This window comes from Malus domestica, chromosome 17 (assembly GCF_042453785.1).
Source record: "Malus domestica chromosome 17, GDT2T_hap1".
NCBI lineage: Eukaryota > Viridiplantae > Streptophyta > Magnoliopsida > Rosales > Rosaceae > Malus > Malus domestica.
In genome coordinates, this window is record NC_091677.1 from 31,662,720 (window position 1) to 31,734,808 (window position 72,089).

General features: G+C 38.0%; 1 protein-coding gene and 1 pseudogene across 1 annotated transcript; one reads left to right on the plus strand and one right to left on the minus strand.

Annotated features, from left to right (window-relative positions):
- The first annotated feature begins 34,444 nt into the window (after positions 1 to 34,444).
- Positions 34,445 to 35,461, plus strand: LOC114822496 (uncharacterized). The gene is made up of 2 exons (XM_029096874.1): positions 34,445 to 34,823; positions 35,394 to 35,461. Exons 1-2 carry the CDS (start codon positions 34,445 to 34,447, stop codon positions 35,459 to 35,461), a joined length of 447 nt encoding a protein of 148 aa, XP_028952707.1.
- A 4,975-nt stretch (positions 35,462 to 40,436) lies between these two features.
- Positions 40,437 to 54,632, minus strand: LOC103452715 (putative F-box protein At3g23260; annotated as a pseudogene).
- Positions 54,633 to 72,089: the final 17,457 nt, after the last annotated feature.

Sequence of the window (72,089 nt, forward strand, 5' to 3'; positions counted from 1 at the left end):
ATGATATGAGATACTCTTGCTTTCAACCTTCATGATATGAAATACTTTTGCTTTGGATGAGTTGTTTGCAGAGGTACCCCAAGGAATAAGGAACACTGAGTGACTTGAGAGGGTTTGTTGGAAAGGCATTCTCGGAGAAGAAGAAGGGTTATGTATATCTGTCTTGCAATGGAGGGTGAAGGGTGACATTTATAGAAATTAATAACAGGTACTATTCTTTCACTCTTGTCAGCAACCGTTGGATGATTTAATAGTGAACTTCACGTGCTTTCTACTTCACAAGAGATCTTCGACAAATTGCCCGTAATTTCCGCAAGGCTGAGTATGCATGTGACAAGCGCTGACACGTCTGAAAAAGCAAGTGCCTCTTCGATATCTGGAATCGGCGCTTCGACAAACTGCCCATAATTTCCGCAAAGCTGAGTCTGCATGTGACAGATACGGACACGTCTGGAAAAGCAGATGCCTCTTCGATTTCTGAGCTTGCCTCTTCGAGTTCTGAGCTCGCCTCTTCGATCTCTGAAATCCCGTCGAGTGCAGAGGTTGCATGTGACAAATGCGAACAAATCTGGAAAAGAAGATTGGCCCGTGGTTTCTGAGCAAGCCCAGTTTTTTAGAAAGTTAGCGCCTCTACGATTTTTGAGTTGGCCTCTTCGATTTCTGAGCTCGCCTCTTCAATCTCTGAAATCCCGTCGAGTGCTGATTTTGAAGAAAATTTTGTGAAAAACATGTTCATTTAAGCAACATCTATAGCATGCAATTAACTATTAAAAGGCGGAATCATGCTTGTATGCACTTAAAAACAAAACATTAACCATGAAATTCAAAGCCTAGTAGATTGGTGAACCAAGACTAAACTCAAAACAAAGTGAGTTGAGAAATTTATACCTTTGTTGATTCCTCTTTGCATAAGCAAAGGACAATCACCCAAGAGATAGGGCCTTCATTCCTTGCTTCTTAGATCCATGGATTTGGATGGAAGAATAGGTTTCTCCAAGTTCCCAAAATTGAGAACCTCTAAGTCTCTTCACCAAGGTTAGATTGGAGAAGAAATGAGTGACCTTGGAGTAGTAGGATTGCTAGCTACACCCTCCAAGGAGGCCAACCTCTTTAGAGAGAAAGGGAGAGACATGTTTTCTCCAATTTTCTCCAAAAGAAACCCTTAATGAATTTAGGCTATAAAGTCCTTTATATAGTCCCTTCAAATAAGTGACCTAAAGAACCAAAAAGCCATTCTTTTAACATGGCCAGCCAATTGAGGGATTTGGGCTTTTGGGCCCTTGTGAATCTTTATTCATTAAGTTGTCATACAACTTAAGTCCATGGGCTTTGACGTTCGTAGCCCATTGGGCCTTAAGGTCCAAAACTATCCCGAGGTCTTCAACGAACTTATTCGTTTGATTAATTAACATATTAATTAATTCTTGCCATAAATAATTAAACCATTTAATTATTCTTACTCATCTCCATTGTTTCTTCAATCTCCACCTTAAACGGTGTACGATCCATTAGGTTCCTTTTAGCAAGGCAGTGGGCTATTAAAACCATTTCAAATCGATTGTGAATTGAAACTTACTTTCAATTCTCCCTTTAGTGATTATACACGTTTAGGGCTTCCACAAACCATGAGTGACACCTAGTAGTATATCATGGTTACCCAAGCTAATTAGAAGAGGTGGAGAACCTATTCAGTTTAGGATTACAAATGCAATACGGTCTTTCTCTAATACAATACTCTTGACCACATTGTTTGGTTTGATAGTTTATTCATGTCTACTATCCAATGTGATTCGTGTGCTTATATGATTACCTTGAATGTAATTTGGAACGACTTCCTAAATCTCATTCATACTCTGGCCAGAGATTCTTAATCATATCATAGAGTATTCTCCCCCAAACGGTTTGAAGGTTAGATATCCCTTGTTGCGCATTCACTCGCCTCCATGGCTAAGTGGCTTAACCCCAACTATGCCGTGGACACCCTCGAATGGAGTGACTTTAACACAATCAAAGATCAAGGACTTAACCACAAGACAACTATGATGCCTCAAGTCAAAGGACTACTTTGTATTATCCCAACCATGAGTTCTCATGTGACATGAGTATGAGAACTCCTCGTTGATCGTGTTCAGTCGACTCATTCGCTATTGAGCACCTACATGCTTGTCTTGGTGTCAATCACACCAATGACTCGAGACTAGTCACTCTCACTAAGAGAAGACATAGCATGTACTGATCTTAACGGATTGTCAATGCCCAATTAGCAATCCTATGATCAGGAACGTTTAGGATATGTATACGAAAGAGAATGGTCTCATTAATCTAACTTGTTTAAATCACATTCTCCTAATTACATATTCCCTGGACTTATCGTTTAAGCATATAACATTTATATGAGACGGCTTAAAACAATAATCTTTGCCCTTGATATTAAACTAGATTAGGTTAACATGTGAAATGTCCGTATAGTATCATCATATGATTGGTTTTAGGGCACATTTCCAACAATCTCCCACTTGCACTAGATCCAATCAGCTTGGTTATCAATGATGATACCTCTTCTGTAGTCATTTCGAAAAATGGCTGAGTAGTAGGCCTAGGCAATAGATATCTATATGTTATCCATAGAAGCAACCTTGAGAATAACGACGTCACCATTATACATGATTCTTAATCATGTGGTTCAGTCTCTCATTTAAGTTCGGATCTTGATGAGACCTTGATTCCCTGGCTTGAGCTATCGCCCCATTAGTGTCGTAGTGTCGGTACACTAGAGACACTTTCTGGTTGGAACCGAATAGAGAGTTCATAAATGAACTTTCCCATCCAAACAACATTGTTGTAAGCTTCTATATGGCAATATATTTTGCATTCATAATGGAACACACTAAAGTCATTACTTTTAATGTTTCCATCCAAATATCTCTTTAGTCATAATAAAGAGATATCTGATTATCTCTTCATTCATAATGAAGAAATATCCAATGATGGATTAGATTCATAATCTAATACATTTACGCTTCCATTACGTTACTCTAATTCTTCCTCATTCTTTGAGGAATCTATCCTTTAGTATTTCTTAAATACTTAAGGACTTACTTGACAGTTGCTGTGGTTCTGATCCTAGGCTTGCACTGATATCGTTTTGTACCTTTCTAGGTACAACTCATATCAATGTTTTTCATACAATATGAAATACATAAATCACCTCTCTGCGTATGCATAAAGGATTCTATTTACGCATTATTTCTTTGGGAGTCAAAGGGTACGTTCCCTTTGAGAAGGGCAACTTGCTAGTCTCACTAGAGTCGTCCTTCTAATTGAAGTTTATCATCATATGAGAAACTTCCTAACATCTCTTGTCTATTATTAGGGCTTGATATAATCCAATTATATCCTAAAATCTATCAATATAGATTTCCATCCCATGTATATAGATTATGTCTCCCATATACATTCTATCTTCATATAATGTTTTAAAGTCGTAACTTTAACGAAGAAGTATTCTTTTCATTTCCAAAATTAATATATCATATATTTAAATTTTAGGAACATGATTAACTCCCACTAATCTTTTGTAAACCTAGTAAACAAAAGATTCATTTACATCTTTATGAGAAATCAAACGATTTGATCCTTTTCTCATAAGATGCTTATAGCTCCCACTAGCTTGCTAAGATTCATGATGGATGGATCTCTACAACTTACATGTATTGTGATTCATAGTTTTAGACATATATATTATCAAGACTATCTTAATAATGGTTTCGAAAACCCATATAATGTCCAAACATTGAATCACCATTTAGTTGTAGCTAGCAATCTTCGAATTAATTGAAACCACGACTATCTCAAAGATGGTTTCTTCAAAGTCAACCATTCTCTTTGATTGTAGTCACCTTAAGCTACTAATTAGCTATGAAGGTTTCATTATTTCGGGTCAAATGGTACTTTACCATTTCCTTGAGTATATATCGTATATACACTCAATGTAGTCATAAGGATTTTCATTCCTATTTCTTTCGAATTAAGAGGTGCAACTCTATGACATAGTCATAAAGTTCAAACCATTCTACTGAGACGGTTTATAAATCCTTCTCGACTACCTTGGAGCTTGTGGTATAGGAACTAGGTTGTTATATTTGTTGATTACTTTCTTGTCTCTCAAAGAACCCATTATTTGAGTTCTATCTCTCGTTCATTTACTCTTAGGCAAATCACATTGTAGGAGTACAATGAACTACCCAACAAAACAACATTTGTTAGTTGGTTTATAGAAGCGATATTCAAAAGTTAATTTAAGGATATCCCACAAGATTGTTATCAAACAAATATTGCTTATTAGCACACAACCCCAAATCTTAACATGCTTGAGATTTGTCTTTCTTTCCAACTACATCTTATGGAGTCATGAAAATTTTGGAAGATCTTCTAATTGACAATCATATTGTCTTAGAAGTATATATCCTATATATGGGTAATAGATAACATCTAACGAACTAAATCTTATTCGAGTTCGTTCTTCTCCTAATGGAGAAATTCATTATCTTATGATGCTATTTTCCTTGATATCTTTCAAGGAAACTCATCTAAAGTGTTACTTTTCCTTGGATCAAATCTAAGGAGGTAAATAATTTAGATGTCTTACTCATCAACTTACATTTCTTGAATTCTTTGAAACATTTTACAAAGTATTCGGACTTGTGTTTATTCAAAAATAAACTATAGTCCAACCGAGAGTGATCTTCGGTGAATGTCATAGAACATGAGTAGTATTATGTTGTGGACAAGTGCCACTAACATCTAAGTGAATTAACCTCAACAACTTTGTGATTCTTTCTTCTTTCCAAAAGAATAAAGATTCGAACATTTCGCCTCTATGCAATTTTAATAAGAAGGTGTTGGATCCGGATCTAACGATCCAAAGCATCCATTTATGACCAACTCGTATTTTATGTTTTTGAGGTATCACAACTCAGTTGGGATTAGTCACTACCTTGCAACCTTTTGGGTTTTAAGCATCGTTATATTCTAAACAGTTAACGCTACCATATCATCTCTACTATAGAGACAATCAATTAGATTACTATAATCCAATCATTGATTAATAAAGAACAATGTTTTGTCAAACAAAACATTCATCCATCTCTACTATAGTGATAGAATTAAGTTCCTTAAAATTGGAATGTAAAGACAATCTTTGGTTTTTCCAATTTCTTTGGTAGTTCATATGAGGAAGTAAGTACTATCTGCTTTCGCAGAGATCTATATTTTATTCACGTTCCGAATGTGAAGCACCTTTTCTTCTCTCATATATCTTCTACTTCTTATTAGTCACACTTTTACAACGATTGTAAAACATAGTTGCTAATACGGAATCAAGCATTCAAGTAGAAGAACCAACTGTTTTGAACTATTCAAGAACAATTTACAACACCTTCGAAAGGTTTGTTCTTGACACTTGCAAGACATTTCTTGCAAATACCCCTTCCTATGTCCATCCTTTCATAAAGAAAGTTTGTTCCCTTGGAGTTAATTTTATCTTCTTCATTTGACTTCTCCTTTGACTACAATAGTCATGGTCCCTAAACTCCCACTATCTCTCTTGAAACTTATTTCAATTGTGTTATACACATCAAACATTTTGGAGAGCATGTGTTTATTGTTCACTACATAGTTTACAATAAACTTAGTGAACCATTAGGATAGGGACATAAAGGTGAAGTCCTAGCCTAGTTTCCGTCTCGTTAAGTGGTTTATCACTTCAACACTCAATGATTCAAAATCATCATAAGTCCATGTTAATGGACTATTTTTGTCAAACAACCATTATGTTCTAAACATAATTACAAACTTTCAAGAGTTGTTCAAGGCAACTCTCATTTCTTCATACAACAATTTTTAAGTGAAGAATCATGGCACATAAAGTGTCCATGCCTTTGTGCTTACTTCTAAAGTTCCTTGTTCATGTAACAAAGAAACAAGCACTAATGTTTGCATTTAACTAAGAGTTGTTCAAAGCAACTCTTATTTCTTCATACAACAAATTGTAGTTGAAGAATTATGACATTAAAAGTGTTGTCCTCTTTATGATAGACTTTTTCTAACATATTCTTCTAATGATACATTATCAATGGGAAGATTGTGAGGATGAGACTACTTAGGTACATTTACAAGCCATTAAAGACAATCCATGGTTTTGTAGTACCAAGTCCGGAAACTAAAGCTTTCGGCTTTTATTTGTCAAGTGTTGGATAGCGTTTGCAAATATATTGGTAAATAAATACATAACGAATATCAATTGATTGATTTTAAGCCATTTGATCCGGGTCTTTACATCAAATAGCACCACCCACTATTTTTGGCAAATTTCATATCTCTCATTGGAATTCGAGACTTTTGGAGGAAACTCTTAGTAGGGTATGGGAGACTCACTACTACCAAGCCCACCTCACAATGATATGATGTTGGCTAGCATTAATAATAATGAGAGAGTACGCTTACTCATTTGCATCTCTTGCAAGTACCCATCTTATTTGGCCTCTAGAGAATGTTACCTCACAATGATATGATGTTGGCTCCATTGCACTTAGTTAAGTCATTCCCACCATGCAAGTTTGGGTAGGGGTTCAAGAACAACCTCACAATGATATGATGTTGATCATTCTCGTTGCCTACGTCTCACATCATCAAGTATGCATATAGACTCCTCCTGAGTGTAAGCACGCACTTTGTACTCCCCCATGATAGGGTGAAGCCGGTGTACGAGTCACAAACGATCGGAGCCTACCACGGTGGAAGGCCACGAAAGAGTGTTCAAAGCACTCTCACGCTTATCAACTTAATAATGGTTTGGTTGAGGGTTTTTAGGTCTCATCACATATAAATATTCATTTTAATCTTTATTAAAACAATTTTGGTCCTATTACAACTATTGGTCCATTTGATTGTTTTAGTTGTATATAATACTCCCACTATGCTTATAAAACGGTTTTTAAAGCAAGAGTATATGATACTACTAACATAAACTTTGCATTCATTTGATGGACTATATAGTTGCCTTAGGGCCTTAGGATGACTATGAACCTTTGTTTAGATTCAACACGAGCCTAGTGTTGAATCTCGGTCTAGGGATGGTGATTGATTTTAGTTACGCGTTTAATCACATTAAGGCGTGTTGTCTTAGGGGCGTTGGACCCAACTACTTCAATTTCATGCATATCAAATAAAGCAAGAAAGAAGTACTTCAAAGTAAAGATGAGCTTATGCTCTTTACAACATTTGAATCATTCAAATTACTTTAAAGTAAAGAAGAGCTTAAGCTCTTTTACAACATTTGATCAAATCAAATTACAACCAAAATCTAATCTACACATTCCTATGGTTCAAACAAATTTGAAACGGCCTTTCACATAGCTCAATTATCGTAGGCTTAGGTTCATAATCACCCTTTAATTAATTAACGCTTTAACTAATTAAATTGAATGCAACATTTTCATTTGGTTTTTGTATCCATAAAATTGATTTAAATGGAGATAAATGAAATGAAAATCCAATTCTCATTTAAAGAGACAAAACCATTTTGTTCTCAACCTAATTTGGGCCAAAATGCAATAACCTCAACCTTTGGGCTATGTTGCAAAAACACAAACTTTTGGAGTCACTTTGTAAAAACAGAAAAGTCCACAACTTCATGTAATTACAACTAGAACCCAAAAATTTCAATAAATATAAAAACTTCATTAAAGGAGCAAAATGTTGTGAATAATATATGGATGGCCCACATGAATAGTTTGTTACTATTTATGCACAGTATTTTCACTATTCATTTGTGGAAAAGTTGTAAAGTGAATAGTGCTGCCCCGAGGACGTACTCCAGTCACACTGACTGTAGAGGAACCTCGTAAATTTTGTGTCTTGTTTCATTTATTCCACTGCACCCACAGTCAATTTTACAACACGTTATCAGCACGAAAAGCTCTCATGTCAGTGGAAAGCACAACATCATAAATCTGGTGAAGCATTATCTACCTCTCACCTCGGTCATCTAAAATCTCACAGAGTAGAGACGGCAAGCCAGACATGTCAAACAGGGAAGATCATCTTGTCAAAATTCCATCAACCTTTCTTTTATCATTTTTCTTTTATCACTCTGACTATTGATATGCTAATCCTTATCCTTGCTAGACCTGCAATCTATTTTTTTCTCTCGTGGACAAGAAAGATGGAGAGATTTTACAGACAAACAAAGGTGCAGCAAAACAAGCAAAGGTATGTCCATTTTTCGTTTCTCCCACCGCACCAGAAGCGCCCTACCGAATTCCGGGCGAATTGAAATTTCCAACGACCTGAAGTTGTCACGAGATAAGAAAACTCGTACCTGACAACTGGTTTCCAGAGATCCAGAAGAATCTCATTAGACTTGGAAACCCAGATCGTGTCGTTCTCAATGGATCTCGAGGATCTCCATGAATCCTCAGTTGTCTGAGATGGTGATGGCATGACTGACTCCACACAGGCCTCCCTCTCTTGTGCCTTCGTCAACCTCACTGTCATCTATGTCTCTATGGAGAGGTTCTTGCTTTGCGATGCCATGTTCTTTGGGCCATGCAAGAACAACGCCAGTCTCTGGTAGACTTTTTGGATTGAATTGGTTTTGTGTACCCCCACAACAACCCAGCTGGTACTGGGTTTCGAGACTGGTAGAGACAGATAAAGAAAGAAAAAGGGGGAAGTTTATGGAATATGCATGGCACCATCTGAAAAAGGCAATAATGCACAACACCATTTGAAAAGGAAAGAAACAAAAGGTTTTGGTGCCTGGTGCATCTGCACCATTTGAATGAAAAATAATAATTAAAAATGGAGAAATGGGGGCCAAAGCTTTGAAAAGATGCGTTGCATCATGTGAAAGAAAACAAAAAAAAACAAAAAGCAAAGCAAAGTTTTTGAATGGTGCACGGCACCATGTGAAAAAATGAATAAGAAAATAATAATAATAAAATAAAGGTAAAGGTTTTTGGATGGTGTTACACCATCTGAAAAGAAAGAAGAAAATATGTATATATTTATTTATATGAATGGTGTTGGCTTAAAACACTTTCACAAGTTCTATTTATTTAAAGTAATTTATTTACAGTGGGTAGAATTATTACCCTTTGCTTTAAAGCTTTGATATTTATGTGAATGGTGCTGAATTAAAGCCCTTGTCACAAGCTTTATTTACTTTACAGCAATTTATTTATCATGGACGGTTTTACCGCCTACTGCTTTAAGTTTTGATTTATGTGAATGGTGCTGAATTAAAGCCCTTGTCACAAGCTTTAATTTATTTATTGTTCAATTTATTTACTATGGCTGGAATTACCGCCTATTGCTTTAATTTATTTATTGTACTTATCTTTTGTTACGATGAGTATAACAAGGACCCATAGTTCCTTGATTAGATCAGAACCTGCAGTTTCTTGATCCTCATCACATAAAATGATAGGACCCGAAGTTCCATCATGCAAAAAGATCAAACATGAAGTCCCTAGATCCTCAAGATCGGACATGAAGTTTCTTGATAAGTACCTTAAGTTTGAAGTGCCACAGTGCCTCAACTTAATTATAATAAAGGTCATAAAAGTCTCAGTCCATAGACTATTTAATAAGGACCAGAAGTTCCTTATGTCCATTCTTAAAATGGTTTAGCAGAAGCATTTATTAAGCGGATAAAATTGATTACCTGCGCTCTGCTCATGAAAACGAAATTACCAGTTTTCTACATGGGGACATGTCATTTTACATGACGCATTATTAAGTTCGGATGAGACCAGTTTCCAACCATCAATATTGCTCAGTGCAACTCGTGTTTGGGAACTAGCCAAACATTATACATTTACGAGTTTTTGGTTGTGTTATCTATGTGCCTATTGCACTGCCACAACGTACTGAAATGGGCATTGACGTTGAACATCATCTATCATTCAATATTTGGAATTCTTGATTGGGGATATGTTTACCGCATGGTTTGCGGACTGTCATTTTGATAAGACAGTTTTCCTGTCATTAGGGGGAGAAAATAATATCGTTCCAGAAGAACGATGAGAAAATATCATTCCAAAAGAATGATGAGAAAAGACCGTTCCAGAAGAACGAAGAGAATTTGTCTTATTTTGATTCACGAAGCAATCAATGAGAAAATGAAATATGAATAATTGAATGATGCAACGAAAGTGATGAAATCATATATACTTACTGCAAATGTGCCTACAAGAATTGATGTCTCTGTTGGATAAAATAATGAGACAGTAAATGATTTATCTGTTGCACGCCTGAAGCGTGGCAGATTTTTAGACTCAAAAGGTTCAGTTATTCGAAAGAAGAATAATATGTCACTACTGAACTATTGCATTCCCGAAGCATAACTGTTGCATGCCAGAAGCATGACAGTCACCGCATGGATACACGTCCCAGATAGGACAATCCACAGACATGGGAATGTTGATGTCTCATACATAGAGCATAATAGACATATAGGTTCCAATGACTCAACTCCCGGAAGTGGAGATTAAAATCCAAGCTCTATAACGCTCAAGAGGAGGTTATGATCCATATTCTCTAAATTATGACTATCCTGGAAGAGATAGCGTCATGCCCTTGAAGAGGCAATGGATATCCAAAGAAATGAAAAGCTTTTATGCATGCGCATGCACATGAGAATATGGGATCACGGATTGATGATAACCAATGGTAATTTTGGTTTTTACAAGTAGCTACTAAATTCATCAATGAGCTATGTTAATATTGAGTCACGTTCTTTTGTTTGTCGACAAAAGAAAAATTATTGGCCAAAATGGAGAAAGGCAATTCCATTACAATTTTGTAAGAACATGGGCAAATGAACCTATATATATTTGAATACAATACAAATAGCCAAAAGATATTGAACCAAGGAGGTTATATATGAGCATTTGTAATACAGTGTAATACACTTATATGATATGACACAAGGTTGTAAACAAGTTCATATAAATGGAGAATTATATACGAAGGGTTGTGAGTCGCCCACATTATATCTCCATAAGTAAATCCCTCAAGTATACATAGGAGCAAATTGCTCTGTATAAATTCCAAAGGAAAATGTGTCATGAAGTGTAGAAAACCCTTGAAGGATTCAAATTGCTTGAAGTAAGCCTCTGAAGGGTAAAACATAAAATATGTACTCATTACCAATGGATGATATAAATTGCCTTATTGAGTACTATCATTATGATATTGTTGCAACATACTAAAATCTCTTGCAAGAGTCAATGACATTAAATTATAACTCTTGAAGAGTTGATGATATTAAATTGGGACTCTTGAAGAGTCTAGAAAAATTATAAAGTGTTGAAGGAATTATTGTCTCGAGCTGCAGACCAAACAATCTACCAACACGAATCTTATCCATGATATTTATGATATTAAAAGAACCATATGGATGGAAGATTATGAGTTGAATACTCATATGATGAAGAAACTAAGAATAATCATTTATCTTTGTGAGGGTAAAGATAAATTAATATTTGGTCCAGAAGTACCACATCTTAGTGAAGTATATGCTTTATTGTATTTGGCACAATACATTGAATGAAATAAGCTTATTTATTAATATTTCCAAGAAATTATAGATATATACATACACATGAGTTAAAACAAACAAACAGGATGGAGCATTCACAAAGGTTGCTCATGTGAAGCCTCAGTACTCGGAAGCACCCCAGAAGGGGGAGGCACTGGAGATTGATCATGTGGCACCCCAGTACTTAGCAAAACACCAGAAGGGGAAGACATCAGTTGCTTTCGGAATCTAGTAACGAACCTCTGGTGATCACTTTGAATCCGACTTTCGGATTCCTGCAGTTGGACGAGCTTTCTTTTCATGCTCGTAGAGTAACTATTTGCAAGCACGTGTAACACCCTATTCTCGTGCTTGAGCCCTCTGATCTCTTGTTTAAGACTTGCCACCTCCGCCATCAATGATTCAACTTGGCGAGTTTGAGCAAGTAGGCGTTGGCCCATATTGGACACAGAGCCAGTACACTGAACACTGAGAGCCAAGGAGTCTTGAATGGCCGACTCTTCAGACCGTTCTGAAAGGATCTTGTTATCCCTTGGAGTGAGAAGATTCCTAGCTACCACAGTAGCGGTTATGTTATTCTTCATCACAGAGTCCCCAACCGTAAGAGGACCATTAGAAGATAAGAAGGACGGGCGCCATATATTATCCTGACGCTGCTCGTCTGTATCACTCCTAAGACTCAAATCTAAGCAAATGTTAGATGGGCAAGTCATTTTTCAGAAATGATGAAGGAAAAACAGAGGTCAAATATAATTTCAAAGGTGCAAGATAGGGGAAATTTCTACAGGCAGCAACTTTCTGAGCATACTCTTGAACACAATTGATGTCTTTATAAAAGAAGAGGCAGCAGAGCCATTTGTTCAAAGATCGATGAGGCACCGCTCTTCGAATTTCAAGAGCCAGATTTTCCTGAATAAAATTCGTTGGCATTTTTTAGATGTAATCTCAGCTTTTCAGATATCGCGTGCAACTTTGTCAAAGATCTCTGACAAAGTTGAAAACGCGTAAATCTTACTGTTCTATTTACACCACAGTTGCTGACAAGAGTAAAAGCACAGCACCACCACTTGCTATTAAGAAATCTCTATATATGTCGACCTCTGTTCTCCATAACAAGGCAGACCTGCAACACTGCAAGAATACCTAACTCTTCATCATCTCCGAGAATGCATCTTCAACATAGCATCTTGAAATACTCAGTTTTCTTCCTCTCCGAGAATACCTCTTCAAACATGTCACACCAGAGCAAGATTATCACATATCTTCAGGGACCAGAGCAAGATTATCTTATATCATGCAATCTCCCTGTCCTTTTCTTTGTCCTTGTTCTTGCCTGCAAAGACAAGGATAAAGAAAGCAATATGTCGGAACCTCCACTCAAACTCCCGGTAAGGAACCGACTGCCTGGAACCTTTCCTGATTGCTTACCTAGCTCTCGAGTAGTCATCTTCAACTGTTGTTCGAGCTGGGTCTCCAGTCACCAAGAAGTGATGAATCATCCAAATGCAAGGGTTGCACTCCACTCCGGCATCAAAGGGCAAATACTGCCGGAGAAGATGCCACACATGCATGGGGGAAAAGCAGGGAAAATACTACTTAAGCAAGGGGAGCAAGTAAGGAAAGTGAAAATGATACATTGAAGCATGTGGAGACAAGCGCAACAAACGCGTGCTGATTCTTCCCTGACAAAACTGAAGATCCCTTGCCACATGAAGCTCCTCATGGTCCAATTTCATTCAAGATCAAGCCTCGAAGGTCCTTGAAGAAATCACAAGTCCGATTCAAGATCAAGTGTTCACTACTCTTGAATCAAATTCCGCTCCATATAAAAGGAGTAAATTCAGACCTTTGGATCAAGTCTAGCAGAAGGCCCTCCAACCCAGTTCAAGAAAAAGCCTGTGGAAAGTTAACAACAAGTAAAACACCTCTTTCGGCAACTCTTCTTACTAAGAGACTAAAGCAGAATGATCAAAGATCAGCCTAAATGATTTGAAATCAGGGGGAGATACTCATCAGAGGGAGCATTCAAAACAGATCAAGATTTTACAGAGTCAATCGAAGACTTGTGGCCATCCAAGGGGGAGTGTTGTGAATAATATGTGGATGGCCCACATGAATAGTTTGTTACTATTTATGCACAGTATTTTCACTATTCATTTGTGGAAAAGTTGTAAAGTGAATAGTGCTTTCTTTTGTTTATATATTTGAAGAAGAGAAGAAGAGGTGAGTAACTTACGGAAGAGGAAGAGAGAAGAGTGAGAGAGAGAGAGGAAAGAAGAGGAAGAAGAGGAAAATAAGGGGGAGATTAAAGAGAGTTATCTTTGTACTCCTATTATTCCAAATTATAATGAAAGCACCACTGCTGCCCCGAGGACGTACTCCAGTCACACTAACTGTAAAGGAACCTCATAAATTTTGTGTCTTGTTTCATTTATTCCACTGCACCCACAGTCGATTTTACAACACAAACCAATTTGTCCTTTAGCGTTTTTAGGCCTTAACGTCAAAACGTAAACTTTCGGGTCAAAATACAAATACACAAAAGTATCAAAACTTTATGTAATTGCATAAAAGCCCAAAAAATACCCTATTTTAATAGGGTGGCCGGTTTTAGGGAGAAAATAGAGAAGAGATAAGTCCACAAAAATTTGGAAATTTTTCAACAATGTCATAAAGCCTTGCAAGTGGAATTTGGTTCGTGTGAATCATAAAACCATGCAAGTGGTGTGTAAGATGCAAGTGGTGTGTAAGAAGTATGTGTAAGAGAAGTACTTCTTACACACCCATCACCATTTCTATCACCTTTCAAAATAAATGTTTTGTTGATAGAAAATTCACATCAACCAACACAAAACAAAGACTTTATGAAATCAACCAAAACTTTGAATCAAAACACCAAACTTTTTGTTCTTGACTAAAATGTCAAGAACAATGAAGAACATTCATGAAAAACCCATAAAAGCTTCATGAACATTTTTCATCCAAAGACATCCCAAAAACACTCAAACTTAAGGGAAATAACATATAACCAAACTAGGGTACATAGGGGTTCCAAAAAGTTACTTGAAAACACTTTTAACAAGTCAAACAAGAACCCAAAAAATCACCCTTTGGATTTGGCCGAAAATCCCCAAAAACTTGGCACCAAATTTTAGCTCCAATATTCATGCTCATATGAACTACATCTACAACATTTGAGATGGCAAATTTTCTAACAAAATTTACATTCAAAGAAACAAGAATAAAGCTTGTAACATATTACAACTTTTAAATCAAAACTATGAACTACAAAACCCAAAAGGATTCACCAACTACTAGACCTAGGCTCTGATACCTGATGTGTAAATTAACTAGCACTCAAATTAAACCCTCTTTTTATCAATTGTAGCAATGTATGTAAGTAGGGATCGTTCTAGACCAGGGATTAGGAAGGATTGCAAAATCACTTGGACATGACTCAAAAACGTAAAAACAAGTTTTAAACACTAAAATAGACTCAAAGAATGCAAAACTAAACTTTAAAACACCAAAACAAACCAAAAGACTCAAAACAGCACCAAAACACTCAAAACTGCCTTAAAAACACAATCTGGGCAGTTTTGGACACTAAGCACCAAATTGGACGAATTTGGGTTTTAACTTGAATCAAAACACTTAAAAACACAAAGTAAAACACTTACTAACTAATTTGACACTTTAAAACAAAGGGGGATTGGTTTTGGCCGAATTTAAAAACAAAACAAACTTTGTAAATTAGAACAGATTATAAAAACGAATTTGATTTAAATGGGTGAATGGAAGGCTAGCTAAGGGGTTCATCTCCACACATGTTATACTTGCATACGAAACGATTTCCAATTGCTTTTCAATAAACCATGAATTCTCAATGCCCCAAGTTAATTAGGTCCGCTTAAATTAACCTTCAGATTTTCCTAACGTTATTGAATTGGATGATTGCATACGACAACCCAAAACATTCCCCACAAGTCCCCTACATGATTGCATAATAGAGATACAAGCAAGAATCATTAAGTTCTATGAAAACCATAAGCATTGACGAAGCACTTGTTACTATGATTGCATGAAACTTATGCCAAGAATTTACTTAATGCGATTGAGATCATCAACCTTTACTACTTGTGAATATAATTCCATAACGATTAGGTGAAATTTCCTTATATCCTAGCATTCAATTTATGCATGATAATTAAGCGTGCACTCTCAACCAACACACACAAATCAATGTAATCCACATAGATAAGTAAATTGAATTCACAACTTATGAAACGCAATTAGAAGTAATCAAATCATAACGCAAGCATAAACATGTATTTCGAATCCCCCCCTAGCCAAGGGGGGGTTTAGTTCCTCATACGCACAAAACAAAGAGAATTGAATTTAAACATTGAAATCAAAGGAAAAGAAACACCTAGAAATTCCAGCGACACGAACTTGAATTGCATGAACTTCCGAGCTTCCTTCTCCTCCTCCTTGGTGCGGCAAGGGTCTAGGGACAGGTTTAGAGCCTTAGGGGTATGGATGCATGGCTATGGAGGGATGTAGTAGTGTTTAGGGGAAGGGAATGGTGCGGCAAAGGTGTGGAGAGAGTTTGGACGAATTTCTGGAGTGATTTGTGAATTGTGGTGAGTGGTGATCTGATTTAGGGGTTAATAGGAGTATATATAGGCACTTAAAACCCTAGGGTAATCAGATATGGACTTGGATAACCCAAATCCACAAGGAAATAGGTCTAAACAATCAGATTTTGCAAGGGAAAAGGGGTCCTAGGTGCGGCAGGGATAGGATAAGGTGATAAGGTTTCTAGAATGCCTTGCAAGGCAAGGAACTAGGCATCTAGAAGCTAGGGTGCGGCACCAATGTAGGGATTTAAGGAGAGGGCTTCTAGAAAGCCCCAAAACTGATAGGAATTGCATGAAATCCACGGCAAGGATGTAAACTTTCTAGAAACTTCTCATTTGTGTCCTACAACACTTTGGAGTCCTTCTAGCATTAGGAAAACATGTCTCAATCCTCCCTTGACTTGGAATTCTTCTCCTTCTTGGATTTGGAAAACTTCTTTGTTGCTGAAACTTGATGCCATTTGGATTTAACTTTCCTACTTCAAGTAGGAAACCTTGTTTGAGTAGGAATCTTCATCTTCAAGGAATCCTAATTCAACTAGGAAACCCATTTTGACTAGGAATCCTAATTCAACTAGGATTCCATCTTCACTTAGGCGCTTTCCTACTTTGACTAGGAAACCTTGTTCAAGTAGGAAACATCATCTTCAAATCTTCAATTTCGTCCATCCTCTTGGCTCCAAGCATATGACATTCATTCCAAGCTCAACTTTGCTCCAAAAGGCTCCAAAATGCATCATTTTGCATACTTTGCCCTTAGAACCTGAAAACACATAAAACTAGCTTAAAAGACTACTTTACTAAGCAAAAACACTATAAAAGTACAAGAACGAGCTAAACTAAGGCGCATAAATATGCTCCTATCAAATTCCCCCACACTTAGCTTTTGCTAGTCCTCGAGCAAAACAAAACGAAACAAAAGAACAAAACGAAATAAAACAAGTAAAACAACCTAAACCTTCCAACAATCGCCTCAGGGATTTCCAATGCACATGACATGTTAAAAATCATCATTCCCACAGATTTTAGCCATCTTTACACTCAAGCCCATACTTAATCATAGTCACTACTTACTAGTTCACATTTAACCAACTAAAATAATGTTTTGAATGTAGTAACATGCCTTAGAGAATCCCTCAATTCCTTACTAGATATGCACTCTATTTTCACTCAGATTGTCTAACTACACACCCTACACTAGTTATATGTGAGAAGATTGATGTAAAAATAAAAACGAATGCTCACATATATGTATAACAAAGAAAGCAATTTCCGGAGTTAATAACATGTTTATAAATATGATCTCATGAATGGAATGCTACTACTTAGATGCGAGAACCAATGACACCATATGCTCAAACCAATTTCAAACTCCACAAATTGAAACACACAACACTCAAGATTAAAGTCAAGGGTTGTAACGGGGCTCAAGGTATTGGCTAACAAAAACAGATATGGAAAACAAACGTTCTTTAAAACAATAGTAGGCAAAGTGTGGAAATCGAAACTTAGAATTCTCTTTAGCATGCCGAAATCAAATTCAAAACAGAAGGGAAGACTCAAACAATCAATTAGGGCCGAATGCAACTCTTTGGACCCTTTCTTCAACAAACAACACTTTGGAACTCTTTTTCACATGCTCATCAACTATTTTGCATGTTTTTCACATTTTTTCTTTTTTTCTTTCTATTTTTCACGATTTTTTTTTTTCTTTCTTTTCTCATTTTTTCTCTTCTTTGCCGTGCCTCATTCAAGACTTTGGCACATCCCTATATCATTAATCCTTCCCCCACACTTGTTTCCCGCACATATTGATCAAAAGGAATTCATCTTCCGTTATGCTTTACTATGTTTTAAGAACAAGGGTGTGGATGGTCCTAATCTAGGCTAGGTGAGGATAATGTGGTTAACAAGGGAAATAGGCTAAACGAGGCTCAACGGGGTTAACACCTACAAAACATAATGGAATAGGGATATACGGCTTTTGGGCTATGGTGGACACTACACAACTTAATCTTGAATATGTGTTATGCAAATCAATGACATGTTTTGAATGAAATGGGCATGAGTTCTAGTGTTTGGTTCTAAGTGATGAAACGCCTTCTAAGTAGCAACCAAGCAAAGAATAATGAGATCATGCAACGACTTTAGAAAACAAAGAATGCACAGATTTTAACTCTCCAAATAAACGTTTAGGCTCAAGTCTCACAAGGTTGTAGCGTTAGTTTGAGTTACTTCCTTCAAGCATGTTACAAAAACGGATTTTTACTTTATGATTACATGTGAATTCATAAGTTATAACCACAACCAAGCATAAACCAAAGAGTAAATCAAACTTTTATCCATGTTTATAACTCTCTTTAACCATCATGCAATTACAAACCGAATCCTCATCATTGTGTTGGAAGGTACCCTAAGACACAAACAAACACACAAAAACGACTCTTTTTGGGTTTTTTAAAACAAATTTTTCAAATTTTTATGGGATTTTCGGATTTTTGACTCAAAACACATTAAAACACACCAAAACAGCTTAAAAAGGCTTAAAAACAGCAAGAAACAACATTTGAAATTATGGGTGATAAAACCCTACGAATTTGTATCAAAACACTTTGGTTACCCCCCCACACTTAAATCAAACATTGTCCTCAATGTTGCAAGCATAAACTAACACAAATAACAAACAAACACACAAAACAGCAACTAAACAACCTAACATGGCAGAAACGAAATAACAACAAAGAGAAGGGTTTAGGAACGCAAATCTGGAATTGGAGTGCTCTCTAGGTCTTCCTTTGTTGAATGCGTGGGTTGCCTCCCAAGAAGCGCTTTCTTTAACGTCTTGCAGCCGGACGATGCTCCATTGAAGGTTTATGGAACCCCACGGCATGGAGGGGTGTTTCCACAACCTGTCCTACGAAATACTTCATTCTTTGGGTCCTTGAATGGGATGGGATAATGATCCTTTCTTATTGTCATGTTTTGCTTCTCTGAATCAACACGAACTCTCCCACCACGTTGTCTTCGATTAGGTACCTGCACCATACAAGGTAACAACCTATTAGTTGAAATGGGAATCGAATTTGGAATAGGTGGCTTACCTTTGTACGGCAAAGAAGTGGTAGCACTATGGACAGATGCACAAGGGTTGCACTCGGGCAGATTTGATGATTTCAAGGTTGGAGCCGTGCACTCTTTGTTGTTCACTCCAATTCCTTCCTCGATGGTGGGTTGTGGTACATTCTTCTTGACTAGTGTTGAATATTCCTGCCCTATATTTTCAATTACATTAATAGCACAACAAGAACGAACATCATTAGTATTCTCAACCGATTCAGAAATCTTAAAGTTAATCATATCACCACCAAATGCCATAGTTACTGCTCCCTTGGCCACGTCAATCTTGGTTTGAGCAGTTTTCATGAATGGTCGTCCAAGTAAGAGTGGTGATGGTGGAGAGTGGGTTGAGTCCTCCATATCAAGCACATAGAAATCTGCAGGAAAAATCAAATGGTCTACCTGCACCAAAACATCTTCCAACACTCCTTTGGGATATGCATTAGATCGATCGGCTAATTGAATAATAACACCATCATTTTTAAGCTTCCCTAGATTCATAGATGCATAAACAGAATATGGCATGACATTTATAGATGCACCTAGATCTAACATAGCATGATCAAACCTCGTATTGCCAATAACACAAGGGATAGTGAAACTACCTGGATCTTTGCATTTAGGTGGTAACTTTCTTTGCAACAATGCAGATACATTCTCACTTACGTGTACCACCTCTTTCTCCCGAATCCGTTTCCTTGTTGTACAAAGCTTCTTCAAAAACTTGGCATACTTCGGGATTTGCTTTATAGCATCGAGGAGAGGGATATTGACATGCACATTTCTAAACGTCTCAAGAACGTCTTGTTCCTCTTCTTCGTTCTTGGCTTGCAAAAATCTGCTAGGAAAGGGTACATCCGGAGGAATAACATTAGAATTAACTTGAATTGTACCTGCCTTACCTTTATTGGCCAAATTGGATGGCCTGGGTGGTTGAGGCAAGGATTGCTCAATCCTTGCCGTGGCTTTTGCTTGCTCCTCCTCTTCCATTTGCAGCTTCTCGTTCTCCTTGAGGGCAGATTTGGATGGTTTTGGCTCGTTTCCTACTTCTTTCCCACTTCTTAGCGTGATAGCCTTGGCAGTTTCGACTCCTCCCCTCGGATTGACAACCGTTGAACTAGGCAACCTTCCTTGCTCACGAAATTGCCCCATGAACTCGGCAATTTGTCCTACTTGCTTCTCCAACTCATCCATCCTTTTGTCTCTATTTTGCATACCTTGCGCCATAGAAGTTAGTAATTGAAAAATCTGATCATTATCAATGGACGAACCTGAATTGGTTTGGGTAGGTTGTGTGGGTGCAAACGGCTTTTGATAGAAACCCGGAGGTTGTTGCCTAAATGTGCTTTGTTGTTGGCCTTGTTGAGGGTCTCGCCATTTGAAATTCGGATGATCACGCCAACCGGGATTGTATGTATTAGAAAAAGGGTCATTCCTCGGTTGGTATTGGTTGCCAAAACCCACGACATTGAGGGTCTCCCACCCTCCATTCTCAATCAATTGTGGGCACTTGTCCGTAGGGTGTCCTTGCATGGAACATACGCCACACGCACTTACATTTTGAACTTTTGGCCCTTCCACAACCTGAGAAAGCAAAGTAGTAAGGTTAGCCATTTGATTTTGAAGTTCGGTTATGGCACTTACCTCATTCACTTGGTGTTGCCGTGTGGTGCCTCTTTGTCCAACACCTTCGTATTGTTGAGCGTTCAACGCTCGATTGGCAATCAAAGTCTTTGCTGCCGTAGGGGTCTTGTCCACCAACGCTCCTCCCGCCGAGGCATCTAGCATTTGTCGTTCGATTGGTAGAAGTCCCTCGTAGAAGTATTGCAGAAGAAGCTCCTCTTTCATTTGATGCTGTGGACAAGAAGCAACAAGAGATTTAAAACGTTCATAGTATGTAGGAAAAGACTCACCTTCTTCTTGTTGAATTCCACTTATCCTTTTTCGTAGGAGAATAACTCGAGAAGTTGGAAAAAACTTCTCCAAGAAAGCTCGTTTCATGCTCTCCCATGATGTGACAGTTCCGGGAGCCAATTCGTACAACCAATCTTTCGCCTTCTCTAAGAGAGAAAAGGGAAAGGTCTTCATCTTCAAGATGCTCTCATCCACGTTCACCGGAGTCATGCTTGAGCAAACGACTTCAAATTCCTTCAAGTGCTTGTTCGGATCTTCCATGGACAGCCCATGGTACTTCGGAATGTGATGTAACAAGCTTGACTTCAATTCGAACTCGGCAGTTTTGTCCGGAGCCGCCCTAGGGTATTAAATACATAGAGGTGCGGCATTGTCCAATCCCGAAGCGGAAAGCTCCTTGATCGTTCGGTTGTCCACTGCCATGTCTTCCACTTCCTCTTCAAATTCAGAAACGGACTTGGAACTTGCACTTGATTTACTAGGTTCCGGGTTCTTCCTCTTTCGTCTCAACTCACGCTCAAAATCGTCGTCAAAGTCTAAAATATGTTCGTGAACCGGATTAGAACTCCGAGTCATAAACAAGTACCCAAAACAAGAAACAAAATAACATAAGAATCTGATCTAATAAGAAAACGAAAATAACAATCCAAGGGATTAGCAAAGTTGCTAATCCCCAGCAACGGCGCCAAAATTTGATGTGTAAATTAACTAGCACTCAAATTAAACCCTCTTTTTATCAATTGTAGCAATGTATGTAAGTAGGGATCGTTCTAGACCGGGGATTAGGAGGGATTGCAAAATCACTTGGACATGACTCAAAAACGTAAAAACAAGTTTTAAACACTAAAATAGACTCAAAGAATGCAAAACTAAACTTTAAAACACCAAAACAAACCAAAAGACTCAAAACAGCACCAAAACACTCAAAACTGCCTTAAAAACACAATCTGGGCAGTTTTGGACACTAAGCACCAAATTGGACGAATTTGGGTTTTAACTTGAATCAAAACACTTAAAAACACAAAGTAAAACACTTACTAACTAATTTGACACTTTAAAACAAAGGGGGATTGGTTTTGGCCGAATTTAAAAACAAAACAAACTTTGTAAATTAGAACAGATTATAAAAACGAATTTGATTTAAATGGGTGAATGGAAGGCTAGCTAAGGGGTTCATCTCCACACATGTTATACTTGCATACGAAATTTCCAATTGCTTTTCAATAAACCATGAATTCTCAATGCCCCAAGTTAATTAGGTCCGCTTAAATTAACCTTCAGATTTTCCTAACGTTATTGAATTGGATGATTGCATACGACAACCCAAAACATTCCCCACAAGTCCCCTACATGATTGCATAATAGAGATACAAGCAAGAATCATTAAGTTCTATGAAAACCATAAGCATTGACGAAGCACTTGTTACTATGATTGCATGAAACTTATGCCAAGAATTTACTTAACGCGATTGAGATCATCAACCTTTACTACTTGTGAATATAATTCCATAACGATTAGGTGAAATTTCCTTATATCCTAGCATTCAATTTATGCATGATAATTAAGCGTGCACTCTCAACCAACACACACAAATCAATGTAATCCACATAGATAAGTAAATTGAATTCACAACTTATGAAACGCAATTAGAAGTAATCAAATCATAACGCAAGCATAAACATGTATTTCGAATCCCCCCCAAGCCAAGGGGGGGTTTAGTTCCTCATACGCACAAAACAAAGAGAATTGAATTTAAACATTGAAATCAAAGGAAAAGAAACACCTAGAAATTCCAGCGACACGAACTTGAATTGCATGAACTTCCGAGCTTCCTTCTCCTCCTCCTTGGTGCGGCAAGGGTCTAGGGACAGGTTTAGAGCCTTAGGGGTATGGATGCATGGCTATGGAGGGATGTAGTAGTGTTTAGGGGAAGGGAATGGTGCGGCAAAGGTGTGGAGAGAGTTTGGACGAATTTCTGGAGTGATTTGTGAATTGTGGTGAGTGGTGATCTGATTTAGGGGTTAATAGGAGTATATATAGGCACTTAAAACCCTAGGGTAATCAGATATGGACTTGGATAACCCAAATCCACAAGGAAATAGGTCTAAACAATCAGATTTTGCAAGGGAAAAGGGGTCCTAGGTGCGGCAGGGATAGGATAAGGTGATAAGGTTTCTAGAATGCCTTGCAAGGCAAGGAACTAGGCATCTAGAAGCTAGGGTGCGGCACCAATGTAGGGATTTAAGGAGAGGGCTTCTAGAAAGCCCCAAAACTGATAGGAATTGCATGAAATCCACGGCAAGGATGTAAACTTTCTAGAAACTTCTCATTTGTGTCCTACAACACTTTGGAGTCCTTCTAGCATTAGGAAAACATGTCTCAATCCTCCCTTGACTTGGAATTCTTCTCCTTCTTGGATTTGGAAAACTTCTTTGTTGCTGAAACTTGATGCCATTTGGATTTAACTTTCCTACTTCAAGTAGGAAACCTTGTTTGAGTAGGAATCTTCATCTTCAAGGAATCCTAATTCAACTAGGAAACCCATTTTGACTAGGAATCCTAATTCAACTAGGATTCCATCTTCACTTAGGCGCTTTCCTACTTTGACTAGGAAACCTTGTTCAAGTAGGAAACATCATCTTCAAATCTTCAATTTCGTCCATCCTCTTGGCTCCAAGCATATGACATTCATTCCAAGCTCAACTTTGTTCCAAAAGGCTCCAAAATGCATCCTTTTGCATACTTTGCCCTTAGAACCTGAAAACACATAAAACTAGCTTAAAAGACTACTTTACTAAGCAAAAACACTATAAAAGTACAAGAACGAGCTAAACTAAGGCGCATAAATATGCTCCTATCAATACCACTTGAAGGAAATTTTGTGAAAAACATGTTCATTTAAGCAACATCTATAGCATGCAATTAACTATTAAAAGGTGGAATCATGCTTGTATGCACTTAAAAACAAAACATTAACCATGAAATTCAAAGCCTAGTAGATTGGTGAACCAAGACTCAACTCAAAACAAAGTGAGTTGAGAAATTTATACCTTTGTTGATTCCTCTTTGCATAAGCAAAGGATAATCACCCAAGAGATAGGGCCTTCATTTCTTGCTTCTTAGATCCATGGATTTGGATGGAAGAATAGGTTTCTCCAAGTTCCCAAAATTGAGAACCTCTAAGTCTCTTCACCAAGGTTAGATTGGAGAAAAAATGAGTGACCTTGGAGTAGTAGGATTGCTAGCTACACCCTCCAAGGAGGCCGACCTCTTTAGAGAGAAAGGGAGAGACATGTTCTCTCCAATTTTCTCCAAAAGAAAACCTTAATGAATTTAGGCTATAAAGTCCTTTATATAGTCCCTTCAAATAAATGACCTAAAGAACCAAAAAGCCATTCTTTTAACATGGCTGGCCAATTGAGGGATTTGGGCTTTTGGGCCCTTGTGAATCTTTATTCATTAAGTTGTCATACAACTTAAGTCCATGGGCTTTGACGTTCGTAACCCATTGGGCCTTAAGGTCCAAAACTATCCCGAGGTCTTCAACGAACTTATTCGTTTGATTAATTAACATATTAATTAATCCTTGCCATAAATAATTAAACCATTTAATTATTCTTACTCATCTCCATTGTTTCTTCAATCTCCACCTTACACGGTGTACGATCCATTAGGGCTTCCACAAACCATGAGTGACACCTAGCAGCATATCATGGTTACCCAAGCTAATCAGAAGAGGTGGAGAACCTATTCAGTTTAGGATTACAAATGCAATACGGTCTTTCTCTAATACAATACTCTTGACCACATTGTTTGATTTGATAGTTTATTCATGTCTACTATCCAATGTGATTCGTGTGCTTATATGATTACCTTGAATGTAATTTGGAACGACTTCCTAAATCTCATTCATACTCTGGCCAGAGATTCTTAATCATATCATAGAGTATTCTCCCCAAATGGTTTAAAGGTTAGAGATCCCTTGTTGCACATTCACTCGCCTCCATGGCTAAGTGGCTTAACCCCAACTATGTCGTGGACACCCTCAAATGGAGTGACTTTAACATAATCAAAGATCAAGGACTTAACCACAAGACAACTATGATGCCTCAGGTCAAATGACTACTTTGCATTATCACAACCATGAGTTCTCATGTGACATGAGTATGAGAACTCCTCGTTGATCGTGTTCAGTGGACTCATTCGCTATTGAGCACCTACATGCTTGTCTTGGTGTCAATCACACCAATGACTCGAGACTAGTCACTCTCACTAAGAGAAGACATAGCATGTACTGATCTTAACGGACTGTCAATGCCCAATTAGCAATCCTATGATCAGGAACGTTTAGGATATGTATACGAAAGAGAATGGTCTCATTAATCTAACTTGTTTAAATCACATTCTCCTAATTACATATTCCCTGGACTTATCGTTTAAGCATATAACATTTATATGAGATGGCTTAAAACAATAATCTTTGCCCTTGATATTAAACTAGATTAGTTTAACATGTGAAATGTCCGTAAAGTATCATCATATGATTGGTTTTAGGGCACATTTCCAACAGATTTTTATAGAGGTACGCAGGACGTTCAAAGCATACTTGAATTTCTGCCTGTAGAAACTCCATTCTTGCACTTCTACGATTTTGACTTGTCCGACCTCTTTTTTCTTTAACACCTTTGAAAATGTCTGGCCCCTCCAACCGTCGTTTTGACTTAAACCTTGATGAAGAGGCAATCCCGCCTTCTCCAGACAACATATGGTGCCCATCCTTCATATCCCCTACTGGTCCCCTTACCGTTAGGATTCGGTGATGAAGAATGATATGACAGCTATGGTGGTGGCCATGAACCTTGTCACTCCCAAAGATAACAAACTACTTGCCAAACAGTCTGATGAGTTGGCTATTAAGGATTCTCTGGCTCTCAGTGTGCAATGCGCAGGTTCCGTGTCTAATATGGCCCAAAGCCTATTTGCCTGAACCCGTCAAGTTGAATCATTGGCGGCTAAAGTGATGAGTCTCAAGCAGGAGATTAGAGGGCTTAAGCATGAGAATAAACAGTTGCATAGGCTCGCACATAACTATGCTACAAACATGAAGAGGAAGATTGACCATATGCAGGAATCTGATGGTCAGATTTTACTTGATCATAAGAGGTTTGTGGGTTTGTTCCAACAACATTTGCCTTCGTCTTCTGGGGCTGTACCGTGTAATGAAGCTCCAAATGATCAACCTCCGATGCCTCCTCCTTATGGGGCTCCGTCGACTACTGAGACTTCTCCTAAGCAGCCTTTGTGAAGGCTCCCTCTTGTATTTATCTGCTTAATGTTCCTTTCTTTTTTATGAATGTAAAAATACCTTGCATAACTGTCAACGTTTCAAAAATAAACCCACACCAAAAACAATTAAACAAGCAACAAATAAAAATGACAATCATGGCAAAATAAAACTACAGAAAAGGGAAGGTTTTTAGAAACGTAAAACTGATTGTGGAGCAATTCAAAAATCTTCCTTATTTGAATACATGGGTTGCCTCCCAAGAAGCGTTTGCTTTAACGTCTTCCAGTCGGACGAAACTTCCTTCTAAACTTGGATAGGGCCCATAGCATGGAATTGATCCTTAAATGGACGGTGATACTTGACATGATCCGGCAATGGTTTAAATTCTAGTGTAGGTGCCTGAATCATCAAAATCAGCAAGTTAGTATATAATAAAATTGAAGTTGGAGAAGATGGCTTACTTGCTTGCTCCAACACAAACTCAATTATGAACACCACATCTTTGAAGGTTGCAGGGATATGGGACTTGGCCAGATTTGGTGTTTTGAGAGTTATGACTTGTCCCGTGTCATAAAATCCAACTTCTTTGGGAATTTTTGTCTCAAATGTATCTTCTTTGATGAATTCTAGACATTCATCATCCACTTCTTGCTTTTGATTCTTTGGAAAGGTTTCAAAGATGCCTTTCTCACCCGCTTCTTCCTTGGATTGCATGATCCTGCAAGGAATAAGGACATTTGGTGAAACGGGGTCAGGACAAATTGAATTTAGGCTTACCTTGGTTGTAATGGAAGGCATAGAGGGCATATGGGGCTGCGGCAAGGGTGGTTCTTCCCTTGCCATGGCCTTGTTATTCTCCTTTTCTTCGAGCAGCAGTTGTTCATCCATGTTTTGGCTTGGTTTGGATGTCTTGGGTTCACCTCCAACCTCCATAGCACTTCCCAAAGTGATAGCATCATGGATTTCAAAATCTTCTTTCAAATTTTCAATAGTTGAGTTGGAGAGTTCACATTACTCTTGAATTTGTGCCATGAACCCCATAATCTGCCCACTTTGCTTCTCCAATTCACCCATCTTCTTGGCTTGATTTTGCATCTCTTTGTTTCCATTTTCAACTTCCTGGTTCAAAGAGGTGAGTAACTTATTAAACATATCATTATCCAAAGACGTACCTGAATTGAATTGGATAGATTGTTGTAGTGGTTGCATAGGTTTTGAATAGAACTCCTCTTCTTGCTGCCAATACCCATCTTGTTGGAATTGTTGGGGGTTCTCCCCACATGTAATCTGAATAATCTCTCCAATCCGAATTGTAAGCGTTGGAAAACATGTTGTCCCATGATTGGTTATGGCCTTGATAACACAAAGCATCTTCATTCACAGCGAATTGAGAACATTGATGAGTTGGATATCCTTGCCCATAGGACACACCATATGTAGGGACACTTTGCATTGTGGTCCCTTCGGCATATTGTGACAATTAAGAAGTAAGTTTCGCCAATTGAGCTTGAATGGTAGCAAAATCCATGTCTTACTTCTCTAGTACCTGAAATCAAGGAAACAAAACTAAATCAAATACTATAAGTAAAAATAAAAGACACAAATAGAAACAAAATCAGTAACTAAAACAAAAGACATGAAAAAGAAACAACGGGGGATTAGCAAAGTTGCTAATCCCCGGCAACGGCGCCAAAAATTTGATGCGAAAATTAACTTAACACACAAATTAAACTCTCTTGTTGTCAACTTGTAGTATAAATGAAAGTAGGGATCGTTCTAAACCGGGGATTAGGAGGGCTTGCTAAAACCTCTAAACTGACTTAAAAACATATAAACAAAGTTAAAAACACTAAACTAGACTCAAAGAACTTAAAACAAACTCAAAGGACTCAAAACAAGCTAAAAACGCTCAAATCTGCCTAAAAACACAAACTGGGTAGATTTGGACTCTAACACACTTTTGGGACACCTAAAAACATAAACCAAACAGATTTTGACTAATAAAACACTTTAAAGTAAAGGGGGTTTTGGTTTTGACGAATTTGAAAACAAAACAAGTAAATTAAAGAACTAATGAAATTTGCACGAATTTGAGTAAATTGAATGGATGGAAGGCTAGCTAGGAGGTTCTTCTCCACACATGACATACTTGCACATAAACCAATTTTCAGTTGTTCTTTCGATCAATCATGAAACTCAACACCGCAGGTTAATTAAGTTCACTTAAATTAACCTTCAAGTTCTCCTTAAGTTTTTGAATTGGATGGGAAAACGCATACAACAATTCAAGCATTCTTCAAAAGTTCTTTACGTGAACAGCACAATAAAGATACAATCAAAGATGATTAAGCATTATGAAAACTATAAGTATTGACGAGGCACTCGTTACTATGATGAGCATGAAACTCCTACCAAGAATTTATTTAACGCGATCGTTTATAAGCGACCTCCACTACTTGTGAATATAAGTTTATAACTATTAGGTGAAACTCCCTTATACTCTAGCATCATATTCATGCATGCAAACTAAGTGTGCACTCTTAATAAACATACACGAATAAGTTATCAATCAAGCAGTTAAACAAATTGAATTCACAACTTATGAAATCACAACTGAAGGTAATCAAATCATATTGCAAGCATGAACATGGTTTCGAATTCCCCCTAGCTAAGGGGGGTTTATTTCCTCATACTCACAAAGCAAAGATAAACAAATTTAGACATTGAAAACAAAAGAATGAAACACCTAAAAACGCTCCAACAATCCAACTTGAATGGCAAGCACGTCCAAGGGTCCTCCTTCTTCTCTTTGTTGTGGCACAAGGTGTGGTTTGATGGATGAGTGGTAAATTATGGTGGTGGATGGATATAGGTGAGTTATGGTGAAGGGTGGATGGGTGGATTGTGTTCTCTTGGCCAAGGAATGAAAGTGTAAGTGTATGGAGTGGAGTTGTGAGATGTGAATGTAGTGTCTTTTGATGGATCTTTTCTCCTCCCCCTTGTTATGGTGAAGGGTGGATGTATTTATAGGCTAGGGAGAGGACCACCATCTAATTAAGGTGGTAGTGGTGTATGTTGTGGTAATGAGTGGATGTAATGGGTGTAGTGGGTGAGTGTTTGGTAATGAGTGGATGTAATGGGTTTAGTGGATGAATGTTTGGTAATGAGTGGATGTAATGGGTGTAGTGAGTGGATGTTTGGTAATGAGTGGATGTAATGGGTGTAGTGGATGGATGTTTGGTAATGAGTGGATGTAATGGGTGTAGTGGATGGATGTTTGGAGTTGTAGGTCAACACACTTGCACACACACATGCTGATTTCTAGCCTTCAAATCTTCAAAAATGTCCATCCTCATGTCTCCATGCTTGCACTATCCAATCTTGGCCCAAAAATGCTCCAAAATGCTCCAAATAGCACTTTGTTGCTAACTTTGTTATTTGAACCTACAAACACACGAAAACAGCTTAAAATACATAATTGACTAAGAAATAACAATATAAATGCACAAGAACAAGCTAACTAAGTCGCATAAATATGCTCCTATCAAGCACCAAATTCAATCATTTGAGTGTAGTTTTATTAATTGGACCCTTTGTGTGCTTAGGTGCAATTAATTGTGGCGTTTTTGTCTTCACTAATAGCATGGCTTTTCGACGGCAAAGTATCTGTGAGTGCACCCCTTCAAAATGCATGTTTTAATATTAGAAATGCATACATGAAAAGTATGATTTAATGATTACGTTTTGTAAATTGTTTTATGAGTAAATTAGATTTACACTTTATGCTTATCATGATTTATTGAGAATATTTTGGAATACCATACTTTATTGAATTTATGTTCTTTATATCGAATTTATGTTCTTTATAGTATATATGATGGATGACTATATACTATTTATGAACATGTTTTTACACTTCTTTGTAGTATATATGATGGATGACTATATGCTATAAAGATGTTTTTTGAGATATATGGATTTACGTTGGAAAGAGTATATTCAATGTTTTTGTGCTTATCTAGTGGTCATTGTTTTGCCTACGGGCAAAGATACTTATTTATTGGCTTCGGGCCGGGAGATGTTAGTATTACGAGCAACTATGATACCACTACTTAGCACACTATATATGTTGTATGTTTTATGAAGGTTTTATGGCATGCTAGGGTTTTCGGAAAACGTATTACATATTATGCTATTGAGTTTTAATAAAACTTTGGGAGTTAGTACGTTGATAACTGTTTCAGTAGTTTATATATATATATATATAAACTTGGTCCACTCATGTTTGTTTTGTGCCCGCTAAGGATTTAGAATTGAGGCATACAATCCTGGCGTCAAGGCACTTCCACATCGGCATCTTCGAGTCCCCTCGGTGTAGGACCCATCCTTTTATTCATTCAATTTTATATTATTTCTTTTCTAGTGTATAGAATTAGTTGTATACTCTGAACACGTTCCTCATTTGCATATTAATTACATTGAAATTTATAAGTCTTATTTATTTCTTGTTCTCATGCATTCTAATATGGCTTCGTCACCTTCGGGAGTCGGTCAGCACGTGTCTACCCTGGTGTTTAGGAGAATATTAGGGTCGGGCGTGTCAATATTTCTATATACATATGTAGTAGTTGAGCATTAAAGCATTTATTGTTCTTTTTTATAAATTAAATGTCTTCCGGATGAAACCAACTTGTTGGGAGAGAGAAAATAATGCCAATGAAATATTCATGGCGATAAACACATATGGTTGAAAGATAAAGAAAAAAAACCACATATGGCAAAAACGCATTATCTGTTGGCTAGAAAGCCTTGTACAGATGAAAATATTTGTTGGGAAAAATAGAAATCCCAACAAAATGGAGTCTATCGAAAAAGTTGAACCTAAGCCTATGGAGTACCAAAATTCATCGGGAAAACTCTTGCGCTACATGCTTCACACAAGGAAATGGCTGACAAATTTTGACTTTTGTCTACAATTTTTACTTTTGCCAACAAACTAATTTTGTTGGTAAAGTCAAAATTCCTAGTCCAATAATGAGCTGGTTTTCCTGTGAAAGTAGTGACCACTATTTATACAGACAAACAGTCTCTTCGATTCTTCTATTAGAATCATTCTAGGAAACCAACATTGTCCCTCAATTTTAATATAAGTGAGTAGTTTAGGATTCAATCTCAGTTTCAATCGTATATAAAATAAGACATCCAAGTCTCTTCCAAAAAGACTTTTCTAAACCAATTTAAACTCAACTATCTAGCTCAGTTTCAACCGTATATAAAATAAGACATCCAAGCCTCTTACAAAAAGACTTTTCTAAACCAATTTAAACTCAACTATCTAGCCAAAAATACACTTGTAGTTATGCTCACATTCAAACATGATATTCAAACACAATGATTGAATACCTTTTTCCCTCTCCATAATATCAATAGTAACATCTTAATTATAAGTTCAATCACAGATTTATACCATTGCAGATTGAATCTTCTTTAGGGCTCATCTGGAACCGAGTATAAAATTTGAGAAAATTAATGAAGCAGAAAGAATTTTGTCAAATAAGATCACTAAAATTTACGAAAAAACTATAAAGTCTACAGGGAGGCGAGCACACAAGCGACCTTATCTTCTTCAATCTGTGACATTGTGCGTGAGGCCCACCTAAACAGCCAAAACCACCAGTCCAGGTCCACCATCTGTAATTCCCACCTCACCATCGATCGACTACTATATGTACGCCCAATCTTCTGCCATTACCTGGGCCTCCTCTCTCTCTCTCTCTCTCTCTCTCGTGCAGAACGAGAAAACCTTGCTGTGAAAAAGAAGGCACAAACAAAGGAGCTTTGTCTAAACAAGAAGAACAAAAACTCATTGATTACATTAAAATGTTCTAGAGTAAGGATTGTTGCAGGAATCCAGGATGCAGGGTTGCATCAGAGTGCAATTCACAAGCATGTTTCAGAGTCTTAGTTTGAAGTTTTATAAATGCAATCCAAGTTTAATAGACGGCTATGATTGTAATATTTGAATGGTGTAAAAGTTGTCATCTGTCATAGCAGCTGTGCAAACTGAACATGTGCAGTCCACGTGAGAATGCTTTGGATCCATGTCACGTGTGGAGCGTGTGAAGCTCCAATGGTCTCTTGTTTTTCCATGCTTCTCGGATCTGCGTTCACACCAGAATTGTAAGCCAACTTTACTGTCAATGAAACAATGAGAGCTATGAACCTCCATTCCTTCCTGCTCGGGCAGGAAATCTCGCAGGGAGGGGTCCCTAGCTCAAGTACACAGCTCCCCGAGGAGTTGGCACTTTGGTTGATTGTCAGGATCTGGCTTGCCGAGATGCTGTAAAAGGAGGACAAAGTTAGTTCTGAAAGGTGCATTTGTGGGGCCTTAAGTGTAGGCCTTGAGGCTTACAATCAAAACTAAGTGCTAAGGCATGCCACTGCCATCTCTGTATGGCAGATGTAGAACAAGTGTATTTAAGCCGATTACTTGCGTCCCAAGTTACTATGACTTCTTGTTATCAAAGGATTATCGTAGATGAGTTAAGTCTACATTAAGTTCTTTTCTATGCCTTGAGATCAAGGACTTTTAGTTCTTTATCTTGTATGCTTAAAGGGTGGAGATCAAGATCTGATCAAGTCATCAGTTTTAATCAGTTTTAATCTTCTTATGACAATAAAACCACTAAGTGAACCAGATCTGAGAACTGATGGAACTTTGGATCATCAAATGACTGAAAATGACTTGAATATGTACTGGGGAATACATTATAACAACAAATCTATTAATTGAAAGACAAAACAAAGAGAGACGGGCAAGATTTTACCTTGTCAGGCAAGGTTAAACGTCTTGCAATCTCTTTGTTGTTGTAGTTCTAAAGGGTTAGGTACTGAAAGAGGGATGAAAGGTAAATGAGTTTGCACAAGAGAATCGATACTACAACATTTGGAGAAGGTAGAAGAGTTTTTACATAGACAAAAGATGTCTTTCTAAAGGAAGTCTAAGGCTAAAAGGGTGCAGAATCTGGACAAAGCACAGCTTTCTGGATATTTGCTTGACTGAGAGGAAAGTTGTATATTTGTTTGTTTGATTGGTTGAGTGTCCTTGTCTTTGAGCCCTCTTCCCTTATTTATAGGCGAATTAGATCGACTATGTTGTTTCTGCTTTTACCCGAAAGCAACTGGAGGGTAGTGAGTCATCAGCATTTTTACATGTTCTACCATTCAGAAAAGTGCTTTTGGGTTGAGAGTTGGTTGATTTCTATCGGTTGTCACTTCCCTTGTAAGCACCTAACCTTTGCATTAAATGGGGAGCCATCATATTGTCTCGAGATAGGTATCTGGGCGTGACTCTGGGCCTTGGGCAAAATCTCCTCTATTGAGCTCATTTGGGCTTCCTTCCCTTTAAATCCAAAGTTAAATATTAACCTAAACACTTCCTTTCTCTGAAAATTTCTGCATTTCTATTTACTAAAATAATCAATACATTCATCATATAAGCAACGACATGGCCTCATAGTTTGGTTCGATTTGAATCAAGGGGCATTCACTGTGAAATTTGAATCTGATTGAGGTCCAACGAAGAACCAGTTGGATTGAGTAGCAAAATGTTTGGATCTGGAGATAAGGTTCAAGCTACGTTGTTCACCAAAGTCAACTATGACTTTTGGTGTATCAAGATAAAGACGACTTTCAAGTCTCATAATTTGTGGAAGATTGTTGAAGAAGGCTATGAACTTCCCGTAGAAACTGGAAATTAACAGATTGAGAAGAAGCAAATTGTAGCTTAGGATCTGATTTGTCGTGATGCTAGAGCTCTTGGCCGGATTGATTCAGAGTGCAATATTTGATGAATCTTTCCAAGGCTTACAAATCAAGAGATGGCTAAGGATGCATGGGACACCTTGAAGCAAAAGTATAGAGGTGATTCTCAGGTTCGAGATGTGAATTTACAAGGTATTAGAAGGGATTTTGAATACGCTAGAATGAGAAAAGATGAGATGCTATCCACTTATTTGACTAGAATGTTTAATCTGATTAACCAAATGAAAGTGTATGATGAGGAGTTGTCAAACAAGAGAATAGTTGAAAAATTGTTAATAAGCCTTACTCTTAACAGTGCCAATATTGTCTTTGGGTTTGAGGGGACTAAGAAATTTGACGAGATTAATCCTACTAAGGTTGTCGCCACTTCAAAACGATTTGAGCAAAAGTTGCTTAGGCATGATCAGGAGAAAGAAATCACTGAGAAAGCTTTTAGTAGTTTGCTCATATGTTCCAAACATAGCTAACAAGAAAATAGGTACAAAGGAAATATGCCTTGGAAGAATAAGGAGAAGAAGGGAGAATTTAAAACTGGTGATAGAACTAGTTCATTTGTCAAGCATGGTGGAAATAAGGAGAATGCTAAGGATGTATACAAACATTGTGACAAGCTACACTATGGTACTTGTTGGTTCAATGATAAGCCAAAGTGTCATAGATGTAACAATTTGGTTATATGACAAATGACTGCAATAGCAAGGTGAATCGACTTGTTCATCATACTAAGCATGTGAAAGAAAAGGCTTCAATGTTCTATGCTTGTCATTCATCTGAGGTTGTGAAGAACAAACCTAGTGTTTGGTACATAGACAGTGGATGTAGCAATCCATGACATCACATGAGTCCTTGTTGATCAATTAATGTTGATAAATCTGTGACATTCAAAGTGAAAATAGGCACGTGGTGCCCTCCGTTTGCACAAATTTTATACCTAAATGGTAGTTTTGGGCAATGTCCCATAAATTGATGATTGAAGCTTGATTTAGCTTATATTAACTATTACAGGTTTATTCGTGGATCGAAAGGATTTAGGCAAGGAGCCTAGTGGCAAGGGACGCTCTGCTTACCTGTGAGTGGACCCATTCGAAAACTAAACATTTTACGTTATATATATATATATATATATGTTATATATGTTTTATATGCGGATACATATTACTATGTTAGTTTCTGATGAGACTTGTTATGATATTTGACAATATCTTTAGATCGATCGTTGGTGATTTATTTTCATGACATGGTCATCATGTGATATTTTGTATAGGTATCTTCGACCGTAGATTATTTGCAGGTGATATTTTATCCTAGTAGACGCTAGGATTATTGATTATTAGTAGTATTGAGTTTAGCTAGTTGACGATAGTATATCCTGCTTGCTATACTTATGCTAGTGGAAGCCAGTATGATTGAGTTAAGGTACGATTTCTGAACTTGGATTGAATGTTTTCAATTGTAGATATTGATGAGATTTTCATTATTATGGAAGTAGTTATTATTATATAATATATGTTTTCAAAACAGGGCTGGGTTATTATGTTGAATGATGATTTTATAACTATGATAAAACGGGTCGACACATGTTTTGTTTTATCAACCCCTTCAGGACATAACGAGAGTAAGGAGAACATCAGTGGTGACGAGTGGGCTTGGCAGTGAAGCTTTCATCCTCTGGATCTTGAGTGACGGTTCATTTACTGCAATTTTACCTATGGTGTAATAATGGTATGATCGTACCTTTGATTATGCATAGTGCTGCACTTTTGTGTGTTTAATGTTGTGTGCTTGCTAAACCCAAGTGCAGGTGTTGCATAGCAGTATAACTCGAAGTCCGAGTGTCATATTCCTCAGAGAGCAATGAAAAAGAATGAAGAATTTGTCGAAACTGAAACAAAGAATAATGTTGAATAAGATGTAATTTTTTAAAAGAAAATCCAATAATATAAGAGCACTAAGACATTAGAGTTCCACCTTCAACATACATATGTAATTTCATTAATTTGATTCTTTTTATAACTCAATCAAGATTCAACTGATCGGATCATATTTATATATATTTTTACTTCAAATTCACTCGTCTTTTCTTAGTTAGTTCCTTATATTTTTGAGCTATTTACGTTATTTTTGTGTTTATAGGATTTGTTATAAAAATGGCACAAATCAGTTTTAAATAATAAATTCGTCGAAAATTGCTTTAGTCGTTCTCATTCTGTCATGGGTTATTGGTAGAATTATGTCACGGATTATAGGTCATGGAAGTTAGGCTAAATTTGTTAGGTATGCATTAGAAATTATATGGCGTGACATCTTCCATACCCACTGATGATATACTTCCATATCCACTGAATTCAGGTTGGTGCATCACATTTATATATATATGATATATCTAAAAGCTGGTAAGTGTGGTAGGTGAGAGAAGAATAAAAGAAAAGTGTGAGTGTGGTGGGTGAGGCAACTTAGAAAATCATAAAACAAAGGGATAAGAGGCAGGTCAGAGGGCACGGAAAGGGGAGAATAAACTGACCAGGGGAAAAGGCTGCTTGGGGAGCGTGAGAACAGGGAGAGAACCGAGAGCTTGAGGAGAGAGCTGCCTTGCGGCAGCAGAAAACTAGAGCAGAGAGCTGCCCCGTGGCAGCTGTAGAAAAAACAGCGCGGAGAGAGAGGGACGGAAAGAAGCAGCCAAGCTGCCTTTGGCAGCTCAGAAGAAAATATAATAGACTGACGGGGAGAGCAGCACGGATAGGAGAGAGTCCAGAGGAAAGCTGCCATTTGGCAGCTTGAGTAGGGGGAGCACAGCGCCAGGCACGGCTGACAAGCGGGGACTGAGGGCAGAACGTGCAGCAGAAGAAAAACAAAAGGGTCGTATATTTTCTCAAACTCATGTTTAATTTCTGGTTTAATTTGAAAATAATGTGTAACTAAATTTATTTTGGCTAGAGGTTAATTCAAAGCCATGAATATATTTGTAATATGAATTGATTACCTTCAATTGTGATTTATAAGTTGTGATTTAATTTGCTTAACTGCTTGATTTATAACTTATTTTTGTATGTCGATTAAGGATGCATACTTAATTTACATGCATGAATTTGATGCTAGAATATAAGTGAATTTCACCTAATCGTTATGAACTTATATTCACAAGTAGTGAAGGTTGCTAGTCACAATCACGTTAAGTAAATTCTTGGCATAAGTTTCATGCAAATCATAGTAACGAGTGTCTCGTCAATGCTTATGTTTTTCATAGAACTTAATGATTCTTGCTTGTATCTCTATTATGCAATTCATGTAGGGAACTTGTAGGGAATGTTTTGGGTTGTCGTATGCAATCATCCAACCCAATAATATTGTGGAAAAACTGAGGGTTAATTAGTGCAATTCACGGTTAATTTGGGGCGTTGAGATTTACAATTTACTGAAAGAACAACTGAAAATCAATTTAGGTTGCATATGTGTCATGTGTGGAGAAGAACCCTCTAGCTAATCCGTCACTTATCATTTCACCTTAATTTCATGCTTTTGTCAATTCTGTAATTTATTTAAGTTTAATTTACTTCTCGTCAAAACCAAACCCCCCCCCCATTATTAAATTATATTATTTAGTTAGTTTTCATTGTTGTTAGTCTTTTAATTCAATTTCCGTCAATTTCAGTTCCTAGTGTCTAATTTGATTGTTTTCATTATTTTGAGTCATTCTAAGTGTGTTTCGAGTTATTAGAGTTTTTAGCCTAGTTTTGTGTCCTTGAGTCTTGTTTAATATTTTTAAATTAATTTAGAATAGATTAGCAATCCCTCCTAATCCCCGGCCTAGAACGATACCCTACTTACATCTATACTACAATTGTCAAAAAGAGGGTTTTAATTTGTGTGTCAAGTAATTTTACGCATCAGCAACATATAGTGCACCCGATTGGATGATTTGGCGATCATAATTGTATATAAAACACACACAAAATATACAAATTCTAACTATGGTTAATCCCAATAAACTCAGTTGAATTCCTTATAGGAAGAATTCCAAGCATAACCTGTACCTCCAGCGCAAACTATCAACAAATACTTCCGTCGAAATTACTAGATATCTACTCATTTATCTCAAATCACAAAAGCATGAATGCTAAAACCAAACTATAGGAAAAACATGATTGAACTTATGAATAGTAACCAACATTCATCAATCGACAAATAGAGAAAAACTAGATATTAATTTGAACCAATAATAAGAGTTTATCGTTGATACTGCAATTCGAATCAAACTAATAAAACCACATAGTAGTTAAAGGTTTTCCTCCTAGTCTTAGCTAGGGAGATTAGTTCTCCATATAACACAATATAGAAAAATAAGAAACTCTAAAAGTTATGAAAGAACAAGACTGCATGGTTATATTGAGATTGCCGCAGCCAACCCCCATAACCCTCTTGAATAATGGTCATTTATATCAACCCATTATTGAGCCAATTATATCTCAGCCGTTCCTTGTTCTTTGCCTTCCCATGTCTGTTTCCTTTTCTTTCCATACCTGACAAGCTTAATCACCAATTTATTATCCTTGCCTCTTGGGTTAACTTGTTGCAGCCCCATCTTCCTTTCTTCATCTCACCGTTTAACTTCTAAGAAATTGTAATAAGTGACCTGACAAAAAGATCAAGATAAAATGAATATCAATCCTCATGTATATTGTAAACCGCAAAAAGTGAACTATATACTTCAACCAATGTCATAAGGCGCTCAAATTAAATTAGACCACCTGATTAAATTAAAACAAAGGATTTATAACATGATTTTGGTCCAATTCCTTAGCATGACCATAACAACACAAAGTCATATAATTCCTTTCACTTAAATCCAACATATTCTCAGAAAATGTAACTTCCAGGGTGAAATAAGGTATGCACTCATCATTGACCAATATTACACCACAATTTCCATAAATTACTAGATAAATTACATAACAGGTATAATGAAAGGGCATTAAACATACTTTTGAGCAATTATCATTGTGTGAAACTTCTAACTACTCTAATGTGATGTGATAATAACATGTTTAAACTCGAGTTAATTTGTGTCCCCAATTGAGGAGGATTACAAGTGATTTCTTGTAGCAGCTTTGGATTTTTTATTTTTAATGAACGTCTTTGGTTCAAATTCTTACACATCATAAATATCTTGCTATGGCTTCGTCATTAAGTTAGCTTGTGACATCATCTCCAGATGGGGTCATATGGTCAATTTAGTGTCAGCCAGCACATCACAGCCTCGTAAGTTGTGTTATTGGGATCGAGGTGTGTCACTGGATTTTAGGAACCTCAAGACTTATAAGGATCTGATTGAGTCCATATCCGGATCAGATCGCTTTCCTTGCGGAACAAACATGGTCATCCAGTAAAGTCGCTCAGACTTCACCTATTGCCCCGGAAGAGGATGAGGGCAACAACAACCTATTCCCTTTGAGAATGGATAGTTATCAAAGACCATGTCTTTCAAAACTGAACTACGTGCTCTTTCTTTATGTAGTGATCCAATTTCTTGTGGAGTAGAAGAGTCATTTCGAATTCAGATGTGCAGCATCAAGTACCGTGCCATCAAGATCGTAATGATTATGTATATCATGTGGGCACATTTTGCAAGAGGTGGTCATTCATTTCTCTAATTAGCTTCAATCTCCACATCCACTACTACAAAACCCTTTATTAGTGCCGCTATAATAAAAGACGAGAAACATATAATACTGTCGGATATTAAGCAAAATCCGACAAAAAATGGATCCAATGGCGGATATAATAAGTGACAGAATTGCCAGTGTCAGAAAATGAATTTTCCGATAGAAAATACTCTAAAACCGACAGAAATTGTGTCGAATATAATCGACAGAGAACTTATTAATAATGAATAAATAAGAGTATTCTCAATTGGATAAAACCGACAGAAAATACTCTAAAATCGACATAACTTGTGTCAAATATAACCAACAGAAAATTTATTAATAATAAAAAAAATATAAACCCCTTTCTGAATCATTTTTTTCCCTTTCAAATTGGCCTCCCCTGCATTCACTGCATTTCCCTTTCAAGAATAACTGCTCGAACATCACAGGATGTAACAATGGCTGAATTTTCTGTAAGTAGATAGCAATTGGTTACTCCAAAGTCCAAACATACATTGATATATATGTTTTGTTTTGTGCTGAACACCCACATAGATCAAATTAGCTATGGAACTGGGCCAAAAATCCTTCCAAGAGAGACACAAGCTGGGATATACAACAACGCGGGCATCACACGAAGAATCTGAAGGTTCCTGAAAACATGGTTCAGAAGGTGATAATGTTGAAGCAAATGTGGATGATGAATATGGTGAAAAGACACACTAGAAAAGGCAAAGCAAGTGTGAGTAATACAAGGGTTTGCATTTGAAAACATAGACAAAATAGATGGCACGGTGTCAACTGGAGGACAGAACTTACATCAGATTTAGTTAATCACTCCAATACTTTTAGATGATGCTCCTATAGAAAAATAATTTAGTACCTGGAATAACTGCCTAATTCATCAATTAAAATTTACAATTAGCAATTTTTCAAATTACCATCTCAAAGACTCAAACCCAAATATTATTCAAGGAGATGTGTCTGTGCTTAATGTTATCCGTAAGACAATAACATGTGGCAATTCACTTTATTCACGGATTCATTAAAATAAAATAAAATAATTGGTCTATCACAATGTTGCAGGCTTAGTACAGTTTACAAGTCATATAACAGCATTATCATATACCACGTTTAATGCATTTCATTTGTCATTCAAATATTCACGTACACAAATCACTATCAGGAATCGCTTCAAAACAATGATAATGTACAGTAACAGCATACCTCCGGGATGGACGACCTGCAAAAGAGGTCACCGAAAGTCAGGTTTTTCTCTCTGGGACCAAGTCATCTGACTTCCTTCTGCTGATTCCATAAGTTCACGGAGTTCCTTCACATGGCCAATCATCTTGTTGGCGGAATGAGCTTTAATTATAGTGTTCTATATGCAACGTTCCTCTAAGGTACACCATATTCTTTGCCAAAAGGATAAAAAATAGGAATCCAAAATGAATTCCCAAGAACGAAACAATTCCCAATAACGAAAGAACCGTTCCCAAAGCCTGAACCACCGGGACAGCAAACTCGACGAGGGCGAGCTGCAAGTTGAATTCCATCAACGGCATCCGGCAATCGAACATGGCAAGATGTGCCACCAGATCATGCAAATTCACCACCAAAATTAACGCCAAGGCTATTAGCATCAGGACCAACGACCTTAGCAATAGTCTGGAATGACAAAAAAAAAAGAAAAAAAGAAAAAACAGAGTTGTATATCGTTAGTAAACGGTTCCATCCAATTGGAGAGATGAGCAGTTGCCAATTTCATCAGGAATTTAGAACAAAAACTGATCGTAATACAAATAATTTAAAACGTACTGGTTTCGGAATGTTGCTTCTCGAATTGTTCATCCATGGTGATTGAAGTGAGAAGGAGAAGGGGAGAAGAAAAGGAGAAGGAAATGAGGAGAGGAGAAAAGGGGGAAGGAAGGGGGAAGGGAGAAAGCACTGGCGCAAGGAAGAGATGGAGAGGTTTTATTTTGGAAATTTTTTTATTACGGTCGGTTAAAACAGACAGAAACATTTTTTAAAATAAAAATTGTCACATTCCGGGCTCTACTCCGCCGTAGCACGATATTATCCGCTTTGGCCCCCGATCACACCCTCACGGTTTTGTTTCTAGGAACTCACAAGAGAACTTCCCAATGGGTCACTTATCCTGGAATTGATCTCGCTCAAACTCGCTTAACTTCGGAGTTTCGATGGAATCCAAAGCTAGTGAGCTCCCAAAATGCCTCGTGCTAGGTAGAGATGGGAATATACATATAAGGCTTACAGGATCCACTCCCTTGGACGATGTGGGATGTTATAAAAACCGAATAAAATTTTCATTGTTGTCAGTTATAACCGCCAGAAAAAAATGGTGGCAAAAATACCCCAAAATTTAAAATTCCCCCCCACCCCACCCAAATTTTGTTATGATTTAAAAAAATAAAATAATAATTGTTTGGTTTAATAAATAAATAAATAATATGTATTTAAATAGAATACGTTTTTAAAAATTAAATAAATAATTATTTTGTTTAATAAAATGGGGGCAAAAATACCCCAAAATTCTCTCCCAAAATTTTAAATTCCACCCCCCAAATTTTGTTACGATTTAAAAAAATAAAATAATAATTGTTTGGTTTAATAAATAAATAAATACTATGTATTTAAATAGAATATGTTTTTAAAAATTAAATAAATAATTGTTTAGTTTAATAGATAATAACCCATGTAAAATATGCGATAAAGAAACAAAAAGATAATTGTACAATGAAAATGTCATGACACAAACTAAATATTGTCTAATCAATACTTGAAAACACATAAATAAAAATTTAGCACAAATTACTTTTCCCACTTCAAAATTTAGGCAAATTTAACGGAGATATGCATTCTACGAAACTAGTTTCCATGATCTAACAGTCAAACTTGTTTGTAGATACAACAAGATCTCATACGTAAAAAATCGCAAAAAGAAAAAAAAAAAACATTCAGAGATTAGGTAACGGAACAAAAGTTTTCGACAGCTATAAACAAAAAAACACAATTTAACGGTTATTTTAGCTCCGATTATGATGATTCTTTTACAGCTACACTCCTTGACCCTAAGAATGCAATGAATGAATTCGATCTTCAATTAGTAGATGCCATAAAATCTTATTTTATACTTACTGGAAGTATAATATTAGCTCTAAGTGTTTGTTTAATCTACCGCTTTGACGCGATATGCATTCTATGAAACTTTTTTCAACGATCCAACCATCAAACTTATTTGTACACACTCTGAGATTGCATACGCAAAAACTCCTAAAAAAACAAACATTCAGTTATTACGTAAAGGAACAAAAGTTTTCAATGATTTTAAATGAAAAATCACAATTTAACGGTTATTTTAGCTTCGATTTTAATGATTTTTTACAGCTACACTCCTTGACCATATAAGAATGTAATGAATAAATTTGATCTTCAATTTAAAATATTTACACTACTGGATATCTTATTTTATACTTAATGAAAGTATAACATTAACTTTTAAGTGTTTATTTAATCTACCGTTTTAATGCGATACACATTCTATGAAAATTTTTTCAATGATCTAACCATCAAACTTGTTTGTACACACTCCGAGATCGCATATATTAAAAATCACAAAAAACAAACATTCAGATATTAGGTAACAGAACAAAAGTTTTCGATGGTTATAAATAAAAAATAATAATTTAACGGTTATTTCAGCTCCGATTTTGATGATTTTTAACAACTACACTCCTCGACCCTATAAGAATGCATTGAACAAATTCGATCTTTAATTTAAAATATTTACACTAGTGGATACCACAAAATCTTATTTTATACTTAATGGGGAAGTATAACATTAACTCTAAGTGTTTGTTCAATCTACCGTTTTGATGCGATATGTATTCTACGAAATGTTTTTCAACGATCCAACCGTCAAATTTGTTTGTACACACTCCAAGATCGCATACGTAAAAAATCGCAAAAAACAAACATTCAGATATTAGGTAACGGAACAAAAGTTTTCGATGATTATAAACGAAAATTCACAATTTAACGGTTATTTTAGCTCCGATTTTTTACCGCTACACTCGTCGACCCTATAAGAATGCAATGAATGAATTCGAGCTTCAATTTAAAATACTTACTCTAGTGACATTAACTCTTAAGTGTTTGTTAAATCTATCAATTTGATAGGATATGCATTCTACGAAACTAGTTTCAACGATCCAACCGTCAAATATATTTGTATATACTTCGAAATAGCATGTGTAAAAAATCGCAAAAAAAACAAAAAAAAAAATATTCAGAGATTAGGTAATGGGACCATGAGTGAAAAAAAAGAAACATTCAGAGATTATTCTGGTGGCCGCTCAAAATTTTGCTTTGATCGTATCTGTTATATCCGACAGGGTCATGAGTGAAAAAAAAATATTTAAACCATGTGTTTATTTATTTATTTATAATCAATATAACATTTTTAAATAATAAAATAATCAATTTCTATCGGTTATAACCACCACTGTTAACTTAAAAACCGTTGGAATATGTTAAAAATAATTTAAAAAAAGAATTCATAAATACTTGCGGTTATAACCGACATTATTTCATTGTTATCCGACACTAAATATCCGCTAGGAATTTATGTCGTATATAACCGATAGGATTTCATTGTTATTCAACACTAATTGAATGATGTGTCAGATATATTTTATCCGACATAATGACTTATTAAATCGCCACCATCATCTGACACCTGAAGCTAATATTGTAGTAGTGATCCACCAATCTCGAGGCAAAGTCTTTTAGTATTCAATGGTTGGATCGCTTGGCACTTTGCCGTTAAATAGCTCCCTCTAGGATGGGTTTCATAAAACCTTCCATTCTCCTGCCAACACCATGGAGCCTCCTTTATTCCCTAATCTCCTTACTAAGCCTAGTTCCTTCTTCGATCATATGAGGTTTAGGATATTAAAACCAAAAAACCATGTCTTTGCTAACAACCTATGCCTAAAAAGATTAGCCAAAAACAAGTTGAGCCATAATCCTATAGTAGCATCCCTTATTTCTCATTATTTGTTCCATAACATTCATTCTTATGCAATATCCTCCTTGCAATCTTTGCATGCGGGTTCAATCTTAGCAAAGTGTTGAGATTCTTCAGGGGGTCCTTCATCATTGCTTTCTTCCTCATATTTGGGAGTGGATGAAGGTGACGACTGATCTTCCTTAGAGTTGATGATCTCGACCAAGTTTGCTCCATAGTCTTTGTAGGTAAGTCTTTTACGTCAGGGGTGAGAGCTTGTCTCCCCCAAGTTGTTGTACTTTGTTGTGCCTTTCTCTTGGGACTTTGATAATAAACATGTGTTTGAATAAAAACTTAAAAGTAATTGGGCTTAAAAAAATCTTAATCTGATAAATCTCAAAGTAAACAGTTTTAGAGAAAACAAGTAACAAAGTGGAATACGAGTAAGTTTGTGGGCATGGGAAAGAACTCAAAAGCACCCCTCAGTAAAGTTGATTCGAAAGAACATTATCTCCCAAACTTAGTATCCATAAAGGTTCTCACTGCAATATCCAGAGTACCATCTACTCGAGTACCATGAATTAAATAATAAACTTGTGAAGAATCTTTTACTCTGTACTTGTCAAATGCATTTATCGGATTAAAGATACGAAAACTTTGAGTTGTACTTGAAATAATTCCAAGAAGAACAAAACAATTTTTTTTACCTTGCCCCAGTTCTTAGATCAAGGATTCTAATACCTAAAATTGGTGCCTAAGGGAAGATTTTTGCATTAGCCCGAATTGCATGTCCATCACCGGTGAAGCCTAGAAAAAATTGCTTTGAGGGCTTAGTCGTCGGCATGTGGGTCGGAAACACTTTTTGAATCCTTTTGTCAAACCTTATGTGTCAGACCTAAGCATTTCCAATTGGACTACCTTGAATGGTGTGTTCAAAGCTTTCTGCATATCGAAGATCGTTTGGGATAAAATTCCACATGGGGATTGCCTAGTTTGGATGACCATTTGAACCTGCTAAGATATGATGTCGCAGAACATACTTAGTATGTTGGTCTAGGATAGAAGTAGTCGTACTTAGGGGTCAGGGTTTAGAGCCACCCTTGGATGATTTCTAGATTGCCCAATGTTGTAGAGCCTGTTTGAATGTTATAACCCACAACCTTACTGGTTGTACAAACTTTTTGGACGCCGGATGGTGCACTGGACTCAGGACGCCATGAGCCCCCAGCCCACCAATTGTGACCACACTTATTACAGTTCGAGTCTCCTAAGCTGCTAACTGTATTATACAAGATGAGTTAAAGGAAACTCCTATGACAAAGTCACTTTGAATTTTTAGGTGCGAAGTTTTCAAAGTTTATGCTTTATTCGAATGAGTGAGGTATTCCTGCATCACCAAAAAAAGGAAAGAAAGACACAGACATAAAACAGATTAACTGTAAGAAAATAGTTATTATACACTTTGAAATACAATAGCATTACAAAATGTGGGAAGCCCAAAACTAAAGGTAGGCCATGATAAGAAAACATAGTACAAAGGCCAAAAAGTAAAATTAGAAGATGTCACTAGTAGAAAAAAGCTCATCTATCACGGTCGATGCCTGTGGTAGATTGTAGTCCACCACGGACACTGTGCCCGTTAGTAATCTGGATGTGATAGAAAGTCACAGATTCTATCACGGGTTATGCCCGTTGTCAATTGTAATATAACCACGGATTGGGTCCGTTGTAAAAGCAGATCTAACACCACGTGCACCATAACCGTTGTGGATTACAAATTGATCACGGCTAATGCCCGTTATAAAAAAAATTTCAAAAATAAAAAAAAAAATTAAATATTGTTTAATAAATGTATTATATAATATTTATAAACAAATTACTCATTTACTACAATATAACAATTAATAAAAAAATCATAGATTCAAACATTACAATCATACACTAAACTAAAGCTAACAAAAATATGATGAGATATACAAAGAAATACCAAACTATCCAGAGATCTTCAACAAATAAGGACATTGTCACTTTGAAGACTTCACATTTCTTTGAACACCTCCAAACAAAGGACCTTGAGAGCGAACTACTGCCCCTAATGCTTGAGCCTCAACAATTGTTGCCTCTCTCTATCTGCATGGACATAAGCATATGGATCAAGAAAAAAAATCTTGTACTTGTATAGGTAGAAATATACATTTGATCTCAATCAAGAAAAGTGAATAGAACTCTTGAAAAAAATATATTAAGGGGGGTCCTCTGAGAAAAGATAAACACATGATAGATTATGAATCTACTAAACAGAGCCACTACATATATATTTATGCAAATATATACCATACAAGATTAGCCAACCCAATACCATAAACAAAGATTTTGTTTTTATAAACATAAACAATAGGAACCAAACCAATGCTATAAGCTAAATCATTAATTAGCCCAGAAATCAATATCAAGTTCTTACCTTGTCTGCAAGTTCTTTGTGCAAATAAAAAGGGTAAACTGCAAAGCTACAAAAACCACAGTTTAGAAAACATCACTGAAAATTTGTATTAAAAACTCAAACATACAAAAACTACATGTGGAAAAAAGTGCTAGAACGTATCAAATTTTGAGACTTGAAATATTAATTTCATTAGACGACTAATTCACAATTCGATGATAAGGATGATTAAGGACCAAGAAGTGGAAATTTGAATCACAAGTTGGGAATGGAATATGTTTATTCCCCATGAGGGGAACACAGGTTTTTTTTTTTTTTTTTTTTTTTTTTAACTCAATGATTTCAGTTGTCAATGTGAGAAAAGTTCAAAGTTTAAACAAGCAGGCATTCAAAGAATAGAGTACAAATAGTAGACTCAGATTTAACTTCACTTTTACACATTTATGCACTACCTAAAACTAGCATGCATTGGAGTGTATAAGCTAAACTAAATAAAAACTCGGTGTTTTAAGATCCATCATATACAATTATATCCACCAATAATATACGGACTTTAGAGGAAACTCAAGACTACAAAATGAGATTTCGTAAGCTCTTTCTTACACTCATACTCACTCTGGATATTTCTCAAAACGGGCACTAATCCACAGAAGGAACTCGAAGCAAAAAGCCCAGATGAAGAAATAAACTTCTTCACATTGATTCCGGATTTCAATCAAAGATTCAAGACACGCCCTTTGTCCAATACCCACTCTGGCATTCCTTCAAGCACATGGTGGGTACTTCGTAATTACAATCAACTCCATCATACTGAAGGAAAAATTTTGTCCTAGCTAAGAACAAGTAAGAACATTTGAATACATATTGATGCGAAATATATAAGCACACAAATTAAACCCTCTTTTTATCAATTGTAGTAAAGTATGTAAGTAGGGATCGTTCTAGGCCGGGGATTAGGAGGGATTGCTAAATCACTTGGAAACTGACTTGAAAACGTAAAAACAAAGTTTAAAACACTAACTAGACTCAAAGAATGCAAAACTATACTTTAAAACACTAAAACAAACCAAAAGACTCAAAACAGCCCCTAAACACTCAAAACTACCTTAAACACACAATCTGGGCAGTTTTGGGACTCTAACACAAACTTGGACGAATTTTGGTTTTCTAATGAACTAAAACACTTAAAAACATAATCTAAGACAAGTTCTAATTAATATGACTCAAAGAAATAAGATGGGGTTGATTTTGGAAGAAAATACTTAAATTAAGACAAGAACAAAGTAAACAAATTCTTAGACAAATTTAAGTGAATCAAAACAGATTGTAAAATGAATTTGAATGAAACTTATGGATGGAAGGCTAGCTAGGAGGTTCTTCTCCACACATGTCACACTTGCATACAAAACGATTTCCAGTTGCTTTTTGATAAGCTATGAATACTCAACGCCCCAAATTAACCGTGAATTGCACTAATTAACCCTCGGTTTTTCCACAAGTTATTGGATTGGATGATTGCATACGACAACCCAAAACATTCCCTACAAGTTCCCTACATGAATTGCATAATAGAGATACAAGCAAGAATCATTAAGTTCTATGAAAAACATAAGCATTGACGAGGCACTCGTTACTATGATTTGCATGAAACTTATGCCAAGAATTTACTTAACGTGATTGTGACTAGCAACCTTCACTACTTGTGAATATAAGTTCATAACGATTAGGTGAAACTCCCTTATATTCTAGCGTTAAATTCATGCATGAAAATTAAGCGTGCACTCTCAACCAACATACACAAATCATTTTTTATACGATCGGATAAGTAAATTGAATTCACAACTTATGAATCACAACTGGATGTAATCAAATCATATTGCAAGTATGAACATGGTTTCGAATCACCCCCTAACTAAGAGGGGTTTAGTTCCTCATACTCACAAAGAAAAGATACATAAAATTAGACATTAAAATCAAAGGAAAGAAAACACCTAAAATGCTCCAACTTGGGTAGCAAGTGCATCCAAGAATTCTCCTTTGCTTGCTTGCGGCAGATTGCTTTGTGGACGGATTTTTGGGTAGTTTTATGATGTAGAATGGATGGGGAATGGTATGGAAATGTTTAGGGTAAGTGTGGAGGAGTGTTTGAGGGTTGGAGGGTGGTGGAGAACTAGGCAAAGAGGGTGGAAGAAGGTGGAGTGGCTGTTATGTTTTCTAGGCACTAGAATGGTGTTTTTGGGGTGTTTTGCTACCTAGGGTGAGTATGGACGAATTTCTGTGATGAATGGTGAATATGAGAGTGTGAACCCTTTGCCAAGGGGTGTAAACATGTATATATAGGCCCCAAAAACCTTAGAGAATCAGGTTAGGCTAGGGAGAATGCACGGCAAAGAGTGTATGTGGTGTGCAATGGTCCAAGGGTGAAAATGAAGTGATGATGCAAAGTGTGAAGGGTAAAATGGAGTGGTCTTGTAGCTAGGGGCATGAATGATTGTGTACGTTGCATAGAGATGGAAAGGGAGGTGAAAATGTGTCAATAAATGGGTTAAAGGTGCAGCAACATGTGGTACACAAGGCATGGGATTCCAAATGTGAATGATGGAGCATCAATTGGTGCATGTTATGGTTGTGAAAGTTGTATAAAATTTTGTGGGTGAAGGGAACAAGAGGTATCAAGCAATTAAGTGTAATAATTAAATGAATTGAAGCATAAGATCAGAAATTATGTAGGGGACAAGAGTGATCAAGCATGGCATGGGAATCCAAAGGGAATTCTATGTTGTTTTGCATGGCAATGAAGGCAAGTTAGGGTGACAAATTTTTGGGCTGAGTTCTTCATCTTTTGGACCATAATTCTTCACATTCTTGGCCTCTTTAGTTCTCAAATTCGTCCATCCACTTTGGCCCAAATATGTGACATGCATTCCAAGCTCCATTTTGCTCCAAAATGCTCCAAAATGCATCTTCTTGCCTACTTTGTCCATAAAATCTGAAAACACACGAAAATGACTTTAAACATTAAAATAACTAAGGAAACACGACATAAATACACAAGAACAAGCCAACTAAGTCGCATAAATATGCTCCTATCACATATGCAAACTATTAACACATTAAAGTAGGCATGCATTAAAAAACAATTCATAAAACCCATGACTTTCAAAGCCTAGTGAATGGTGAACCAAAAGACTCTTTAACAACATTAAAGAGAATGAAGAATTTAAAGATTCTTTACCCTTGAAGCTCATCCTTGTTTACACAAGGGATTCACCCAAGTGGAGGGCCTTCAAGTCACCTCCAAGCTCCTTGGATCTTGCTTGTGATTTCCTTCTCCTTTTGTGCTCATTTGGTCCTTGAGGATGTGAGGAAAGGATCTCCAAAACACCAAAGGTTTGGTGTCTCTAAGTCTCCACACCAAGGGTGAGGTGTGAAGATGAAATGGATGACTTAGAGAAGAAAAGATTGCTAGATAAATCTCCTCTAAGTGGCCGGCCTCCTTGTTGAAAAAGAGAGAATAGGTTTCACCTCTTTTCTACAAGAAAAACCCTAATGAGAAAAATAACTATAAAGTTGCTTTTATAACACTTTTCTTAGGTGAGTGGCAAACTTGCAATTAAGCAAACCTTCACCCTCTCCTCACCATGGCCGGTCTATTTGTTGTGATTGGGCTTATTGCCCATTTTGTTTTAGTTGTCATACAACTTAAACATAATGGGCCTTGTGGACCAAAACACTTTTGGGCCCCGAAACCCAAAACCAACTTAAAAGCCCAATACGAACCTTTCGTAAAATTAATTAACTAATTAATTAATCTTGACCATTCTTCAATTAAACCATTTAATTGCATATCCATTTCATTTAATTTCTTCACTTTCATCCTTACTCGGTGTACGATCCATTAGGTTCCATTTAGCTAGGTAGTGGGCGATTGTTACTCTTAACGATCGATTGTGAATTGAAACCACATTTCAATTCTCCCTTAAAATTAGTGTTTGCTAATCATCAGGGCTTCCACAAACCATGAGTGACACCTAGCAGCATGTCATGGTTACCCAAGCTAAGTAGAATTGGTTGGAGAACCTATCCAGTTACAACTACAATGCAATACGGTCATTCTCTAATACAATACTCTTAATCACATTGTTTAAGTGATAGTTTGTTTCATGTCTACTATCCAATGTGATACTTCTTCATATGATTCTTTTGAATAAGATTTGGAACAAACTTCCTAAGTCATATTCATATGCTTTGGCCAAAGACTCTCGAATCACATCTTAAAGTATTCTCCTTCCACCATGGAAGGTTAGAGATCCCTTGTTGTGCATTCATATGCCTACATGACTAGATAGCTTGACCCCAACAATGCCGTGGACACTCCAATGGAATGCCTTTGACATGATCAAAGGTCAAGGACCTAACCATTAGACATCTATGATGCCTCAGGTCAAAGGACTACTTTGCATATTGCAACTATCGAGTTCTTACATGACATGTATGTTCAAACTCTCTTTTGATCGTAGTTCAGTGTACTCGATTACTCTTTCGAGCACCTATGTGTTTGTCTTAGTGTCCAACACCAAATGACTTGAGACTAGTCATACTCACGCTTGAGTCGACATAACACATACTAACCTTAGCGGATTGTCAATGCCCAATTGGCAATCCTATGGCTAGGAACGTTTTAGGAATGAACATAAGAGAAAGGTCTCGATAATCTAACTTACTTAAATCACTTGTCTCTTAGATCAAATACATCCCTTGGATTCCCTTATTGCTTAAGCACATGATACAATAAATAGTGATTAACAATAAGCTTTGCCTTTCATTAAACATATAAAAGTTTAATACAATAAGTATTCCGAAAGCTATTACATCAAATAAGTGGCTTTGTGGGCATACTTCCAACACATACATGCTATATATTTATCAAAACTAGCAGAAACCACCAATACAAAGGCAAAACAGAAAACCCAGAAGAAAACTAAAGCAACCCATCAAATCAAACACGAAGACAGCCTTAACAATAAATCTGTATCAACTAACACTAAAAATAAGTAAGAACTAACACTAAATTAGAAAACTTACAGAAATCCCAAAACTGAAAGTTTTTATTTTGGAAAAACACTTACACTGGATGACAGCCCACGAGGAGACGGTCATTTTTACCTGTTAGGTCAAGGTCCAATTCTGGTAGGCTTGGCCGGAAATTGGCAGAAAAACACACGGTCACCATTTCTTGGATCTAAAATTGAGGAAATTCGGCTACAAATTTGTAGAAACTAACTTGGGGGTTGGAAAAAGGACAGGAAGAGCATCCTGGAGGTATAATTGAGGGTTGTTGGTGACATGTGGACAACATCGCTATTGCGTGAAAGAGATGAGGAAGAGAGAGGATACGAGAAGGGGTAGAGAGAGAATTAAGGTGAGAGAGGGGAGTTCGACGTTCGTCTCAAAGAAAAAGAAAGGGAGAGAGAAGAGTCGAGTGTTGGCGTTTGATCTGAAATTGGTAGACAGGGTAGACGAATCCTGAGCTTGGAAATATATAACCTCATTGATAATAGGAGGAATATGAAGATACTTGGCATTTCCGCTACTAGAATTATATAAGATGGATCTTTTATCAGAGGTAACCATAAGAAGCTCGTCACTTTCACAAAATGTCAATAAATTGTCATTGCCTTTAAGGGGTCCAACAGTTAGGATTTTTGTCCATGAACTCTTAACTCCTTCATAGTTGTCCATTACCCATATTTCAAGTACTTCCAATAATCTAGAATCCTCACATGGATTGTAAGGAGAGCAAAATGAAGCAATGGATTCATTATACAGAAACATATTATCAAACTTAAAACCAGATTCCCTTCTAGAAGGCAATTGTATTATATGAAATTTCTCATCACCAAACTCAAATGAAAGTACGTATTCCTTGCCATCACTTGCGAACCAATAACAAAGTATGCAATCCTTGCCATCACTTGCAAACCAATAACAAAATCCCTTCAAGTACACTGAACACGAACAGTGGTAGGTATAACTTGATATCTTAATCTTGATGGGTGTACACCTCAGCCGTGTGAGGAAGATCAATACAACAACAACAACAAATCCTTTTCCCACTAAGTGGGGTCGGCTATATGAATTCTAGAACGCCATTGGGCTCGGTACTGTGTCATGTCCTCCGTTAGATCCAAGTACTCTAAGTCTTTTCTTAGAGTCTCTTCCAAAGTTTTCCTAGGTCTTCCTCTACCCTTTCGACCTTAGACCTCTGTCCCGTAGTCGTATCTTCTAATCGGAGTGTTAGTAAGCCTTCTTTGCACAAGTCCAAACCACCGTAACCGATTTTCTCTCATCTTTCCTTCAATTTCGGCTACTCCTACTTTACCTCGGATATCCTCATTCCTAATCTTATCCTTTCTCATGTGCCCACACATCCAACGAAGCATCCTCATCTCCACTACACCCATTTTATGTACGTGTTGATGCTTCACCGCCCAACATTCCATGCCATACAACATCGATGATAATATTTTTGCTCATCATCTGAATACTCACAGTTTTCTATTATTTTCACAACCTTGTATTCTTTAGTTTTGCAATCATAGCCAAATCCCATTCCTTGAAAGGTCGATTCCAATTCGAACTTTCCCTCGGGAGGGAAAGGTAGAAGAAGGCAAGAATCTGGAAGTTGCCTAAACTCCCTTGTTACAGGATTGTATAAAAGAGCGTTTTCCTTACTATTAGACAGACAATCGCATTGCAATAACTGATATTCAATACATGATCATGATCTTCCAATGGAAACGGTATATATTTAGGTTTTCAATATCATAATGAAGGTTGTGCTCTTCACTATCAATGAAAAGATTAATCATAGACCAGAAAAATTCTTGTTTCCAACTCTGGTCTGGGAAAATGTGAACCTAAGAACGGTTGAGAAGGATACCATTGGAGGATGAGAGTTTGTTGTCCATGGAACTACTGACGTGTTTGGCAACAAAACTTAGACTATTGATACGGGTGCACCAAGACTTGTGTATGCATTTGAATCGCATCAGAGATTTGGGTGGTAACCTAGATATGATTTCAACCATCCTATCTTCAAGAGTTTCACTTTCATGCACCAGGGACATTCCACAGGAAATCTTCACACATATATGACATATGTTGCACAAAATCAGTAGCGACTTTGGTACAATAGAAAATGTAAGTTTGTGACCTTCACTAGATTGCTCTGGTTACTAGTGTGGATAAGTATGTAAATGGATAGAGACAGGGAAGCAAAGACAAGATGTACGTGGTTCACCCAGATTGGCTACGTCCACGGAGTAGAGGAGTTCTCATTAATTGTGAAGGGTTTACACAAGTACATAGATTCAAGCTCTCCTTTTGTGAGTACTAGTGAATGATTTAGTACAAATGACATTAGGAAATATTGTGGGAGAATGATCTCCTTTTATAGAAGAGAGTTTCTAGCTTTGTTTTGACATTGACACGTGTCATGTTGTGATTGGCTTCTGATGTTGACACGTGTCTCGTTATGATTGGCTTCTGATGTCGACACGTGTCGTGCTGTGATTGGCCTCCTGGTTGGAGTGAAACTTTTCTAGGTCCTTGACGGTATAACGTTGACCTGTGCTCAGTAATTTTGGGATTGGTCAAGTATGGTACAAACAGTGCTCCCTTAAGTTCCCAAGTGAGGGAAGCTCCTTGGTTGGGGACTTGCAAGATCCAAGCCGCTGAGTAATCACAAAACTTCTAAGTACCGAAGTGTGGTATCGTCTTCACTTGCCTTATCTGTCTCATAGGTAGATGTGGCATCTTCTCTAGAAGTACTTTTCCTCCATCCAGGGGTGGTGTCTTTAACTAGTGAAGATGCACAAGGTAATGTATCAATTTGACTTGAAGCTTACTTGTAGTTTCAGGCTTGGTCAAGCGCGATACAAACCATGTAGTAGGAGTGATAGGATCATATTTATATATATTTTTACTTCAAATTCACTCGTCTTTTCTTAGTTAGTTCCTTATATTTTTGAGCTATTTACGTTATTTTTGTGTTTATAGGATTTGTTATGCAAAGAAAATAAAAATGGCTAAATGATTTTTATTTATCAAAAACGTGGCAGTGTGGTAGGTGGAGCTGGATGAGTGGATACCATCTAGAAGAATAAGTGCAGCTGGTAGGTGAGGGGAAAAGAAGAAATAAAAAAAAAAGAAAGGGTGAGGCATTAGCCTCGGAAGTGAAAAGAATAAGAAGCATAAAAGCTTCTGGGAAAGGGGGAAGAGAGGAGCTGCCCTTTGGGCAGCTCGCACAGACGCAGGAAGGAGGCGCGGACAGAAAAGAAAAGAAAAGCTGCCTTTGCAGCTGAGGCTCGGGGGGAGAAAGATCAGAGCTGCCATTTGGCAGCTGGTGCGAGAAGAAAGAAAACCAAGAAGCAAAGGAGCTGCTTGGCAGCTCGGCAGAGGAGGGACAGAAGTCAGAAGGAGAAAATATAAAGGGGGCCTCGGTGAGGAGGGGGAAGAACAGAGAGCTGCCCTTGGCAGCTTGAAGAATAAAGAAGGAATAAAGGCTGCACCTTGCAGCGACTTGGAGGAGGTTGCTGAGCAGAAAAGCTGCCTTGGCAGCGACTTTCAAAGCAGGAAGACAAAACAAGAAGCTGCCCTCTTGGCAGCTTGAAACCGAGAGAAAAGCAGCAAGCTGCTTTGCAGCTTTCCTTGCGGTGCAGCAAAGACAGAGAAGGGCGCTGCCCTTTTGGGCAGTTCTTGTGCAGCAGGTGAAGAAGCTGCTCCAAGCAGCAAGTGAGGGAGGACGCGAATAAGGGCTGCCAATCAGCACAGAAGAAACAAATCTGCCACTTGGCAGCACGTGGACAGAAACAGAAGCTGCAAGCCTCTTCTCTCTCGGTTAAATCTTTCCAACTTATGTTTTACTTTTGGTTTAATTTGATAATAATGTGTAATTAAATTTATTTTGGCTAGAGGTTAATTCAAAGCCATGAATATATTTGTAATATGAATTGATTACCTTCAGTTGTGATTTCTGAGTTGTGATTTAATTTGCTTAACTGCTTGATTTATAACTTATTTTTGTATGTCGATTAAGGATGCATACTTAATTTACATGCATGAATTTGATGCTAGAATATAAGTGAATTTCACCTAATCGTTATGAACTTATATTCACAAGTAGTGAAGGTTGCTAGTCACAATCACGTTAAGTAAATTCTTGGCATAAGTTTCATGCAATTCATAGTAACAAGTGCCTCGTCAATGCTTATGATTTTCATAGAACTTAATGATTCTTGCTTGTATCTCTATTATGCAATTCATGTAGGGAACTTGTGGGAAATGTTTTGGGTTGTCGTATGCAATCATCCAATCCATTAACTTAAGGAAAATCTGAGAATTAATCTATGCAATTCATGGTTAATTTGGGGCATTGAAAATTCATAACTTATTGAAAGAACAACTGAAAATCAATTTAGGTTGCATATATGTCATGTGTGGAGAAGAACCCTCTAGCTAGTCCGTCATCTATCATTTTACCTTAATTTTATGTTTTTGTCAATTCTGTAACTTAATTAAGTTTAATTTACTTTTCATCAAAACCAAACACCCATCCATTATTAAATTATATTATTTAGTTAGTTTTCTTTATTGTTAGTCTTTTAATTTAATTTCCGTCCATTTCAGTTCCTAGTGTTTAATTTAATTGTTTTCATTATTTTGAGTCATTTTAAGTGTGTTTCGAGTTATTAGAGTTTTTAGCCTAGTTTTGTGTCCTTGAGTCTTGTTTAATATTTTTAAATTAATTTAGAGTAGATTAGCAATCCCTCCTAATCCCCGGCCTAGAACGATACCCTACTTACATCTATACTACAATTGTCAAAAAGAGGGTTTAATTTGTGTGCTTATAATATTCGCATCAAGGAGTCTCCTAAGTCGCCGAGCTAGGAGATTTACCGAAAGAGGTGACAGACAAGGTAAGCAATCAGAGTTCCAAGCAATCAGTCCTAGATCAGAAGTTTGATTTCGAGTTCCGGCTGATTGTTCTCATTCTTCCTATCTTGTAGGCAGCAAGAAGGATAAAGAGAAGAAGAAGGAGAAAAGATAATATGAGATACTTTTGGTTTTGAAGAAGTAACTTTCCACAAGCTTATTCTTGAACTGGGCTGGAGGGTTTTCTGGTTTCCTCCAAAGTATAAGACCGACTCAAGAATTTGAGGGTCAAAACAAGTCCATCAAATCTAGAGTACGTTCGAGCATGATGATATAGGATACTATTGTTTTTGACAAAGTAGTGGATGTATCGGCACGTGTTCTGTTACGCTTGTCTTCGCATGCTTCCTTGTATCCTTCTCACTAGCCCTATCTGTTCTTCAGGCATATATGGTATCTTCTCTGGAAGCATAAGATGTTAAAGATGAGTACTCGAGAGCAATGCCAGGTAAGTAATCAGGCAAAGGGTTCCAGGTAGTCAGTTCCTGACTGGAAACTTGATTCCAAGTGCTGACTGATTGCTTTCTTTCTCCTTGTCTTGCAGGTAAGAACAATGGCAAAGGAAAAGATAGGGAAAAACCATGATATGGGATACTTTTGCTTTTGACCCTGATGATAAGAGATACTCTTACTCTGGTGTGGCTGGTTTGCATAGGTATTATTGGGGGGGGAAGAAAGCTGAGTATTTCAAGAGGCTTCATTGGGAGTGCCCTCTTAGATATGAGGAAGGGTTGAGCATTTTTGTAAGTTTGCCTGTCCGTGGAGGATGGAGGCCGACATTTATAGGAGTCTCCCTAACAACAAGTAGTAATGCTATTTCTTTACCCTTCTTGGTCATAGCAATGTAGTGGGAGCTGCAAGCTTCACGTGTTTTAACTTTGTCAAAGCACTTTGAAAAAATAGTCTGTGGTATCCGGAAAGCTGATGTTGCGTGTGAAGATTGCAGACAAATTTTATCAAAGGAAATTTGGCTCTCAAAGTTCGGAGAGCGATGCCTCTTCGGTTTTTGAACAAGCAATCCTGTTGGGGATCTGGCTCTCGAGATTCGGAGAGCGTTGCCTCTTCAATTTTTGAACAAGCAATCCTATTGGGGATTTAGCTTTCGAAATTTAGAGAGCGGTGCCTTTTTGATTTTTGAGAAAGTGAACATGGTAGGAGTCTGGCTCTCGAGATTCGGATAGTGGTGCTTTTTCAAATTTTGAGAAAGTAATCATGGTGGGAGCCTAGTTCTCGAGATTCAGATAGCGATGCCTCTTTGATTTTTGAGAAAGCAATCTTGGTAAAAGTCTGGCTCTCGAGATTTGGGGAGCGGTGCCTCTTCAATTTTTGAGAAAGCAATCATGTTAGGAGTGTTTTCTCGATGTGAGTAAAGGTTGGGCATTTTTGCCAATCTGCCTTGCCACAAAGCATGGAGGTTGACACACATAGGGACTTTCTAGTTATCAAGTAGTGGTGTTGTTCTTCTACCCTTGTGGGTAATGGTAGGGTAGCTGGACCTTCAAAATTTATGTGTCTAAACTTTGTCAGAGATCTTTGGCAAAGTTATCTATGGTACCTGGAGAGTGGTGCCTCTTCGATTTTTGAACAGATGGCCCTGCTGCCCTTTCTTTTATAGGGGCACCAATTATGTGCAAGAAGTACGTTCAGAGAGTTATTGCTTGTAGGAATTTTCCCCTTATTTTCATACTTCAGAGATTTATTGGACCTTATTTCTCCTTCATCATTTCTGAAAATGTTTGGCCCATCCGACCGTCGTTTTGACTTGAACTTTGGTGAAGAGGTAGCCATGCCTCCTTAAGACAACATATGGCGCTCATCCTTCTTATCCTCTAGTGGTCCTCTTACTGTTGGGGACTCTGTGATGAAGAATGATATGACCACTGCGGTGGTGGCCAGGAACCTTCTCACTCCAAAAGATAACAGACTACTTTCCAAACGGTCTGATGAGTTGGCTGTTAAGGATTCTCTGGCTCTCAGTGTTCAGTGTGCAGGTTCTGTGTCTAATATGGCCCAACGCCTATTTGCTCGAACCCGCCAAGTTGAATAATTGGCGGCTGAAGTGATCAGTCTCAAACAAGAGATTAGAGGGCTCAAGCATGAGAATAAACAGTTGCACAGGCTCGCACATGACTAAGCTACAAACATGAAGAAGAAGCTTGAGCAGATGCAGGAATCTGATGGTCAGATTTTATTTCATCATCAGAGGTTTATGGGTTTGTTCCAAAGGCATTTATTGCCTTCGTCTTCTTAGGTTGTATCGAGTAATGAAGCTCCAAATGATCAACCTCTGATGCCTCTTCCTTCTGGGGTTCTGTCCAATATTGAGCCTCTGAATGATCACCCTCCGGTGCCTTCTTTTTCTGGGGCTCTGCTGACTGCTGAGACTTCTCCTGAGCAATCTTTGTGAAGACTCCCTCTTATTTGTTTATTTTGATTCATGTATATGTACATATTTGTAACTTATCGGAGATATCAATAAATAAGCTCAGCTTTATTTCAATGTATTGTGTTAAATACACCAAAGCCTTCTTCACTAAGTTCTTTGAATTTTTTTTCTTATGTTGAAGCTTGTATGTTGAAGATTTGTGAGTGAAGCAGGTATGTTAAGGTAATGCTCCCTTAATTTCTCGAGTGAGGGAAAACTTCTCGGTTCGAGACTTGAAAAATCCAAGTCACTGAGTGGTCGTGAGACTTCCGAGTATCAAGGTGCAGTAGCATATGGTAGGAGTCCCCCAAGTCTCCGGTCGAGAGAGTTGACGAAGGAGGCATTTCATTTCTAAGTGGTAGCCCAAAATTCCCCCTTCATATTTATTTGTTATGAAAGTTGTTAGGCCCAAAAAAGATGAGCCCTAGGCAATTTTTTTTTTATTTATTTTTTTCGAATTTTTTAATTTTCAAATTTCCGAATATATATATATATATATTTTAGGCTTTGTAGGTGAAGCTTTGGTGTTGAAGCTTTGTTGGGTACCATGAATTGATTTTGCTACACACTATCTTGATCAAGAGTGTGTGAAGCTTTTGTGTTGAAGCTTTGTAAGTGAAGCTTTTGTAGGTGAAGCTTTTGTTTTGTGGTGGGTGAAGCTTTTGTGTAGGTGAAGCTTTTATGGGTGAAGCTTTTGTAGGTGAAGCTTTTGTGGGTGAAGCTATTGTGGGTGAAGCTTTTGTGTGCGTGAAGCTTTTGTACTTGAAGCTTTTGTGGGTGAAGCTTTTGTGGGTGAAGCTTTTGTGTGTGTGAAGCTTTTGTGGTTGAAGCTTTTGTGTGTGTGAAGCTTTTGTGGTTGAAGCTTTTGTGGGTGATGCTTTTATGGGTGAAGCTTTTGTCTTGAAGCTTTGGAGTTGAAGCTTTGTAGGTGAAGCTTTGTAGGTGAAGCTTTTGTGTTGAAGCTTTATAGGTGAAGCTTTTGAGTTGAAGCTATGTAGGTGAAAATACCATGAATTGATTTTGCTGCACACTATCTTGATCAAGAGTGTGTGAAGCTTTTGTGTTGAAGCTTTGTAAGTGAAGCTTTTGAAGGTGAAGCTTTTGTTTTGTGGTGGGTGAAGCTTTTGTGTAGGTGAAGCTTTTATGGGTGAAGCTTTTGTGGGTGAAGCTATTGTGGGTGAAGCTATTGTGGTGGGTGAAGCTTTTGTGTGCGTGAAGCTTTTGTGGTTGAAGCTTTTGTGGGTGAAGCTTTTGTGTGTGTGAAGCTTTTGTGGTTGAAGCTTTTGTGTGTGTGAAGCTTTTGTGGTTGAAGCTTTTGTGGGTAAAGCTTTTGTCTTGAAGCTTTGTAGGTGAAGCTTTGGAGTTGAAGCTTTGTAGGTGAAGCTTTTGTGTTGAAGCTTTATAGGTGAAGCTTTGTAGGTGAAGCTTTTGAGTTGAAGTTTTGTAGGTAAAGCTTTGGAGTTGAAGCTTTATAGGTGAAGCTTTGGTGTTGAAGCTTTGTAGGTGAAGCTTTGGAGATGAAGTTTTTGTTGGGTACCATGAAATAATTTTGCTTCACACTATCTTGATCAAGATTGTGTGAAGCTTTTTTTTTTTTTTTTTTTTTTGGGAAAACTAGAAATTTGTTGAATTTCCCAATTCTTTTCTTTCTTTTTTTGGGAAAATTAGAAATTTAAAAATGTCGGAGCAACAACATATACAAATTTTTCTTCCACACTGTTGAGCAAGAGATTGTGATGCAAGCCACACCTTGTAGTAGTCAAAGGTTTGGATGAACCATATAAATTGAATTTGCTTCAAACAGTCTTGCTCAAGAGTGTGTGAAGCTTTCTACGAGTTGTAGTTGCCCTTCATTGATGAAGCTTTTGTTGGCACAATAAATTGGTTTTGCTTCACACTGTCTTGATCAAAAGTGTCTGAAGCTTTTGAGAATTGTGGTTGAACTCCTTTGATGAAGCTTTTGTTGGTACCATAAATTGGTTTTGCTTCACACTGTCTTGATCAAGAGTGTCTGAAGCTTTTGAGAATTGTGATTGAACTCTTTTGATGAAGCTCTTGTTGGCACCATAAATTGGTTTTGTTTCACACTGTCTTGATCAAGAGTGTGTGAAGCTTTTGAAAATTGTGATTGAACTCTTTTGATGAAGCTCTTGTTGGCACTATAAATTGGTTTTGTTTCACACTTTCTTGATCAAAAGTGTGTGAAGCTTTTGAAAATTGTGGTTTCCCTCCATTGATGAAGCTCTTGTTGGCACCATAAATTGGTTTTGCTTCACACTGTCTTGATCAAAAGTGTGTGACGCTTTTGAGAATTGTGGTTGAACTCCTTTGATGAAGCTCTTGTTGGCACCATAAATTGGTTTTTCTTCACACTGTCTTGATCAAGAGTGTGTGAAGCTTTTGAAAATTGTGGTTGAACTCATTTGATGAAGCTCTTGTTGGCACCATAAATTGGTTTTGTTTCACACTGTCTTGATCAAAAGTGTGTGATGCTTTTGAGAATTGTGGTTTCCCTCCATTGATGAAGCTCTTGTTGGCACCATAAATTGGTTTTGCTTCACATTGTCTTGATTAAGAGTGTGTGACGCTTTTGAGAATTGTGGTTAAACTCCTTTGATGAAGCTCTTGTTGGCACCATAAATTGGTTTTTCTTCACACTGTCTTGATCAAGAGTGTGTGAAGCTTTTGAAAATTGTGGTTGCCCTCAATTGATGAAGCTTTTGTTGGCACCATAAATTGGTTTTGCTTCACACTGTCTTGATCAAGAATGTGTGAAGCTTTTGAGAATTGGTTTTGCTTCACACTGTCTTGATCAAGAGTGTGCGAAGCTTTTGAGAATTGTGGTTACCCTCCATTGATGAAGCTCTTGTTGGCACCATAAATTGATTTTGCTTCACACTGTCTTGATCAAGAGTGTGTGAAGCTTTTGAGAATTGTGGTTGAACTCCTTTAATGAAATTCTTCTTGGCACCATAAATTGGGTTTGCTTCACACTATCTTGATCAAGAGTGTGTGAAGCTTTCTACGAGTTGTAGAGTTTGCATTGTTACAAAGGAGAAATGTCTGAAGCAGATGCAAGAGGGCTGAATAGCTTGATCTTCGTATGCCATGCACTGAAGTTGTTATTGGCTTGCAATAAGACTTTGTTGATGACTATAACTCTGGTTGAGCATAAGTGCTCCCCTAGTTGAGTTGTCAAGCTTGAGGGTTTTTGATTATTTGTGAATGCTAGGAGTTCACATGTACAAGTTGTACCACTCGTCTTCTGGTAGGTGGAACGAATGGTGAGTTGCTTTCATCAATTGGTTGGTGGTACGAAGGTGAGTTCCTTCATCACCTTTCATCACATTTCATCACCTGGTTGGTGGCACGAAGATGAGTTCCTTTTTCACCTGGTTGGTGGCATGAATGGCAAGTTGCCAAATGATATTAAAGTACGAGTTGTACATTCCATCATCTGGTTAGTGGCATGAAGGAGAGTACGGGTTGTACATTTCATCACCTGGTTGGTGTCATGAACATTAGTTCATTCTTCACCTGGTTGTGGCATAAGTGGCAAGTTGCCAAATGATATTAGAGTACGGGTTGTACATTTCATCACTTGGTTGGTGGCATGAAGGAGAGTACGAGTTGTACATTTCATCACCTGGTTGATGGCATGAAGGAAAATACGGGTTGTACATTTCATCACCTAGTTGGTGGCATAAACATGAGTTCCTTCTTCACATTTCATCACCTGGTTGGTGAGAATAAGGGCAAGGTGTTGAGGCACATTGTAGCAAGTGTTGAATGACACAAAGTATGTTGAACCCTTTCAAAGCACAGTTAGCTTATGTATGAATGTGTTGGAATGTAAGATTGAACGAATATACTGTGAAGCTGTTCGTTTATTTATATAGTCTTGTTGACATATACTTAGACTTTGTTTCATGTTGAAGCTTTGAACCCAAGTGTTTCATTGCTAGGAATGTAAGAGGATTAGGACCGAGTTGTCTAAATCACCTCTTTATTGAATTCATGCCAAATAGTCTTCGTTACATAGGATGCCGAATGACTGAAGCTTAACACTTGTACAATGTAAGTTTACTTGTAATAGTACTCCAAGTGATCAACGTTCCATGGATCGCCAAGGGTCTTGCCATTGAAGCTTCTAAGCTTGTAAGAGCCAGGGTGACTGATGCCAACAACTTCAAACGGTCCATCCCATTTTGGACTAAGTGTTCCTTAACTCAGGACTTTGTTACAGAGTAATCTTTTCTTCAATACCCATTCCCCTACTTTGAAAGAACGAGGTTTGACCCTTAAGTCATAGTAGTTGGAGATGCGCTCCTTGTGGGTGACATTCCTCAAGTGAGCCTGATTTCTGTGTTCCTCGACTAGATCTAAGTTGAGGGTAAGTTGTTTGTCATTTTTGCTTTGCACGAAGTTCTGGACTTGGAACGTTGCTTGCTCAAGCTCAACTGGGACAACTGCCTCCTTACCAAAGGCAAGTGAGAATAGGGTTTCTCATGTTGATGTTCGATACGAAGTGCCGTATGACCAAAGAACTTAGGGTACAAATTCTGGCCAACAACCTATAGCTTTGTCTAAGCTTGTTTTCAAAGTTCGCTTGATTATTTTGGTGATGGCTTCGGCTTGTCCATTAGACTGGGGATGAGCTGATGAGGCAAAGCATAAGTTGATGTTGAACATAGAACAGAACATCCTGAACTTATTGTTGTCGAACTGTCACCCGTTGTCAGTGACTATCGCATTAGGAATGCTGAATCTACAAACGATGTTCTTCTATATGAAGTCTTCTATTTTTACCTCAGTAATGGTTGCCAAGGGTTCTACTTCAACCCACTTTGTGAAGTAGTCAACTGCAGCCATTGCATAGTGGATCTTACCCTTCCCTGTAGGCATTGGGCCAATCAAATCAAGTCCTCATTGGGCGAAGGGCTGATTATAGGAGTGAGCGGCTCGGGAGGGGAGTGAGGAATAGTTGCGTAGCGTTGATATTTATCACATGAGCGAGATATTCTAATGGCATCTTGGTGGAGTGTTGGACAGTAATATCCTTAGCGAAAAGCCTTGTATGCTAGGGACCAAGATCCAGCATGATCTCCGTAGACTTCTTCATGTATTTCCCAAAGGACAATTTCCGCCTCTGCGGGCGTAAGGCATCTTAGGTATGGTAGGTTAAAATCTCGTTTGTAGAGTTGGTCATTAATGATCAAGTAACGGGTAACCTTGTATCGAATCTGCTTAGCTTGGACTTTATCGTTTGGGAGGATACCATGGGCAAGGAATTTATAAATCAGGGTAACCCAACTATCCCCCTGTTGTAAGTTGCACACTTCTGCGGCCATGGTGCTTGGTGCTGCCAACAATTCGACCTGGATTTTTCTCCCAATTTTTTCTTCCACTACAGAGGCGAGGCAAGCCAAAGCATATGCATGACTGTTTACCGCTCGAGGAATTTGGGTGATCTGGTAGTGGAAGTGCTTGAGCAACAATTGTGTTTGTGCCAGATATGCTGCCATGGAGCTATCCTTAGCGTCAAAGTTGTTGGTGACCTAGTTAACCACCAATTGGGAGTCACTGAAGATATCAATTTGTTTAACCCCAAGGTGTTTGGCCAAACGTAAGCTTGCAAGAAGGGCTTCAGATACGACCTCATTATTCGATGCTTGAATTTGAAACGAATAGCATACTCCATTGCCACTTTGTCAGGGGTCATAAGGACTAGTCCTGCTCCATAACCCTGTTGGTTGGATGAGCCATCAACATATAGACTCCATGTTGGGGCTATTGGTTCTATTTTCTGAGCTTCCGAGGGTAATGAAACCACTTCTTTAGGCGTAGAAACAATGTCAACAGGATATGTGAAGTCAGCGATTAAGTCTACCACTACTTAGCCCTTCTCAGCTGGCTTTGGTTGGTAGGAGATGTCAAACTCACCTAATGTTATCGCCCATTTGATCATTCTCCCCGAAGTATCACAACTTTGGAGTATCTGTCAAAGAGGATGATTGGTAAGCACGATGATGGAGTGTGCTTAGAAGTAAGGACGAAGTTTTCGAGCAAACATGATCAATGCTAGAGCCAATTTCTCGATGCTGGAGTATCGTGTCTCCGCATCTTGTTAGGCCTTACTCAGGTTTGGAGAGCAGAAGGGCTTTACTCATGTAGTCCTTAAGGTTCTTGAATGCCTCAGCCTATTCATCAGTCCATGTAATATACGTCTTACTTTCCTGAAGTGATTTGAAGAAATGAGCACATCTGTCTATGGCCTTAGAGATGAACCTAGTTAAGGCTGCCACCTTACCAGTAAGGCTCTGGATGTCTTTTGAAGTTATCGGTTCCTTGATTTCGAGGATTGCTTTGATCTTCTCGAGATTAGCCTCAATGCCTTGTTGGCTTATCATGAAGCCTAAGAATTTGCCAGAGCCTACATTGAAGGTACATTTGTTAGGGTTCAATCTCATTCGATACCTCTTCTGAATGGTGAAAGTTTCAGATAGGCTAACGATGTGTTGGTCAGCATGTTTGCTCTTGACTAGCATATCATCAACATAAACTTCCATGCTCTTCCCAATCTGTTTGGCGAACATTGAATTGACTAGTTTCTGATAAGTCGCTCCTGCATTCTTTAGGCCAAAGAGCATGACTTTGTAGCAATATAGCCCCTGTTAGTAGTGAAGGTTGTGTGTTCTTAGTCCGGATGGTTTATGAGGATTTGGTTGTATCCTAAGTAAGCATCCATGAAGCTCAGGAGTTCACACCTTGCCGTATAGTCTATAAGTCTGTCAAATGAGAGGAAGAGGAAAACTATCCTTCGGGCATTCTTTGTTTAGGTCAGTGTAGTTGACACATATTATCCACAAGACCTTTTGGAGCAGGAGACTTTCTTTGGTCGGATTTTTCTTAACAAACACCACATTTGCTACCTATGCTGGGTAATTGACTTCGCAGACGAAGCCTATGCCTTTGAGTTTTTCAACTTCTACCTTCATTGCTTCGTATCGTTCATCATCATAAGATCTTCGCTTCTGTCTCACTAGCTTGGTCTTGAGGTTAATACTCAAGCGATGACATATGATATCAGAAGAGATGCCTAGCATGTCCTCGTATAACCAGCGATGACCTCAGTGTTCTCTTGCAAAAAAGAGATCAATGCCAACCGAATGGGTGGTGACAAGGTGGTGCCAATCTTCACCACGCGATCTGGATAATCTTTTGAGATAGAAACCTTCTCCAACTCTTCAACGGGTTGTGCTTGCTGGGTGAAAGAGTCATCTTGGGGATCATTCGATTGACTGTTGCCATCGTGAAGATCCAAGTTGGCTTCGTCTGGGCTAGTCTTTATGACTTGGTCATGTATAGAAAGGGTTTACTTGGGCATAGGCAAGTGATGTTGCTTGACCGAAGTGTTGTAATATGATCGTGCACTAAGTTGATCTCCTTTGATGTAACGATTGCCATAGGGGGTTGGAAATTTCATCAACAACATATGTGTGGATACCATAGCCTTAATATCATTGATGCATGTGCGTCCCAAGATGACATTGTATACCGTTAGGCAATCAACCACCAAGAAGTTAGTGGTAATGGTTGCTGTGTAAGAGCATGTACCAATGGTGAAAGGTAAGTGTATGCTCCCTAAAGGTTGCACGATATCATCGGAGAAGCTGATCAGAGGAGAAATCGAGTGATCGAGCAAGTGTTCAGCTACATTAACTGCCCTGAAAGCTTCATCAAACATGATATTGACCGAAGCCCCCGTGTCTACCAGGATTCGTCGTACTTCAAAGTTAGTTATGTGAGCTTCCACGATCAGTGGGTCGTTGTAAGGGTAGATGATACCTTTTTCTTCCTCATGGTAGAAACATATTGGATCCCAGTTAGGCTTTTAATACTTGCCTCCCCTGATGTCTTCCACATGAAACACTTGGTGGCCAGGCCTTAAAGCTCATTCGCTGTTTTTCATAGCTCTGTTAGAAGATTTTGATATGGGTGTACCGCCACTTATGGAATATATCACATTTACCTGGCGTTGGTTACGGTTGCCCCTTGGAGGGTGAATGAGGAATTGATCAAATTTTCCTTCACGTGCCAAAGCTTCAATATGATCATGAAGGGTGATACACTTATCGCCGTCATGGCTGTTATACTCGTGGTAGCAGCAAAACATGCCCGTGTTCTTCGTGGTCTTGTAATCCGGGTGCCTCGGCTTTGGCTTTGGTATCAAGTGTGCTATGTTGAGGTAAATGGCCACGCATGTGGCGTTCAAAGGTGTGTATACCTTATACCTCGGGGTAGGGCATGTCCTGACACGTGCTTAACCCATTGTGTTGACTGTCTGCGGTCGGGGATTATCGTGGCGATACCCTTAGTTATCGCGGTAGTGTCCCTTACTCCTTTTACTAAAATGAGACTGGTGAGGATGGAAATCTTTCCTTTTGCCTGGAGATTGATATGTCTGTTGACTTGGCAAAGTATTAAGTAAGGTAGGGGGAGGCACCGCTGCCGTTTGGAAGGTTGAGGTCTTCTCATTTGGGTGGGTTTGTCTTCCACTTCCCACTTGTTGATAAGGGATGGTTGTTGGGTTTCTCTTGGTATGTCCTTGCCTCGGCGGAGGCATGGTTATAAGCCTGCGCCATCACCTCAGAGTAAGTCTTCCAAGTGTTGCCATTGATCATGTACTTAAAGAAACAGTCACGTAGGCCTGCCGTGAAGGCTTTGAGGGCAGTCTTGTCGTCTACCTCGGCATAACGGGAATACTCATAGTTGAAGTGGCCAGCATACATACGTAATGACTCGTTTGGCTTCTGGCAATTAGTGTACAAGTCATCCACAGAGTGCAAGCGATCAGTCTGGAAAATGTGTTGAGAAACAAACAGTTTCCTCAATTCCTCAAATGAGTTTACTGTCTCAGGTGGAAGACGGCAATACTAGTTTAGAGCTCCGCCAAAGAGGGTGGAGGGGAAGAGAAGACATCGCTCTTCGTCGGTGTGCATCCGATATGCCATGGTGGACTTAAAGAGGTTAAAGTGTTCAATCGGGTCCTCCTTTCCAGTATAGAGTTGCAAGCCAAGCTTCTGCTTTGTCTTTGCTTAGAGGCGGGTGTCAAGAATCCTCATTGTAAGAGGGCCAGGCCTAGGTTGGTTCCAATCAAGTATCTCAGCTTGTCGTTCGGCCTTAAACTTGTTTACTTCCTTAAGGAGATGTAGGACAAGAGGGTCTTGAGTTTAGTCATGTACCACTGGAGCTTTCTTTCGTAAATCTCCATCTCCTCTTGGAAGTAGGAAGGTTTGATCAAGAGCATGTGATTTTTCCCTGGACTCGCCGTACTAACTTCCAAGGTATGTTTGTCGAAACATCTCTGACTCCTCTATACCTTCATGTTTCTTTAAGACTTGTTGCAGCTTCCCCAAATTGGTTGCCGACCTGGGACATGGGATGGGACCGAGTCTTACAGAGACCCTTGGGTCATTGATCTTCGAGCTTACATGGATGAGATTGTCTTGACATTGCTTTAGGAAGTCTCGACAGTCGCAAAAGACGGCTTTCGATCCTTCCACTCCTTCTGTAAGGAGGTGTCTTCCTCTACTCCTCCTGCTTCAGGTCGAAGCAGTTGGGTTGAGAGAAGTCTCATGTTGGTCACCATTTCGATGAGTAGCTCGCTCCTCAACAAGAATACCCATGTCGAAGGTAAATGACCCTTCGTGTTGGGGGGCACCCAGTTGATAGTTGACTTCCACAAGGGTGATGAGCTCCTGTGTTTTAGTATATCTAGCCTCGTTGAGCATCTCGAAGACCTTCTCATACTGCTCTTGGAGGATCTCATTCTTCATCGCTATCTTGTTGTTCTGAGCCTCTAGCTCATCGACTTTAGCCTGAAGAGAAAACTTCTTTTGTTCCTTCTTTCGTTGCTTTGCACCAGGTGCAAGAAGGGTGTCATTCTATGTGATGTGGAAACTAGCTTAACAAAGCTGAAGAGAGTGGGAATAAGTGTCGTTCCCTTAAACGGCGCCAAATGTTGATGCACAAAATTAGTGGGGACTTTGGTACAACAGAAAATGTTAAGTTTGTGACCTCCGCTAGATTGCTCCGGTCACTAATGTAGATAAGTATGTAAATGGATAGAGATAGGGAAGCAAACACAAGATGTATGTATGTGGTTCACCCAGATTGGCTACGTCCATGGAGTAGAGGAGTTCTCATTAATTGTGAAGGGTTTACACAAGTACATAGGTTCAAGCTTCCTTTTGTGAGTACTAGTGAATGATTTAGTACAAATAACATTAGAAAATATTATGGGAGAATGATCTCCTTTTACAGAAGAGAGTTTCTAGCTTTGTTTTGACATTGACATGTGTCGTGTTGTGATTGGCTTCTGATGTTAACATGTGTCACGCTATGATTGGCTTCTAATGTCGACACATGTCGCACTGTGATTGGCATCCTGCTTGGAGTGAAACTCTTCTGGGTTCTTAACGGTATAACGTTGACCGATGCTTAGTAGTTTCGGAAATGGTTAAGTATGGTACAAACAACATGGGAAAGAACACCACCTGGTCGAGAGACTTAGTTGTCAAAGCGAATTATTAAAATATTACCACACGTATATGTACACATGAAATCTTCAATTATTAAACATATTACCACATAAGATGCCAAAATTCAACAGTATTAAATAAACTTGGAGTTCCATAACGACAACATACTTAGCTATCAAAGCAAATAGGAGTAATCCGGAGTTAATGAGTTTTCCAAAGAAAACAAGGGCCAGTCAGTTTCGAATTTTATGGAGGATCCAATCTTTCTATTTTTTTAATTATACAAAAATAACTATTTAAATTTTATCTTTTAAGTCTAAATAATTGATGATAAAGTGAGTATGATATCCGTATATAGGTCAGCGTATAACATCACGTGATTTTAAATAACTACAAAAGGAAAATTCACATATTCACTCGAGTTTTAATTAATGAAGCTAACTTTTTATTCATAATATAATCATATAGCTACATCCTTATTACAATTAAAAGTTTTTCCTGTTTGGATCAAAACTTGAAACTTTGGGCTCAAGAAAGGAGTTGGCCCAAAAGGAGGCCCGAAAGGGAGATAGCCGAAGCCCAGTCGAAGCCCAGAAGGCAGGGAAAGGCCTTTTCTGACATGGTGCAGCTCATGAAGACCACTTGCTTACCTACCCAAAGGCCAAGTGGTGTAGACTGATCAGCTACACAGCCCATAAAGCACTTTATGGTGGCATTACATGTAAAATAGCTGATGAGTCATCACCCTCAAACCGCATTCGGGCAAAGCTGCTGCTACCAAAGCCCAAGCCGAGTTGTCTATATAAGAAGAAAGAAAATCCAGGATTAAGGACACTCAATCAAACAAACAAATGCAAGCACAAACTCTGCTCAAAGCCAGATTTGCCTTCAAAACAAAGCTGTAGTTAGTCTTCATCCCTTTCGGGACAAGCCTTCATCCCTCTCGGGATAACCCTCTCTTCAACCTTTTGTAATAGCTCTGCTACCTTGTTCAACCTTGATGTAGTATCGATTTATCTTTTGTAATCTCTCTCTCTACCCCTCTAAGCCTTCAGACCTTTGACAAAACTACAAAGATAGGAACTTGCAAGACGAGCAACCTTACCCGATAAGCCTTGCCCGAAGAGTCTTGCCCGAAGAGTCTTGCCCGACGAGACTTGCCCGACAAGACTTGCCCGACAACGCCCAACAGCGAAGCAGAAGCCCAACAGCAGCCCTCAACCGGCGCCAACCTCTAGGGGAGCTGTGTGCTCGTCGGCCAGGAAACATCCCCGACGGAAATTCCTGACACGAACATAGTTTTGGCACGCCCAGTGAGACCTCAAGCTTCTTGATCTTGCATGTCCAAAAAGAAAAGACAGAAAACTTGGCAAAAACAATCTGAAGGAAAGTCTTCACAAATGGCAGATCAATCAGAAAACCCTTCCTCCCCATTAGGACGAGTGGTCCTAGAGAGCCCAACTGCATCTGAGAGATCGGAAGGAAAGGGAACTAATGAAGAGCTACAGGCTACGATGATCCAAGTGTTGAAGAGCATGGAAAGAATCTCCTTGGAAACCAAGGGATAAGTAAGTAGACTTTGTACACTAACGAGGAATCTGCAGAGAAGATTGGATTTGAAG

Coding starts and splice junctions, on each gene's coding strand:
- LOC114822496 (XM_029096874.1), top strand. CDS start 34,445: ATGGCTAAGGATGCATGGGACACCTTGAAGCAAAAGTATAGAGGTGAT. Junction 34,824..35,393: donor AATCACTGAGAAAGCTTTTA/GTAGTTTGCTCA, acceptor TAACTATTACAG/GTTTATTCGTGGATCGAAAG.